Raw genomic sequence first — 72,089 nt, 5'->3', positions numbered from 1 at the left:
ACTTTCATAAACTTCCAAATCTTCTCTGATCCTAATCTTGAATGTTTCAGTGACGTTATTTCAATATATGTTATAGCATTATAAGCTGGGAACAATTTTCACATTCCGAAAAGTTTATAATTGGTTGTAAATAATTTGAAGAATATGTGTAATGAAACCTGATGTACAAAGTTTGTATATTTGTAATACATTTTCTGTGAACTGTCCTTGTCATCTCTGTAGGTGTGGCTGGAGGCCTGTGTTCAAGTGTTCTTCTCGCTTGGCCCAGCATGGGGAAGCCTCATCACAATGGCAAGCCACAACACCTTCCATACCAATTGTCTCAGGTCAGGAACTTACCATGTTCTATTCTGTTTTGCCTCCGATATTTTGTTTGAGACAATTATTTTGCTGTCAGCCCTTCACACATACAATTGTTGTCTTAGTCAGAAAGAGCAATTGCTTTTACTACTCTTTATTTTTCAGAACCTCCAATATGTCAGTGAATGAGTATTTTTAATGGTCGGCCCGGAGACAAGTGTAACATAATACTAAAAGGTTACTTCTTTTTGTGAAGTGTTGAAAGCACATATCCAAACATTTCTTTATTTGTATATGAGTGAGTAAGGGAGCTGGGTTTAACGCCGCTTTGAACAGTATTCCAGTTATATCACCACTAGCACTACCACCACTGGTATCATCATTATTTGATAGTGATTCATTAAAGGAATCGTACAATGGACTGCGTTCAGTGGTTATTTCTTAAGATTATGAAAAAGGGCGTGTCGCTTTTATTTATTGACAATACGGTATACATGCAACTGATGAGTAATATTACAATATACTTCTGTTATGACATGACCTGCTCATGTTTATTAGTGTGTGATAGCATTCAGTAACTTTTTCTGTAGTTTCGTTAAAATGACCTTTGAGTTTAAATCATCCAATATCACTACGGTCATAAAACTTCTTCTGAAGGAATGCAGTCGTATGTACATTCGTGTGTGGAGGAACCAGCCTGTTTGCTGGAATTGGTGTCTTCTCCGTTCTTGGATTCATGGCCCATGAAGCAGATGTGCCCATCACAGAGGTTGTGTCTTCAGGTACGCAGCTGTATACAGTAAAGTACGGTTATAACGAACACGCTTATAACGAACTTGCGGATATAACGAACTTACTTTTTTGGTCCCGACTATTTGCTGTAGTTATTCTGTATCTTTGCTTATAACGAACTACGGTTATAACGAACTAAAATTAGTAGTCCCTTTGAGTTCGTTATAACAGTACTTTACTGTATTTCAATCATTGGTTAATTAGGAGATAAACCTACTGTGTTTTGAAATTTGATGTAGTCCCACTGTAGAATAGATACCTCTTTATTATAATTTTGAACCGAGCGCTTTAGCTGACCATTGTGACGTCATTGGTTACCATGACGTCACAATCAAATGACATTCTAATGGCTCTGCTACTGAAGCTGTTAGCAGTACTTATTACACTTAAGTCATGATCACTGCTTATTACTGTCTACAAACTGAAAAGGTTGGAAGAATGATGTTGGATGATAAATAAAATCTCACCCACTTGTTTTTTTTATATCAAATATATTAACACTCGTTGATAAAGGTGGCAAACGTCCTCAGCAAGCCTCAGGGTTTTCCAATTTTTATCAACTCGTGTTGACATATTTGATATCAAAAGACACTCGGTTGAGATTCTCTATATCTTTAAATAGGAGAAGCATTAATATAGGCCTTTTTGGCCTGTTTGCTAATCCTTTTTCCATTTTGTAACGTTATGTAATGCAAAATCTGAACATTAATGGAAATAAAATACTGTTTAAATCAAATAAAGATGAAAATATATCCAATGATGATTCCATTAAACTACAAAATTTTGAATAGTCCAGGAACTACTTTTGTAATATGTCTTTATCTCGAAGGGCTTTGGACTCTATGCCAGGTTATTCGTAATTCGAGACAAGCGAAGTGCCTACGTTAGATCACAGTTTTCAATCGGGATTCCATCCAAACCTTTAAGCTGTACCATCTTAAACGATATATCGATTTAGAGATAGTGAGTTAGTTCGAGCCCGATGTGGTCCTGACATTGTTGGTCAAGCAGGAAGGTAGTTCACGATTATTTGATAATATAATTGTGCTGCTATAGGACCAAAATGTTAATTCTGTCGGAACCACAATATGACATCGTCTTAAACGATATATTGAGATAATGAAGTTTGAGTCAAAATGTTTCACTGCAGGTTCATTCGACAGATTCAGACCAATTTGATCAATGTGTACCTTCCGAAGAAGCCTTACTACGACAAGGTTCTACTTACAATCTATACATTCGAATTTATTCCAGGTCCAGGTTTAGGTTTCGTTATTTACCCAGAAGCCTTGGCCCAACTTCCGTTTCCGCAGCTATGGAGCTTCCTCTTCTTCATTTTGCTTATTCTTTTGACACTGGATTCAGCGGTGAGACGCTATAACATGAATACAGTCAGACACATGTTCTTATCTTGTCTTAATATCAAAAGTTCAAATATTTCATAAGTATATTCATAAACCTTATTATTCCATACAACATAACACGAACCTCGTCATATTCACATAGTAATAGTACCTGTAAGATATACCTCAAGTTGAATTAAGCGAAAAATAGTTCATACAATTCAGGGATTTATCTAGGAATGCAAACTAAGTGCTCTTGGCAGACAAAATGGGTAAAATATAATTTTTAAAACTCCCGATTTTAATCATTTCAAAGGTATTTTAATAGATTTATTTCATTCAATGCGAAAACCTATACTGACGATTAAAACATCTTCTTGTCAATTGGCCCTGAAATGCCTCTGCAAAGCCGTTGCTATAATAACTTCTTATATTCCAATTTACTGACAATTGTTTCAGACTTACATATGTTAACTTAATTTATATACTTATTAATTTAGTTGGTTTTGTGTTGCATGTGTTATATCTAACTTTGATTGTTGATAAAACTGTCATTTGTTCTCGTCGCTCTGTGACATAAGATATTGACGTACACACATTCACTCATTCATTATTGTTTTTATTTGTTTGTTTGTTTTCATCACGAAACAACCTTCAACATTTCATTGTATAGTTTACAATGGTTGAAACTGTCATATCGGCCATTATGGATCAATTCCCTGCTCTGCTGAAATGGAGACTCTGTGTAAATGCTGGGTACTGCACTGCTGCCTTTCTGCTGGGTCTGGTATTTGCCACTGAGGTTTGTACTGAGAATTGTGTTTCCTTTCAGGTGTGTCTAGTACCACTGATACCACCCACTGACTGTTTAAAGATATACAAAGTAAGGGAGTTGTGGGTGATATGTGGGCTCGGTCCATTCAGCCACCTCGGGTCTTGTTTTCGCATAGTGGCTTCACCAAGAGTAGTTAGTTATTGTGTTATACCGAAATTCATATATGAAGAGCTTAATTTCACTTTTTAGTTACTGTTGTCCTTGTTATCAAACAAGTCAATGAGATCCTCTTCAGAAATATCGGCGAACCGTGTATTACTACTCGCGGACGCCATGTTGTTTTTGTAGCAGAAAAAGTCCTTACTGATCCGATGACAGGTCAATAGTGATCATGTGACTTGTCAATGTTCAAAGGTCATTTTGAGAGTCAATTTTCTATTATTAGGTCATCACTGATATTTATTGTCTTGTCAGGTGATATAGATTAACCAATGGAATCCCAAGATTCTTAATGGAGGTATATCAATGAGGAAATGTTTTGTTTCTTAAGCATATTTGTTTGTCTATTAATTCTTTAATCATACCTTGCATCAATTTAGGATTTCTCCTTTTAGGGTGGAATGTACATTTTCCAACTGGTCGATTGGTACTTTGTGGCCATCTTCCTAGTCCTGGTGGGTCTTCTGGAGTGCATCATCCTGGGATGGATATACGGTATTGCACATATGTATTAGTCATGGTGTTATGTCCCATATTCTCCGGATGTTGCTTAGTATTCTGATTTGAACATAATTAGGAACAATTGTAGTGATGATAATTTTATGTGAAGGACCACTTGTCACGCCGAAGGCCCGGGTTCGATTCCTCATATGGGTACAATGTGAGAAACCCATTTCTTGAGTCCCCCCTGTGATATTGTATGAATATTGCGAAAAGCGGCGTAAACCCAACTCACTCACTCAAAAGCAACATATATGATATAAAGTAAAACGACAAACCCTTAAAAGTTTCCATAATCACAATAAAGTCATGAGTCCATTGTACGAATCCGACTATATCACAGCCATGTGTTTATGAATCACTTTCAAATAGTGATGAGACAAGGTGTTCGCAAAAATGTGAGCGTGTATTGCCCCAACGGTGGCACCATTCAGAAACACATGCAAAAGTAAGTGAATGGATCACCTGAAAAGAACATACGGGAACATTAAGTCAAGGATATTAAGTTGATACAAGCACTTTTTTTATTTCAGGAGTGAACAATGTCAGCGAGGACATCCACATGATGACGGGTAGCCGGGTTCCAGTGTTCTTCAAAGTGTCATGGTGTTTCATCACACCTGCACTGCTTCTGGTAGTCAGCTTTTGTGACATGTCTGGTCATTTCCCCTCATTTGACTGACTGGGGCGCAGTGGAATTAAACAGTTGAGAGCTTGGTTTAACTAAAATGAAAACTAATCAACTAAATTTTAATGACTTACCTGTTAAATGACCAAGGAACTAGTGAGTGAGTGAGTGAGTGTGGTTTTACGCCGCTCTTAGCAATATTCCAGCAATATCACGGCGGGGGACACCAGAAATGGGCTTCACACATTGTACCCATGTCATACTACGCACTCAGAGAATTTGTTGTAAATGTAACACAAAATATGTTGAAGATGGGTTCCCCTTTGTGTCCAGTATACTTAGACCTAAAAAAAAATATATATTACCCAAATATTAATTTATAAATATCCAGCTGTGTATTATATATGAAATCAATTATCGGTTCGTAAGATAAAAGAAAACTATATAAAGTCGTAAGGCAAATTGGTATATGAAGCCTTTCGTACAAGGCATATGTGTGTGCGTGTGTCTACCTGTGCGCCTGAGCGCGCTCGAGCGTGCGTGCGTACGTGCGTGCGTGCGTGTGTGTGTGTCATATGTGTGTGCGTGTGCCTGCCTGTGCGCACAACAGTTACTTGAAATTGAAATTGCATAATTGCTCCTAAATGATATGTTATTGTCTTGAACTTTTAATTTCGTTATTCTGACTTAAATAGTGGTATTAGATTAGCAATACTCGTTGTAAGATAATATTTGACATTAAATAATGCTGATGAAGCTTTTCAGCAAATATTATACACTCTTACACGAAGCTTCGTACATGCACAAGCGTAAAACCCGATCTTCATTTTGTTTCCATGCCAAAATATGACATTGTCTATATTCAACAGCTACTTCATATTAATTCGACATAGAAATATATTTATCAATATTACTGCATTTCAAGCACTTTAACTAATTTGTAAATATTAATGATACAAGATTTCAAACACTTCTTTATTTTGCATTTGCAGATAATATTCATTTCCACTCTGGCCCGTTACAAGCCTCCAACATATGGCAATTATGTTTATCCCCCGTACGCTGCTACGATTGGCTGGTGCCTAGCAACCATTCCCTGTATTCCATTGGTTGTGGGGATGCTTCTGGCCATATACAAAGAAAAGGGGAGCTTATTGCAGGTGACTTATCAATATCTTTCTAAAAACAACAACATATTTAAGTCGCTTTTTGAAAATATGAATATACATCGTCAATGCAATGTTTCCGGTCAGAATACCGTATTTCCTCTATTAGACGCCCGGGCTTCTATTTATTTCGGACAAGCCTTTGACCCAGCGTCAATTAGAGGCCCGGCGTTTATTGGAGGCCCGGCTTCTATTAATACCCCCATTTCACTATGACCACGAATGTCCCGAATCGTCACGAAATGGAAGTATTTTGAGTCCTCATTATGTAATTTAGGTCCCAAAAAGGGATCATTAATTGTATCAATTGATCGACCCGCCGTCTATTAGAGGCCCGGCTTCTGTTTTTTGCACTGAACAATTGACCCGGCTTCTATTAGAGGCCGGCGTCTATTAGAGGCGCGGCGTCTAATAGAGGAAATACGGTAGACCCTAGCAGCTTATGCATGTCGGTAGAGCCGTTCTTTTAACGGGTCATTTCATTCTGACTTATGCGATCAACCATGGCCTGCAATACGATTAATTACAAGCCTTTTGGAAATAGCTAAATGTTGCTGACGTGTTAAACTACATTCGTTCACTAAATAAGCTATTTGAAAGTCATTGTTCTAATATAATTCAACCATGTTCCATATGCATGATAATTGCGTGTATGTGTACAATAGCATATCTTAAAAGTGACTCTTTTACATAAACATGCCCCGAGGACTTATAGAGATATAAATGTGTGTCGCCCATGAAACTAACGTGTAAAATGGACAGTCGGAGGACTTATCGACAGTGATATTATCGACCCTGCTTTATACAGATATTTCCATTACTTAATCAAGGCATGTCAGCTTAACGTGGGGGGCACGGGTGGCCCAGTCGTCTAAGGCGCCGCGATTCGCTGTGCAGAGTTGCGTCCCTTGGGCACGCCAGAAGCCTATGATTGTGGATTCGAATCCCGGTTCGCCCCAATTATGTTTCTGGGTTTGTCAGCACCATACCGTGCTCGTGAGTTTTACCGAAGTGGTCAACGTCTGAGACCTGCATCACTTCGGGCTTTCCTCCCACATTAAGCTGACACGCCGCGATATAACTGGAATAATGTTAAAAGCGGCATTAAACCCAGCTCACTCACTCACTCAGCTTAACGTGTAAGTAAGTCCAAAACGACACTAGTGAAACACGCGAGCGTGTGCATGGTGCTGACACACCATGGATGATAATCGGGGCGGTTTTAGGATTCGAACCCATCCCCGGGGATCCTGGTCCCCGCAAATGGATGTTATCTCTACGACTGTCGTAATTCAGTGTTAAAGTTTAGGTGTTACGATCGTCTTAGCGCTAAGACCGCTTTGTGGAAGAGGGTCCTGACGTGTAACTCTGAATTCTTGCACTCTGACATGCGTGGTTTCTGGCATAATGGACGCACCACTGCACAGCGCGTGGCGGCACCTCAGATTACTGGGCCGCGGATTCCTACCCTTACAGCTTAGGTATAATCGTCATTACAAACGACAGGGACCTACCCTTACAGCTTAGGTATATCGTCATTACAAACGACAGGGACCTACCCTTACAGCTTAGGTATATCCTCATTACAAACGACAGGGACCTACCCTTACAGCTTAGGTATATCGTCATTACAAACGACAGGGACCTACCCTTACAGCTTAGGTATATCCTCATTACAAACGACAGGGACCTACCCTTACAGCTTAGGTATATCGTCATTACAAACGACAGGGACCTACCCTTACAGCTTAGGTATATCGTCATTACAAACGACAGGGACCTACCCTTACAGCTTAGGTATATCGTCATTACAAACGACAGGGACCTACCCTTACAGCTTAGGTATATTGTCATTACATACGACGGGGAACCACCGCAGTTTGAAAACCATTCAGTAGTCATGCTTCGGCTGCTCCAGGAATTTGCCATATAGTTTCCAGAAGTTTTCGAATTGCCACTTAGAAAATGGTTTCGTCAAAATACGGAGATGTTTTTAGTTATGTAGATCGCAAAAAGAGTAACTATATCATTAATTATGCATTCGTTTTTGTTGACGTGGTACCTGGAATTTGAGGTATTGGAAGTTAAACAATATGAATATGAATTCGATCAATATCCAAACTGACGGAAACATAAACATTCTACGACTTTGTTTATCTCAACTTCTGTAAAGTTGGTATTTTGTCATGTTTCAATATTTATAGTGTCTCAAGAAGTCCGTGAAACCAGACAGCTCCTGGGGGCCGGTCAAATCGTCCTGTGTGGAATCATTTCGTATCAGACACAAGAAAACCAACTCTCTCAGAGACATCTGTTTATCATTTGTGCCTTGTAAATCTAAGTAAATAAAGTTCGGATTTACACATATAACTTTTCATTGTCTTTCATGTTACGTGTGTATGTATGTGTGGTATCTATATATTGTATGTATGGTATCTACATATTGTATGTGTGGTATCTGCATATTGTATGTGTGGTATCTGCATATTGTATGTGTGGTATCTCCATATTGTATGCGTGTTATCTACATATTGTATGTGTGGTATCTACATATTGTATGTGTGGTATCTACATATTGTATGTGTGGTATCTACATATTGTATGTGTGGTATCTGCATTTGTATGTGTGGTATCTGCATATTGTATGTGTGGTATCTGCATATTGTATGTGTGGTATCTGCATATTGTATGTGTGGTATCTATATATTGTATGTGTGGTATCTGCATATTGTATGTGTGGTATCTACATATTGTATGTGTGGTATCTGCATATTGTATGTGTGGTATCTATATATTGTATGTGTGATATCTGCATATTGTATGTGTGGTATCTACATATTGTATGTGTGGTATCTGCATATTGTACGTGTGGTATCTCCATATTGTATGCGTGTTATCTACATATTGTATGTGTGGTATCAATATATTGTATGTGTGGTATCTGCATATTGTATTTATGGTATCTGCATATTGTAAGTGTGGTATCTGCATATTAAATGTGTGGTATCTACATATTGTATGTGTGGTATATGCACACATGTGTGGTATATGCATACTGTATGTGTGGTATCTGCATATTGTTTAAGTGTTATATCTGCTTATTAAATGAGTGATATCTATATATTGTATGTGTGGTATATGCATACTGTATGTGTGGTATCTACATATTGTATGTGTGGTATATGCATATTGTACGTGTGGTATCTGCATATTGTATGTGTGGTATCTGCATATTGTATGTGTGGTATCTACATATTGTATGTGTGGTATCTACATATTGTATGTGTGGTATCTACATATTGTATGTGTGGTATCTACATATTGTATGTGTGGTATCAATATATTGTATGTGTGGTATCTACATGTTGTATTTATGGTATCTTGGCTAGTTGACTGCTTGCATCGTACCGCAACACACCAATACATAGCTGGAATATTCACTCCCTCATTCACTGATTACATGTACCTTATGTGATCTGATGGAAATGTTCTTGAAGTGTTCAAACAGACAGACACAGACAGTCAGACACAGACAGACAGACAGACAGACTTACAGACAGACTTACAGACAGACAGACAGACAGACAGACAGACAGACAGACAGACAGACAGACTTTATTCAGTACTTTGTATGCCCTAAGCCCAAAATACAAACAAGATGGAAACAAAATAATCAAATGTAAAATAATGTTGAATAAACGGCTGGAGGAAAGTCCAGGGATAGGGATTTATGTCACAGGGATAGGGATTTGCTTCTGATCGTTAGTACTTGACAAAGGAATGTGATCAAACAAGTTATTCTATGGATATTGTCGGTTGACAGTAAGTGTGAAGTTATTATCCCGAACATGGTTAATATTTTGCGTTGATAAGAAAGAAGGTCACAAGTCAAATAGGTTTCTACACTGAGTAAAAGATTTAAACTGGGAATAACAATAACATTCAGATTAAGCGTCGAGGGAGTGATGCCAATACTGAAAGAGGCATTCATAATATCTCTGTTTGAAGATTACCAAAAATGATGAGATGCAACCAATGTCGGGGGGGGGGGGTGGGGGGGGTGGGGGGGGGGGGGGGGGGGGGTGGGGTGGGGTGGGGGGGGGGTCTATGCTGAGGTAACTGGAGCAGTCTGCACCAGTATTTACCTGCTCTATATAACGGAGACTGCCCCACTCTCCCAGGACCATGTTGTTATTAGTATACTTTGTTTACTCTCAGAAATGATTTACAGAACCTCGTGTGCACACTCTCACTGATACTACAATACGCAGTTCCTTATATCTCAGATCCATAGCACAGAATAGGTGTGGTCATAGCATACAAATGTTAAAAAGATCATTATGACTAATATATCCAAAATGTTTCTGGGAGTTGTTAATTGAGAATCCTGCTTTTATCGCTTGTGCTGCTAAACAATGTTTTAGCCTTTTTCCATGACAATTTAAGCACAAAAACAATACCAAGATATCTGTACATGTTGAGAACTTCTATTTCTTTTCCATTTAGAAGCCATTATTCATTTCTGTGGAGGGGGCCTCCATTTCTAAATACCATAATTTTAGTTTTGTTGAAATTTACTTTAATTTTGTGTCTGCACAATAACGTTCCAAAACCCTTTGAAGCATCAAAGCAGTGTTTGATACAGGTGAAACATCATCAGCAAATAATAATGAAAGCACATCAGACATAAAAAACCGACATCTCTCACCTTCCTCCTCCAACATAGTACCAAGATGGCTGATGAAAATTATGAAGATATGGGGACTTAGGATACACCCTTGACATGTGCCAATGTTACATTTGAAGTATGGTGATAAGCCAGAATCATTTCTCGCACAAGCACACAGTGATGGATAGATTTACAAGAAACATGAATAACTTACCTCGAACACTTTTAAATATTTCACGATCGATGTAGTCAAAAGCTTTGGAGAAATCAATAAAGGACAATAAAATCTTTCATTCTTCTTTGATAAATATTTGTTGATCATAGCTTGCAATGTAAATACATGCTCCGTGGTGGAATAATTTTGTCTTAATCCTGTTTGGATTCTGTTATTGTATTGTTATTATCACACAAATGTTCAGTCCATTATTTATAACTTAAGTAAGAATCTTGCACATGAAGTCGTTCAATGAGTTGTTTGGGTCAAGTTTGTTGCCTCTCAGTGGCATATTCCCTCTCAGGGAATATGCCACTATCATACAGTTTATTAAATAACTTGGTTCATACAGGAGTTCACCAGGACACCAAGAGGGGCCTTCAAATGGTGTACACATGCGGCTTTAGGCGTGACGAGCGAATGCTTCAACCACTAGGCTACCCCACTGACTGGATCGGATAGCACGTTACTTACTTATATTGGAGATTTTACGTGCGCTTTCCGACTGCAGCGAATTTCGCACACGGGCCCGGCCAAGCCATTTAATGTGTTTCCGAAAAGGGTAAAAGTGGTTTGGCAATCCAGTAGGGGTGTTTTAGTGGATGCTTATATAGAATTTTGGAAATTTTGAGATTTTGAAAAAATGCCAAGAGGGTTTGGGGGCGAACTAAGGGACCTGAGTATGGAAGTTTGTTAGTTTGATTATGTGGTTTGGTTTTGGTAGTTTATTGGGGTTTTAAATGCGATTTATTAGTCCTGTTTTGATTAAGTATACGCCTAAGGCTTTGAATTTTTCTATTTTATGGATTTAGGATTGCTTCTAGAGTAAGAGCCTTATTTAGATTTAGGGTGGTTTGTAGTGTAGTTCGGTGTGTTAGGTAGTGGGTGCAGTGTATGAGTGCGTGTTCTGGGGTTTCTTGTTGTTTGCGATGTGGGCAGGTTCCTGTTGCGTGTTTTCTTATTATTTTGAGGTGGTTATTTAGGTTGGTATGTCCTGTTTGGAGTTAAGTGATTACTCTGTCGATTTTTTTGGACGGATGTAGAATTTTTGATTTGGTTAGGTTTTTTTAAGAACCTTTTTGATTTGGCTATTTGAGTTTTGATATAGGTTATGCCATTTTTGTGATTTTTTGTTTGTTGACACTTTTAATTTCTGATTTGGAGATGGGCAGGTTTAAGCTTATTTCTGGGATTTTAAGGGATAGTTTAGCTGCTTTATCGGCGTTTTCATTGCCGTATATTCCTACGTGGGCGGGGATCTAAATGAATACTATTTGTTTGCCTGCCTTAGTTAAATCGTTTGAGCGTTTTAGTATTTGATTTATTAGTTCAGGGCGGTTTTTGGTGTTTTTATTTTGGAGGGCTTGTAGTCCACTGAGCGAGTCAGTTAGTATTAGGATTTTTTGTGTTTTTTTAGATTGTTGATTATGAAGGGCTGAGGCCATGCCTATTAGTTCGGCCGTGAATATTGATTGATTGTTTGGGAGTCGGTAGGATTGTGTGGCTTTAGTTGGTTGTGTGATGTGGAAACCTGTGTGTTTGGAGATCGGATCTGAGGATCCGTCTGTGTAAATGTGACACCAATTTGGCCAATTTTCATGTATGTATGCCAGTGTGGAGTTTTTTGCTATGTTTGGGTCGGTTTGTTTATTTATTGTGCTAGCTAGTGTTATGTATATTTAGGGTGTTTTAAGTTTTGGGGTGAATGATATTTGATTTTTTACAGTTTTGTTTAAGATTGTTTATTTGGTGTTCATTTAAGTAATTGGTTATTTTTGGGGATATTGGAGTAAGTAGAGGGTGTTTTAAATTTCGAGCTAGGGCTTGGTTTTTGGGGCTGATTTTTTTGTTTATTAGGTTTTGCATTAGGGGGTTGGATAGAGACGCGGCCCAGAAATTTAGGGTTAATTGTTCCCTACGTAGATTTAGTGGCATTTCTCCTGTTAAGGCCTGGAGTAAAGTGTAAGAGGTGCCATGTTGAGTGCGTGTTATTAGTTTTAGAGCCTGATATTGGATTGAGTCTAGTTTTTTGCTTAGGGATTGGTTTAGGGTGTCGTATATGGCACATCCGTAGTCTATTTTAGATCTAATTAGTGATATATAGAGTGAGAGGAGGTTGTCTTTGGAGGCCCCCCAGTTTGAGCCAGTTAGGCATCTTAGCGTATTTAGATCTTTGCTACAGTTAGTTATTAGATTATTTATGTGAGCGTCCCAGGAGAGATGTTCATCGAAAATTAGTCCTAAGAATTTGGTTTGTTTTAGGAATTGGATTGGTTTGTTGTTTAGCTGGAGTATTGGGGAGGCACGGCTCTCGGACGCCAAATGACGTTGATAGTTGACCGTGCGATCACACGGCATTCCACTGAATTGTTATAAAAACACTGGTCGCTATGTGATTAGAAGATTGATGATGAGATGAAAAAAAATAACTCATTCATTTCCAAAACAATGCCTTCACCACGCTCCGAATCAGATCAATCAAGGCGGATTAATTAAATCAGTGTCATCTGAATTTAATTGATGTTTGGTGAGTAATGATCACTAGCTGAGAAGATGCCGGTTTTTGTTTTTGAAAGGAACGTTCAATTCTCATCAGATGACAACCGGAATAATAAACTTCAGATTCATGTGTACTGCAATAAAGGTGGATTTAGGCCATTACTGTGTCAAGTCCATAGATTTGAGCGTTGAATTAATTAACACCTATAGCGATTTAAATTATATTTTGTTTATAAGTATGTGTACAACTGTTGACTCAATATGATAATAGTTAAGTAGTTCTGTTTATTTATATGTTTTGTAAATGATATGCCTCTAATGATGAAGATTACGACCAGATTGTATACTGCCTGGCAACACTTGAAAATTGGATTTGACCAAAACACTACAGAGGTGTCAAAACGTTACTAGGCTGAAACAGTCGCTGAAACACTGCAAAACACAACTTTTAACCCTAAAATATTACCACAGTAACCAATTTAGAATTCAAACAAGAACATAATATAAGTATACCATAATAAATGCGTACATTTTAAATGACATTACACAATCAGGTTCACGACGAAGTATTTTATTAAAGTAAATGTATCTACAAACTGACATACATTCTGATGGCGGAAGGACAATTACAAAAAAACCCACTTCTTATTGCATTGATACTTGGATTCGATGTCAGGGAATGGATGAAATATCCTTTGTATTCATCACATTCTAGAAAAGAGGTTAAATAAACATTTCCCAATATCTACATCATTCTGTAATTCATGATTAAATGTTGTTATAGATGACAGCGCTGATTGAGACGCCATGCTATTGTTGTCATGCCCCCATCTGAGTGAGATGACAAGTGAACTCACCGGTCACTATAAGATAGCAGCACAGTTATCGAATTATTATAACACCTCCTTCCTGTTTTGAAACATCTTGAATATCTCGGAAACTGTTACACTCGACAAAATGGATTCGTCACAGGTACAGTACTTACATATTGTATTACAATGCGCATGAAAATAATTCTAAGGCATAGCTTAACTATATCATCGTACCCATAAGGAAATAACTTGCTCTTGTTAAGTGATGTTTAAGTGTTAATGTAACAAACAGTGAAATCGTGTCATCGAATTCAGTTTACACGCTATTAGGTGTAACACAAATTACAATACATTTCAGTTTCGTCAGAATTCTTAACGAGACTATAGTTATTTAAAAACACTATTTTTCTCGTACTCAATACATGATCCATGGTGCACAACATTCGCTAGAACGACGTTTCTTCCTGGTCAGTTCAATGGAAATATTCAGATATAGTGTGAGAAAGATAGATATATTTTTTGCATTCAAAGTTGACTATTGACATTGTCACTGTTTCCTGTTGAGCAGGGCATGCATACCCTTTTGTTTTTTACGCCCAATGGAATCTATTTTTTGGATAAACGAGACTGCAGGTCGTTCTCTGTCGTTGACGTTTACTTACATACATTGCAGTATACATGAATAAAGTATATTGCGTTGTGTATACTTTAAACATAGCAGTTTGACAACATTAATAAAGATGGCGTTTTTTTCATTTAAGATTTTCCCTGAGACTGTTCCGACTCCAGCCAGACGTCTGTTCCAAGATTCCATGAATACTTCGTCTTTCGAGATCCATAGAGCTTCGAAAAGGCGTCCATTTTCTTTCTCCATCTCAGACATCATGAAGTCTGACGTTCAGACTTCCGAGTCCAACACTTCACAGACATCTATGAGGATTCCATTAACCAGACCGGAAACAGCATATGGGGCTGTGAAGGCAACTACGACACCTGAAGGACTGGGATGCCTGCAACTTGAACACCTTCTTCGCTACCCGAAACCAGAGTCTCCACAGACATCCTATAGTGGTGGAAAACTCAGTCACCCTTACGTTGACCGATTCTACCTTCAGAACAAATTCGAAAGATGTGAAATCCCCGCACTTCGTCTCAGTCTTCATCATCTCCAGTCCCACTCAGAGTTACCTTTCCCCAGACTCAAGTCCTGCCAAGAGACGTCAAATACCATCACTCACCCTGTGAGCCCGTTACCCAAACTGGATACCGGAATTTTGAAGAAGAGCTCACTTCCGCCATCAAGTGATAGTTATGGTAAGACTTAGTCTACCATACTTCAAATAAATGAAACAACAATCTCTGACAAAGCAATCATCCATTTAAGCAAAAACTTTATTATATATATACCGTATTAATTATATCATGTTATCTATACACGGCACCAAGAGAAACCACTCACTCACTTCGTCATGAAGAATAATGTGTTGTTAACCATTCATACTATTTATTTGCAGACTTTGCAGATGAAGACATTGATGTCGAAGGCACCAGTCCAAACGGAAGTACTGCTTCTAGTGGTTTCTACAGTAACCCGAGCCCAACTCCCAGCTCTGACAGTTCCTCAATCTCAGGGCGAACCTCCCCCAATGCTCAGGAAGAAGTTTGTGTCTCAGAGCGAACCTCCACCAGCACTCAGGAGGAAGATCGAGTCTCAGAGCGAATCTCTCCCAGTACTCAGGAGGAAGATCGTGTATCAGCGAACCCGAGGAAGAACTACAGCGAGAAGCAAGTGAGGCGGTTGAAGCAGGTGTTTCTGGAGAACAAATACCCGGATGTAGAACTGTATGAAGATCTGTCCCAGAAACTGGATATTCCAGTACAGAGGCTTAAGGTAAAACATTTTTCTAAACACAGTAACGTTATGTACATTTAATGATTTAATCGGTTCCCATAGTTAGAGTCGGATAAAGCCGATTGTCAACACCTCTACATCCTCCAACACACACACACACACACACACATGCGTGATTTCAAAACAGTTACCCGGATGTAGATTGGGGGGCACGGTTGGCCCAGTCGTCTAAGGCGCCGCGATTCGCTCTGCAAGAGTTGCTTCTCTTGGACACGCCAGAAACCTATGATTGTGGGTTCGAACCCCGGTTCGCCCCGATTATGTTTCTAGGTTTGTCAGCACCATACCCATGCTCGTGGGTTTCACCGAGATGGTAAACGTTTGAGACCTGCATCACTTTAGACTTTCCTCCCACACTAAGCTAACACGCCGTGATATAACTGTAATACTGTTAAAAGCGGCGCTAAACCCAACTCACTCAAAACAGATTGAATCACTTCACTATGGACTGTTGCTAATGATGTTTTTAAACGTTATCAGATTATTCTTATTTTTCTCTCGCAGGTGTGGTTCCAGAACAGGCGAGCACGCAACAAGAGAGCCTCTGACACCAATACGATGAACTACCCTCTCCTCCAGCAGAACATGGCCGCCATGTTGTCGCCTGCTCCAGGATACGGGTACATGTCTCCCATGATGCACCAGTCCATGTACCAATACCCAGTACCCCATGTGTCGATGATGTACCCTCCCAGTCTGTACCCAGGGTACCCCTACCCGTTCCACTCTCAGCAGTGAAGCAGCGACAGAACCCCCACATAGTGCTTGTTGAACATTGAAGCGGATCTTGTATATTGTTTTTGTTTTGAAAATAACGTGAATTAAACAATGAATACAATGACTACTATTGTTTGTCATACCATGACTTGCCCATGTTACTGGACGTTCCTCTCAACAACAGATATCTCTACGGCTGCTGCTGTGGGACACGTCACATTATTGGATGTTCTGATTTCATTTCAGAATTTAAAACGACAACTCTTTCCATAATCACTACAGATCTCTCCTAAAAACAGTCACTGTGTGATTTCGACTATACATTCCTTAGTGTGTGTTTATGAATCACTATCAATTCGTGAGGATACCAGGTGTTTGCAAACAGGTCAGCATATCCTGTCCCACAGGTGACACTCGTCACAAACTCGTGCAAAGGCAAGTCAAACAACACGGGAACATTTGCAAGTCAAAATAGGGAATTGCAACGGATATCATTTTCGTGACTGATGTGTCGAATTTGGAAATGTCCTATACTTGTGGACGATGCTATTCTAAGGAGGCAAAGATAAGGAAATGGAAAGTAAGATACCGTTGATACTCTACTTAATTGTCAATGAAATTCATTTTGAGTATTAAGTTATTAGTGGCCATATCCTTGCTCATTGGGAGTATGAGTGAATATTTTTGTCCTTCAATAGTACAGCTATAAAAAAGTGGCACATATAAAATTAGTCCAGTGTCTGAACATCAAATCAGTGAACAACGAACAACGTCGTCGATGACTCACAGCTAGTTCAGACATTGTAACCACCTGATCCTCATTTAAAGCTCCTACAACAAGGACAGAACACAGAAGATGCCATCATCCATGTCAGGAGTAAACTTTGGAGAAGCCTGGCAACTGACCCGATATCATGTTGTAGCATCCTACCCGGTCAACGACAAAGAATGCTCATCTTTTCCGCGATCGGTATGCTTTATCTAGTTTTGTAACACGTTCCGTGGCCTGCTGGATGTTTCAGAAACTGTCTATGTGTCAATGTGTCCGCAGTTTATTTACGCATTGTGTGAAACGTGTACTATCTAATACATCACACACAGTTTATGACAATGTTCAGATAATCGGTTCTTTTAGCTTCACAGTTGAGTTCCACAGGACAGAATCAATAGTATTTTTCACCTCGCTTAGTAATATGACGCTTGGGTAGTATGGATATGAGTTAATATTAGGTGTATATCAGTTATCATGATGTGCCTTATGCGGTCACTACCGCGATAAATTAATTATAAGTAGTATAATGAAAACAGGATTGTTCTATTCCGTATTCATATGTCAAGAGAAGCACGAGAATCTCTCAGACAGATTGTATCAGTCCAGTCAACAAATAATCGGAAATAAATATGTTCATTCTATCAACAAGACATCGTGAGCATGACCTGTTTCACATACAGGTTCAATGTCAAGGCTTTGTTGTGGTGATCCTGATTGATGTCAGCATCTAGCTCTTGCTCACGAAACTGAGTGAGATGGCATGTGATCTAACTATTAGGACATTTGTCCAAACGCAGTCTCGCCTGATTCATGGAGGTGCCACATGATCTGACTGTCAAAACATGTCTCCCCAATCAGTCTCCTCTGCTTGAGTGAGATGCAATTGGTCTTTGAAAACATTTCTCCGAATCCAGTCTCCTCTGCTTGAGTGAGATGCAATTGGTCTTTGAAAACATTTCTCCCAATCTGACTCCTCTGCTTGAGTGAGAAGCCACGTCATCTGACCATAAAGACCATTATCCTATCTCCTCTGCTTGAGGGAGACGCCACCTGATATGACAGAAAAACATTTCTCTTAATTATGGGGTAGGAAAAAAGAATTCGTCTTCAGCTTTTACCCCCAACTGGATGCCTTGAATTTTGTTTTAGGCTTATGCTTTCACCAACAAAAAAGGCGTGATTTGAAAGCGTGACGGAAAAACATCCTGTTTCCAGCAGGAGTCCAAGCGGTCTCTAAGTTGCAAGATATGGGGTATTTTACAGCTGTTTTCTTACAAGTTACATTTCAAAGTATGTACTTTTACGAACGTCGTTCATCATGTCATATGTGAAAGAAGTTTAAAGTTAACAATCAAATCAGCTTTAACTACAATATAATCTAAACATGAAATGTTTCACATGTTCATACAGAAGTGAACGACATATGCATATTCAATCAAACTGGTTAAAGTAGTATACCGTTTGATTTATACTCAAGTATTGACCTTTTTCACACTTCGCTACTTCCGGTTTGAAAGCGAGGCTTGGAGAGCAGAAGGTGAAGGCTGGATAGCACATGAAACACACGGAGATGTCAACAAGGCACGCAATCGGGACAAACTGTGACAATTTAACCATCCCGGTACATTTATCGTAAGTATTGAACATTATTCTTATTGACAAACTATTCTACTGTTATCTGGTCTCCTTACCGATATAAATTTGAGTCTGGCCGTTCTGTTATGATTTCAATTTAAAATATCCATGACCACCTAACTCCCAGTGCAGTTTATGTTAGCTGAACAGACTTAATACAAATGCTACTGAAATCTTGTAAAGAATAATTCATTGTTTACACACCATTAAACTATTTATTGTGAGTTTAAATAACTTTGCGGGTTGTATTTGAAGTCGAAATGTTCACCTTTTGACCATATCTAGATATACGTCAGAAACTAACTTAATTGATATAGGCCTATGTTAATATAATGTATCAAATTGAAACCTACTGAGAATTTACAATCGTAACAAATCAGAATTTTGCATCAGTTGCGTATTTGATGTAAATTGTAATGGACTCAAATGCATTCCAATAAAATATTAGACCTCTAGATCTACTTGTGCTGTTGTGATTGTGAACAGTTGTTATTTGATTGTCAATGTTGTTAGATTAGATAGAAGAGGTGTAATATTTCAACTGAATTATTACATAAAGGATGTGTAAATATTTGAAGTAAAGTACAGTTTGATCTGCAATTTTGGTAACAATTAATATTTCTACCAAAATGATATTTACTTTACTGTACCAATTTAATCATGTCATGAAATGAACCAAAACCCAACTAATTAATGTCCAGTAAATGTTCAATCAACATGTGATCTTTATATAATTTACAGAAACAGATAACTCTTTAACAGTTTGTATTCAAATATTTCAAATGCATAAATTGATATTGACATTACTAAAAACTTAGAGTATAAACAGAATTATTTTTAATTCCCATGCGTTTTGCAATCATAACTCATTAATTCCCTTTGTTTAATTGTGAAACCCATCTGGTTTTATGTCCACAAACATGTTTTGAAACTTTTAAAACAAAAGGATTTCTTTTGTGCAAGCAATTGCCATGTATTATTGATTATTTATCACATCAATTTATATGTAAGAATATAGTTTACTATGTCTTTTTGCAATAATTATATTGTTATGATGTAATATTTTACTATTGTTAACAATCTTTAGAACTTTAGTTTATTTCAATCAAGTCAAGTGGTGTGATTATTTTGATATTTTTTTATAATTCAATCAAAACGAGAAAAACAAAAAAATATAAATACATAGAAGAAATTTGTTTTCCTTGTCAAATAACGATGATAGCATGAATTTATCTCATGCTCCTTGTATAGCATTCTCCTTGTGAAAATTCATTCCATTTCTTCTTCGAATGTACCTTATATGACGATTTTAGGGAGACATTACTGACAGCTATCGATAATCCTGGAGGACAAAAAACTCTACATAGTATTCTTTTTGGTGATCCAAACTTAGATGTTTTCCTGAATACAAAAATATTCTTGTCTGTACACAAATTTATAGAAACGACTAACAGATTCAGTAGCTAGCATAGTATTGTTTCCAAACTGTTAATCATTAATATTGTTAAATCTATATTCAACACTAAAATGTATAATATTAGGATATGTATGAGATGCACACTGTCTTCACTTTCAAGCACATTGTACATATCCTTCATATGAGCACTGTATATATATTGTGCACTATGTCTCCACAATGTGAAGTTTCAACTGTAAATTGTTCATTTTCATTATGCAATATTATGTATAACTGTATATAGGGAGAAGGCGGTAATAAGTGCTGCCCTTGTGCCCAATCCCTTTGTCTTTTTGGACAATAAAATATGTTTAATAATATCTCATCTTGTGATCTGACAAAGTTAATATTTTCAAGTCAAGATATCAACTTTAGTAAACAGCATGAAGAGATAAACATTGCATTTGACAAAATAAATTCAAGTCTTATATTTTCTTTGTGATCTTCATGACCTTACTCAGAAAACCATAGTGTCAATGAGGCAGACTGACTGTAGGTGTGACAAAACGTGATATTTCACCTGATTTTAATAAAAATCTTATTTATTTCACTCTAGCGCAAGTATGTTTTCAGCATGGTCAGACTAAACAAAGTATTTCATGATTAAATAGATACAGGTAATACAAATATCAAAACGTGTTTCATTAAAACAAGAGTGAATTTCTGTGTGGCATTGATATAAAGAGCTGTAGTACACTGTCATTAAATTGATGCATCTGTTGAGTTTACTGTTTACAAAGAATATACTGTTTGAGTTTTAGACATATCAGATGAATTGATGCCTTCAAGATTGTTCTTAAGTAGCAAATGTTACACACTGTGATTAATTTTCCTTAAACTTCTCTATTTCAGAAGAATGTTGTTTTCTAAATAAGCAATATTTTGAGAGAAGGTGAATAAGCATTGTTTATAAAAAATGTTATTGAAGTAGGAATATTATTACAATATTATTAAATTATTCATTTCAGGCCAGCGAGTCACCACAATGAAGTACTAGTATCCGGGTGACGGATGTCTGGAGGAGCTTTCCGCTGACAGTAACACAATGGTTACAATGTGCATCCTGTCAAAGGACGAGGAAGTGAAAAGCCTTATTCACTCACAAAACAACATGGCCAATATTTATCAGACACTTAAAAAGCACATTGTACCATTTGTTTACAAGCAAGAAAATTATTTTCTCCTGGAATTTAATTAGGTGCTTTTGACTGACAAAGACACCCAATCCATTTTAAGTTTTGAAAAATTATATTGTGAGAAATAAAGACATGAAAATTTTAGTTTGTTTTTCTTTGTTAAATATGAGAAATCCAGATTGTTCCATCAACATAATTTGTACCAATACATATATTTTATCTTGGCTTGATTACCAATTGAAGTTTATTCCTTTTTATCTTTTGTTATTTTATTTGTACTCATATCTGATCAAGACATTTTCAAACTATTCAGGATAAATGTATTCGTAGCTTCCTTTTGATATGCAATTACCTATCATCATACAGGATTAGGTGAGGGTGTTCAAGAAGTTGATAGTTGTATCAATTCTTATATTTCTTCAATATCATGCCCTAATTATACTTATCAATTTTTAGTTTCCTTTAACTTGTTTTAAACAGTTCACACATTATTACTTTTGTCGTGCACGGTGCAATCTCAATCGGCAGTAATCAGTTAAGTAAGTGATGTTTGAAGAACAAGTAAAGTATCATCTGTTTATTGTACACACTGAATAGAGTTATCGCCCCTTCTGAATATTTATTTTGACACACGAATTATTTTCATAATTAACATTGTAATATGTTAAAATGAAAATCATAGCAGAAAAAGTGTCTTTTGTCAACTGGACTCATGGCAATACGATAGCGCGTTGTGCAGCAAACACCACTATGAAACGTGAAATAAACATGATCTCGATCTTGATCTCGAGTTCGCCAAGCCACGCATTGACTGAGCAATTTTGCAAAAGTACATTGACGTGTTTCATGTTATGCGGTTTATTTACGATACCCAACTTCTGTCATTGAATGTACTGTCACATTGTACCTATATGCCGACGAGGTTATGATAAAACAATCTATTTCTGAAATACGTATCTCGAAATGCACTTTTCCATTCACTTCCGGGATCCTGACAGCAAAATGCAAATTCCAGTGTATTACAGGCATATTTTAGTTGGACCTCACGATTAAATGTGAAATATCTTCTGTATTAGATACAGAGGATACCATTTTTTGTTTGTTTGAAATGTCCACCAGTGAAATGCACAACATGCTGTTTGTTCCCTATCAGCTGATGCGACTCACACTGCATGGAGCTATGCTCTCCAAGCCTCGTTTTCGATCCAAGATGGGGAAAGTGTGAAAAAGGTCAATAGTACTTTTATCATCATGCTCTTTTTTCACCTTTTAAAACAACCGCCTCGGTCCATGATCAAGTGGCAAAGCGTCCGCCCGGAGGGGCAGAAGGTAGGGGGTTCGATCCCCGGCCGCGTCATACCAAAAGACGTTAATATACTTATTGTTTCCCTGCCTCGCGTTTCGGCATTAAGGGACAAAAACAAAGACTGGTGGGCTCGGAGTCAGTATACTGTGTCTGAGTGGGATATTCATGTTAAACTGCGGCATGGTATCTCAGTGTGCCAGCACTATGAAATCGGCATCAGTCTGGACTAGTACAAGCAGCCACACACACAGACGGGCATGCATATAAGTGCACTAATCTTGAACACGACGTTAAACTGTTTACAAGTTTACTCCCTGAACACAAACGTAAACACACGTTCATTGGCTCATAATGTGCGTGCGTTTAGAGGCCCAAACTTGCGTTTTAAAATCAAAATATCTTTCGAATTTAAACGTATTTCTATTCAACACATGTTCATCATCAAAATATATTTTGAACCAAAACGTTCAGAATATTCAGATTTGGCAGTCCAAATCAAAACGTTTCAGTTCAGATAAGCACCACTCAAACAAGCTATGACTCTGGCATATTTGGAATGGAATTATTTTTAGAAAAGGTGCTAAAGTGTTTGATCACTAATAGACTTCAAAATACTTTCACACAATGATCAATAAATCTTTCCTGGCGTTTGTAGGTTTTCGTTGTCCTCTGATGATCTTTCCTCAAGAATCCTCTTAACCGAAATACCCTACACACCCACTCAAGTCTCTTGAGGAATCGGATATACCGACTGATACGACATCTAAACATAATCCTAAACACTCTAGAGCTAATCATATCTAAACATGACGCTAAGGGCTTCTAAATTGCTAAATGTCCTTAATTTGGGGCACATACATTCATTTAAATTTTTCGGCGGGGGACACCACAAATGGGCTTCACACATTGTACCCATGTCGGGAATCGAGCCCGGGTCTTCGGCGTGACGAGCGAACGCTTTAACCACTAGGCTACCCGACCACCCCCTGGGGTGGGGTAGCGATGGGAGAGTGGGCCGAGATTATGTATGGAGATTAGACGTGTTTTCAGCTACTATACAGCTACGGATCGCCCCTTACGACAAGCCAGCGTCAATGAAGACCAGTTCTAACCCAGATCTTCCCGGGGCGCATTTTGTATTTTGTTACTGTGTACGATGCTGATACGGTAGTGACGTCATAAACATATAAACGATAATGTGATTACGGATAAGTTGCTGTAATGCGAGAGCCCGTCATAGCTTCCTCGACAACGGCCAAAGTGCAACACATATCTTTGTATGTGATAAGAGGCACATGACCAAAATGGCGTCTCGTCTCTTCTTGTGTTTATTTCTACAGGCAATCGTGACAGTGTTTGGATACCCAAGTACAGGTAAGACTACCTTGTTGTGAACGCACCATGTATTGTTTAAACAATAATATCCAACATACGCTTTCTTTAAAGTGTACTGAGAGTGCAGATACGGCGGTACATGTATTCTTGTATTCTTCATACAGGTATTTTCAGACAAGGAAGTTGATTACAACCCACATTTCTCTCCTTGTTCGGCGCATGTGGGATTACATGACGAAGTAGGCCGAAAAACATCTTTGGCCGATAAGATCTGCATGATTTCAGAAACAGACCAAACCTTTAGTGATCGTCATGAACATAAGTCTTGTGTACATACAAATGGGGCGAGGTTTGGGGTGGGGGTGGGAATAGGAGTGGGATGGGGGTAGGGGTGGGATGGGTTCGGTTAACCTTGAGGTTAAAGTGTTCGCTCGTCACATCGAAGGACCGGGTTTTGGTTCATCTCGCCGTCATATTGCTGGAATATTGTTAACAGCGGCGTAAAATATCACTCTCGCTCATACCAATGGTCAAATTATTGCTGAAATAAAGTTTATCTTTTTACTGATTTTATCATTATAATGAGTATAATATTTTAGTAAGTATTAGCTCTTTTCATCACCACATGTTTGTGACGTAGTCCCATTTCTGAAAAGCATAGGTTGATGGGGAGCCATGTTCTTACCCGGAATCCACACCAGTATCATAGGACATGTCTAGTTCCTTCTGACAATCTCGTTTAGGATGTCAACATTTTCAAAATGAAGTGCAAGGATGTGTGGTTGATATTAATGAATTAATTCATTTATTACCTTCGATTATCCAGTTATAATAATTTATCTCCATAATATTATGGTAAAGACAATCCACTTGTATAACAAAGATGTTTATCTTCGCTTTAATATTTATTAACGGTTGGATTTGTGTAGATGAATTATAAATATCAAAATTAGGACAGTGGTAATGTATTCCTAACGGATTTAATTGCTATAAATACATCTTTGGGTGATTATCTGGTTCTCTAAAATACCCCCAATACACACGCACGCACACCTCTGTATCACAAACCTTTATTTAACCAGAGAAAACTCAAGAAGAAAAATACAGGTTGCTAGAAAAAAAACGATTCCTCGATTAATATTCACAACTATATAATGGTTTGTATAACAAAAATCATAAACGCAAAGATGAATAAGATGTGAACGAATTACATTGTATTTCGAAATTCGCAAAAGAAAACACTCGATGAAAGGAAGCTATCGGCAAAAGATCAAAAATCGTAATGTAATAAATATCATGGGTTTTAAATTACCCTAATGACGAACCTATATTCTGGTTTATTAAGCCTGTAAGAGACTAGTTATGTTACTCTCACACAATTTAATTTATGTTATACCCAGCACATATTTTATTCTCAGCTACATGTCATTACAATGATTGGTAAGATTGTAATTTTTCCTATTTTTCTGAACGAACATATAAGCTTGTTTGTTGTTTAACGCCACACGAAGCAATATTCCACCTATGTGACGGTTGCTCGTACATAGTGGAAACATCACCAGTCCAACCTGTAATTGATATTGTAAGCTACGATCTCGCTTGAAAAACGAGACTCAGTCTATTAGGACCTAGTAGCTTACTAAAAATTAATAATTTGCAAATAAAAGATAAACAGCTTAGAAGGAATGAGTTGAATGGCTTGCCAAATATACTTTTGTACAAAAGAATATATATCGATCTATATCAGAGAGGTTCAATGGTCGTATAACAGGAATAAGCGAACGTTTATGTAGTGCTCACATTAATTTTACTGTGTAGCGGGAATAATCAGAGTTATCGTTCTTGTTTGAATTAGTTCTCGTGTTCAAACGCCAATATGGAAACCCCTGAGAGGGGCACGAGTCTACATTCGGCTTGTCCCGGAATGGGACGAGTTGGTCACGAATTGAGCAAGATGCATTTTACGCGAAGAAGTTTTTTTTCTCAAAAGAGAGCCAGTGACGTCACTATGTATCTCCATGTCTTCTACGCAGATTCTATCGATGACTACTGTGGCAACACTGTCTACGTCACTGATTCCAAGATCCTCGAACTCCGGAGCTGGGATTGGCCATTCCAAGACACATGTTCGGTGACATTCACGACAATCAACAGCTACCACACCAACTCCTACCTCTCTGTGCAGTTCCTCGACATCGACCTTAATGACGACCTTTCAGACTCCTGTACCCTGAGTCGTGTTGATGTCATGGACACATCTGGCAACTACCTTAGCAGTGAGTAGCTCCTGGTTAACTTATTCAAAAATTCGTGTGTACATAACAAGTGATGGTGTGTAAACAGTAGTGAGTGAGTTGGGTTTTACGCCGCTTTTAACAGTATTCCAGTTATATCACGGCGTGTTAGCTTAATGTTGGAGGAAAGCCCCAAGTGATGCAGGTCTCAGACGTTTACCACTTCGGTGAAACCCACGAGCACGGGTATGGTGCTGACAAACCTAGAAACATAATCGGGGCGAACCGGGATTCGAACCCACAATCATAGGTTTCTGGCGTGCCCAAGGGACGCAACTCTGCAGAGCGAATCTTGGCGCCTTAGACGACTGGGCCACCCGTGCCCCCCTGTAAACAGTAAGGACAGTATAGGCTGTCAACCGATCTCGACGGGTATATGGTGTGATTTACCCTGTGTGTGAGCCTGTGTACCCCGAGCCGACAGGCGTACATCATACCATATGCTCCGAGGGATCGGTTAAAAACAAATTTACCTTACCTACATTTATTCATAGAGGTCCGGAATGATTTTAGCAAAAAAAGATCGGAGCAGACAAACCGAGTTACGTCCCTTTACCAAGGGCGAGCGGATAAGCATCGGTTCATTTCAACGCAACAATACGTTTTCGAGATGCACAAGCTACCTGCGATGTGTTCCTGTTGATTTTCAGCGGGCGACATGAGCTAGCGAAAATAATTGTCCGCTCTTTAACCAATCAGAAGCTGGTAAATTCATATATTGTGAAATAATAATTATGTTTACCTCAACACATTACGAACATTTTAATAAGTATACATATACCAACAGATTGATATGTACTGGATTGACATAGATATTTGACAAATGTTAATAGAATAAGTGTGAATCCTACTGTATATCATGTCATACATGTATATCATACTTTATTGCAATATGGGTCAATGGTCTCAAATACAAATTTTGAGACCGCCTCCGTGGTCTAGTGGCAGAACGTCCGCCCGCAGAGCGGAAGGTCCGGAGTTCGATCCCCGGCCGCGTCATACCAAAAGACGTGTAAAGATGGTACTTGTTGTTACCCTGTCTGGCGTTCGTCATTAAAGGGGCACTGATCTAACGCAATTCCCCGGGACTGTTTGTTGTCTTTGTTATTGTTTTTTCCCAGTGAGTACCCGGATGTATAGCAGAAATCTAGACTAGTTCCCGACCTCTGCTGCGCCATTCGTAAGCGCATTAGTCACTTGTATGGGTAGTAAATAGACGTATGGTCACATTGATCAACAAAATGAAATACAGTTTTCAAGATAATAAGGAAATGTAGGTATCTTTATGGGTAGCATCGGTAATGGTGCCGAAGTTTTGATAAGTCACTTGCTTGGTAATTTTGCGATTTTCGTTTACACTATTTTGACTTGCTACACAAAGTAAATATTTCACCTGAGCATTGCTATTTGAAAGTGTGTTTAACTTTTACTGTCAAAATGTGTAACATTTTCAAATTTATTAACGCCTAAATATTCAGTTATTTAACAATGTGACTGAAAAACATTTCCACCTGTATTATAATGATAAGAATTCCAAACATTTTGATGTTTAATGTCATCACCAAGAGACTGAAAATGTTACGTTGAAAAGAACATTTCTATGTTGCTTGGCTTCTAATCCTACATAATAATCTGTTGTGGTGTTTGTAGGCCCTTTTGATCGTCTCAATCAATCTGGACAGATTGTTTAGTCAAAATGACCGAAATATTTACACATTTTATAAATTGCCTGAAAGAATTACATTTTACAAATTGACGATAATATATACACGCTTACAAGGGAAAAGGCCTGTGAAAACAACGTCTATCGCGCATTGAAGAATTTCCCGACCAAGACGTAGAGAAACAAGGACGAATCGGTTCAATGCTATAGCAAATGAAGGAAAACAAAATGCAAATACCATAATTACAACCTACCAAATGTATGTGTATAAATTTTAGGCAGCTTCCTTGTTCGAGGAATGTATCCGTGAATATCCACACAAAGGAACACTATCCCACTCGTCTGCATCTGTACAAAGAAACTTATTCGATGTCACGTGTCTCTGTAACAATCACATATTTTAAAAGATATATATCGTTTCGGGATATTATAACCAGTGTTCCTTTCTCAACTGATCACTTGGATTGTTTCAGGTGTTTCACATAGGTGTCAAGTCTCAAGGGTCGGCTGAGAAAGCCCACATGACAACTATTTTCATAACGTCCACGGTTCCTAAAAAATCCATTGAGTGATAGATAACAATGAGCAAACAATCAACGTATTATCAGTTAACCCTTTGAACAAAGTATGTTGTTTTTACATCGACACTTCACGCCATGATATGAGTTTATTCCCTTTGTTTTAGTAAACCTAGAGATGTAAACACTCCCTTTTGACATATCCACTGTGCAAGATAACAGTGATTAATCAATCAACGTATTTTCTGTTAATCCTTTGATGACTAGGAACGATCCGTTGATTTACAAAAAAAGTAAATCAACTGATCATTCACCTCTTGCTGGGCTGCCACGTGCATATTACATAACACACATATCACCTCACTTCAAACCTGGATTTAGATTGAATAATTACCCCAGACACAATAAATGCCAAATGGGAACCTTTGTCAGGTAATCTAAGTGGTGCTACCACTAATTGTACCTGTAATAAATTCATTAACTGAGCATCAAGTGAATGACGACAAATACACAAGTGTAGGGTTATACCAGAAAACGTGGATGACAACAAGTGAGTAGTAATCGTATCATCGACGCAATCCGAAATCCGAAAAAGCTTTCACTGCATGGATACTTTTTTTATTATTAAACTATAACCATCTGGGGTATTTCCAAATGACGACATACGATGAGCCCCGCCGTTCTTTTTGTCTGTTTGTTTAGGCTGAAGAAATTAATTAACATACGTCCTTTGTCGAAATCTTTATAGATCACGGTTAAACTAATCAGTGTTCAAAAATGCTTAAAACAAATATTGCCTCCAGCAATGTTTATTTAGCTGTCCTTGCAGACGGTAGCCCAGTCTCTGGTCACGCTCAGTTGCGTTGCGTATCATCCGGGTACTCACGGGGAAAAAAACAATAACAAAGGCAACAACCAGTCCGGGGAATTGCGTTAGATCAGTGCCCCTTTAAGGGGCTAATACAAGGACTGGTCGGCTCGGAGTCAGTATACTGTGTCTGAGTGGGGTATTCATGTTAAACTGCGTGCATGCACGTCACTATATAAGTGCAATGAACCCCATTTCACCTCACCTGTCTATTTTGACACGAGATATAAATATTATGTCTACACTGTCGCTTACCAATCAACGGATGTTCATGACCTAGCTGTGGACCAGACTGTAAGGACCTTGGTGTGGACATGACTGTGCGGACATGACTGTAGGGGCAGGCAGGATGATCATTTTGCTAAGTTCCCGAGCAGCGGAATGGAAACGTGTGAATAGGCCTGTGGACATGAAAGGCGACTATGCTTGTCGTAAGATTAGTTACAGACCGCCGTCATATAGCTGGAATATTGCTGAGTGCGGCGTAAAACAACAAACAAACACACTAAAACGTGTGAATAATAGCGTTGGCGTAACTTTGGGCATTGGGGTTTTGAGGAAAAATGACGGGCTGAGATCCCCATACTATGATTGTAATAACCCATTTGCGATCAAGGCGTTCACCTCGACGCCTGTACACTTGGTGACGTCCATGCCTAGCGTAGCCTGACGTCGGCGCACTGTCCCGTCCGATGGAGGCCTTAGCAGTCGAATCAGCTCTTGTTTGAAGGCGATCCCGAAGATGGCTGAGTGTGATGTAACGTTCCTGCCATGCTGACGTCACACGTTGTGCACCGAGAGGTGCCTGATCATGAACTTCCACCCTGATGATGACGTCACATTAAGCGAAAAATTGTCTATGGATCGACATTAACATGACGAGCATCTTGGCGTTGTCACATTCCTGTGTTTTGCCTCCCAATGCCTTTGTTCCCTTTTCTACAGAAAAATGCCGTTGACATGTATCACTTTCTGCAAAAAGCATTGTTGTGTTTGGACGATGTGTTTTGCATCGATTTAGTTTACATTTGTGGTTTTAATTTTTTTTGCAATTTCATTTGGCCGAAAGTTTACATCACATCCATAAATATATATTATTAAGCATAATAAATAAATATCATTAGAATACCATATCTCGCAATGAAATGGTTGCTTTGGGTATATACATATCTGAAACCTGATACGTCACAACATAAGGAGGTACATGGGTGTGTTTCAGGTAGCTCGGGTACCTGTGGCTACTCGACGCCGTATGACCAGCCCTGGACGAGCACTGGAGACAGTGTAGTGGTCAAGCTCAAACGCCTCCAGCCTGGGCAGTCCGGGACGTTCAAGATCCTGGTGACGCAATTTGCCTACGGTAAGTCCTACTGTCATATGTAACGGCCACCTTAAGGTCAATCTTAAGACCCACGGTATTAAACCGTGTGGGGGGTTCCAGGTTGGAACTGTGTCTGGACCAGTCAATCCAGTGATTCAGATTGTAGCCAACATTCCACGTCGTCGAGGTACGATGACAAACAAGTCATCAAGCCCGACCACCCTGTCCATTAAGTAGCCGCTTACGTCAAACATAGGCCACTCGGGACCTCTTCTAACCCTGCCTCCAAATGGGGGTTAGGATTGGTCCTTGGCATCTTATTCTGGTTGTAAGAGGCGACTAAAGTGAGCAGTTCGTTGAGTAGTTTGGTGAGAGATTTCGCAGCAGTATATGAAAGGTGGCAGCAGTATGCAGTATGTGAAAGGTTGCAGCAGTATGTGAAAGGTTGCAGCAGTATGTGAAAGGTTGCAGCAGTATGTGAAAGGTTGCTGCAGTATATGAAAGGTTGCAGCAGTATGTGAAAGGTGGCAGCAGTATGTGAAAGGTTGCAGCAGTATGTGAAAGGTTGCAGCAGTATGTAAAAGGTGGCAGCAGTATGTGAAAGGTGGCAGCAGTATGTGAAAGGTTGCAGCAGTATGTAAAAGGTGGCAGCAGTTTGTGAAAGGTTGCAGCAGTATATGGACGGTTGCTGCAGTATGTGAAAGGTTGCAGCAGTATGCGATATGTGAAAGGTTGCAGCAGTATACAATATGTGAAAAAATCACCAGCAGCCGATGGTTCTGAGAGGCGACCAAATGGATCGGGTGGTCTGACTGAGTGACTTTGCTAATTGCGTGTCATCATTCACCGACGGCTAAGCACGTTGCTGATAATATCAATCACTGGTTCGCCTCATCCAGACTCGGTTATTTACAGGCCGCCGTCATATAGCGGGGGTGTTTCTGAGTGCTTTAATTCAATGCATACATTTATACCAGCAGCAGCATAGAATCTGAGTCATTTACTCTTGCAGCTACCTGTAGCAGCCATTGGGAATTTGAGTGCGGTAACGGCCGGTGTGTGGACGCGGACGTCAAATGTGACGGCTACGATGACTGCACCGACGACTCCGATGAAATCGCAGGATGTTCATGGGCACCAGGTGTCGTCGCTGGTGTTTCTATCGCCGTTATCTGTGTCGTCCTGATCTTCATCAGCATTATTGTCGCGGTCTTCAGACGGAGAACCTACGGAAATGTGTTTGGGGTAAGACACTTGAAGCGTTTGATACAACATGGCCTCGGATGTTGGTTTAATCTATATGGGACGGTGGGGGAAATATTTTAGATAATTTTTGAAACTTTTTGGACTTTTGGACTTCGTCATAACGCCCTTGGTCTGTCTTGACAAGTGGTTTGTTGTGTACGCAGTTAAAAGATCCTTAAACAAATATAAAATAATGGTTATTATCACTATTGTTGCTATTAATTTTCAGTTACATCATGACAGTCATTTTAGTCCTTAGCAAATTTAAGTATGAGTATTGCTGTACGAAGTATTTTTATAGGGCGGTATTGAAAGAAGAGATCGTATTTTAATCACTATATTAGTTTTTGATCGGGTACGATTGTGATGTGACTCTACTGCTTAACACGGCGTACATCACCCTCCTCTACCTCCTTTACAACTACAACTTCTTACATTACACGCGGGCGTGCCAGAAACCTATGATGGCGGGTTCAAATCCAAGATTTGCTCTGAGTAATTTGTTTGTTTCTTGGTTTGTCAGCACCAACGGTGCTCGTGGGTAACACCACAGGGGTAAACATCAAAGATCTGCATCACTTCGGACTTTTCTCAAACATCCATTTCTGGTGTCCCCCGCCGTGATATTGCTGGAATATTGGTAAAAGCGGCGTCAAACCTAACTCACTCACTCACTCGACATCAACGTTCTTTAGATTAAGCCAAATCACTATGTGGCTACAATATTACTCATGCAATGTAAAATATTAGGTCATTCACCCTTCAGGTTTGTTGTTTGTTCGTTTGTTTGTTTACCGCACTCAGCAATATTCCAGCATATGACGGCGGTCTGTAAATAATCCAGTCTGGACCAGACAATCCAGTGACTGAGCATCGATCTACGCAATTGGGATACGATGACATGCATCAACCAAGTCCACGAGCTTGGCCACCCGTTCCCGTTAGTCGCCTCTTACGACAAGCATAGTCGTCTTTTACGGCAAGCATGGGTTTCTGAAGACCTGTTCTACCCCGGATCTTCACGGGTCTCACATTACAGGTTGCCAACGCGTGTAATGAGCTGTGGGTCGCTGTGAAGAGTCGTGCCATTCAGCTTCTGAGACCTCCCATTATGGTCCTTGACATCCTTATGATCCTCATGATCAGCACCATGGACTTCATCAAAGTGGTAAACGTTGACGGCCTACACCACCTTTGCTTTCCTTCCACATTGAGCCCCGCGAAGATCCGAGTTAGAATTGGTCTTCAGCAACCCATGCTTGTCGTAAGAGGCGACTAGCAGGATTTGGTGGTCAGGCTCGCTGACTTGGTGGATGAAGTTACCGTATCCACTTGCGTAGACCGGTGCTCATGATGTCAGTCACTAATCTATGGTTCAGACTCGATTTTCTACAGACCGCCGCCATATGGATGGAACATTGCTGATGCGATGTTAAACAACAAACAAACAACAGACCCTTCTCCATTGAGTTGCCAAGCCGTGATATGACGGACATTTCCCCAAACGTGCTCATTCACTGATAACTTGACACAGTACTTTTGTTTCCAGCGTTCCAACGTTGCGTACAATAGTACGTCAACGGTTCAATGCAGTACGGTGCTCGGCTCGCAATACGGAGTGCAGAATCCGGCACCCGTTTATAGCGTGCCGCCTCCTCCCTATAACGCTCCGCCTCCTTCCTACAGCGCAACAGGGAAGTACTAATGATCAACCCAGGTCTCTCTTTCCCTCTGGAAATATGATTAATATGATTTGTTGTAAATTAAACATGTTGATATAAATGCCATCGAATATCATGGAATGGTGGCATTATAGCGAGTTTGGTGTTACAAATCATTTAACTCGTCGTTTTTAATGTAGAGGGTTTTTTTGCGCAATGTTTGTGACAATTAATGTTGTAGTATCATTGATATATAGGTAACAGTATCCATATAATTTAAAAAAAGATGATGATAATGATGATGATGATTGTCATTGGTTATGATTATGATTATGATTATGATTTAATTTAAGGTTTGAAAGCAGTAATTAACTGACTTTCTAATGCAACGTATAATGTATTATGGCTAATTTGGTGTACTTCTTGGCAGGTTTTTAAAAACAATGAATAAAAATAATAGCTTCACGAAATTCAATGATTCAATGATCATTTTCAGTTATCCATTCATATAATTTTAATTGCTATTTAGGACCGCCTCCGTGGTCTAGTGGCAGAGCGTCCCCCTGGAGAGCGGAAGGTCCGGGGATCGATCCCAGGCCGCGTCATACCAAAAGACGTCAAAAGATGGTTCTTGTTGTTACCCTGTCTGGCGCTCGGCATTAAGGGGCTAAAACAAGGACTGGTCGGCTCGGAGTCAGTATACTGTCTCTGAGTGGGATATTCATGTTAAACTGCGGCATGGTATCTCAGTGAGCTGGCACTGTAAATCGGAATCAGTCCGAACTAGTACAAGCAGCCACACACACGCACGTGCATGCACTTCGCTATTATAAGTGGACGCGACGTGACGTTAAACCCAATTTCACCTTACCTCACCATTGCTATTTTGCCATAAGCGCCCAATGGATCTGTTTAAAAGGAAAAAAATCGCGACTAGCCTTGACTTTTTTTTAATTTATGTCACAGTGAATAGCTACTGTGTACTGTAAAGATAACTCACTGATGTTGGTCATCGTGACTGCATTTATCGAGTAGAGGCTTCCAAAAAAGAGTGTCCCTATACATGTCTTAATTAATAAATAATAATAATTACAAATAAAGGGTAATATTCATAAAAAGTAGACATGAGCGCTTCTGGTTCTATCTGTCCGAAGCATTAAATATCGACTCATTGACCATGGCGCGAGATAATGCTCTTTTCTGATGCGTCTTTGTGATTCGCGTTAGTTTAGTAGCCTTTGTATGGTATTATTTGTTTGTTTTTGACGTCGCATTCGGCGGCCTGTACATATTCGAGTCTGGGCCAGACAATCCAGTGATTGACACCATGAGCATCTATCAATGCACTTGAGATACGATGTCATCATCAGTCAAGTCAGCGAGTCTGACCCCCATTTTCAATTAGTCGATGCAGACCTATTCTAACCCGAGTCTTCATGGGGAGCCCTTTGTAGTATATGATGTATTATGGAGAGAGTATATTATGTATACATATATGTAAACATACCGCTGACTAAAACTATGGAAGACAAAGGTAGGTATCAATGTAAAAGCTGCGATGGGTTTTTAGCTCACCTGACTGAAAGCCAAGTGCCTCCGTACAGATTCTGGTTAGAAATGGTCACATGCATTCTACCAAGCGCGATATCGACCGCCTCTTACAAGCATACTAGGTTACATATCGACAGAAAATACTCCATCTACGTGCCTGTATATAATCGGGTCTGAGCCAGAATAATACAGTACAGTAAACTACGGTTATAACGAACACGCTTATAACGAACTGACGGATATAACGAACTTACTTTTTAGTCCCGACTATTTGCTGTAGTTATGCTGTATATATGCTTATAACGAACTACGGTTATAACGAACTAAAAATAGTAGTCCCTTTGAGTTCGTTATAACCGTAGTTCACTGTAATTGATATTACTGTTGGTCTTGATTCTTTTTTATGCCTGGAATAACAAGTTGAATACTTACAAATTAATATACAAATTTCAGCGGCCTTAACGTCTGTATTTCAAAATACAGTAAACTACGTTTATAACGAACACGCCTATAACGAACTTACCGATATAACTTATTTTTTAGTCTCGTCCATTTGTTGGATATATGCTGTATATATGCTTGTACCGAACTACGGTTATTACGAACTACAATTAGTGGTCCCTTTGAGTTCGTTATAACCGTAGTTTACTGTATGTAAGAAGGTAAGTCACAACAAGTCAGGGAGATACGAGGCCTTGTTTTACAGCATGAAACATGTGTTACATAGTTAAGGCTTCTACAAACAGCTGTATCTACTTGCCATCCTCCACGACCGCGCGGGGAGGTGGGGTAGCCTAGTGGGTAAAGTGTTCGCTCGTCATGCCGAAGGCTCGGGTTCGATTCTCCACATGGGTATACATTGTGTGCAGCCCATTTCTGGTGACCCCCGCCGAGAAATTACTGGCAAAGTGCTAAAAGCGGCGTAAAACCATACTCACTCACTCACTACACCACCGTGACATTGCTGGAAAATTTCTAAAAATACCGGCGTAGTGCTAACTCACTTCCCATTCCGTCAGTGATTCAGTATTAGCCGAATGTGTTTTCGTTCCATGAATGTTTCATATCAGAAATGGCCTTTTGCGAGCATAATACCTATTATTTATTCCAAGTTTAACACATATGTTTCATTTACTCACGTAACCTAGCAGCGTTTAGAAATATTGCAGCATCACCTGATGACAACAATGAGTGAGTGAGTGAGTTTAATTTTACACACCTTTTAGCAATATTCCAGCAATATCACGGCGGGGGACACCAGAAATGGGCTTCACACATTGTACCCATGTCGGGAATCGAACCCGGGTGTTCGGCGTGACGAGCTATCGCTTTAACAGCTAGGCTACCCGACCGCCCCTGATGACAACAAGATCAGGTGATCAGAGGATAGAACCCGGGTCGAAGGCGTAACAAGCGAACACTTTAACCACTGGGGTACCTCACAGCTACCGAAGGCCACGTAATCTAGAGGCAGTCGCGGCTGTAGTAGTCATACTGGGCGTTGGTACCACAGAACACATTCTTCGTGTCGGAGCAGGAGTTCGAACTCAGATGACAGGCTGCCGAAGGTGGACTGAATTCGAAACTGCGACATAGATAGGTGGCGCTGATGCAGGCGTACATGCATGTGCTCAAGGTGTACCCTGACAGATAGACGTCATTGTTGAAGTCGGTGAGTGCGTAGCCGCGGGTGACGGTGAAGTTGGCGCTGAAGGACGTACAGTGTCGAGCTGTAGGGGAAAAGTTGCAAATTAATGTACATTCACGCCACCATCGAAATTATATCAAACTGTATATCCGTAGAGGAGAGATAAGATACGTGATCATAAAGTCAATAAGAATTCTAACGCGACCATAACTTATTTCACTTTTGACGATTTAAGAAACTAAAGAGAGTTAACGTAATTGACACACCTTTTTGTTGGACAGTGCGCACCGAAGAGGTGGCCAATGAGAATCGTATTTTTAAAAAAAATGGAAAGCGCAGGACGCCCAATCATCTAACGCAACACAGCCATCCGTGTAGAGTTTGCTCCACTGACCGCACCAGGATCCGGTGGCCATGGTCGTGGGTTCGAATATGTTGTTTAATCCCTGTCTGCGTCACTTTTGACGTTTGTTGTTTAACGCGTCACTTATAGGCAATAGTCATTAGTCAAGCTACATGACGCCTGTCGAGTCTTGACCAGACAATCCAGTGATTGACATGAGCGCCAATCCAGTGATTAACACGAGCACCAATCCACACAGTTGCGATTCAGTGACACACAATCAACCAAGCCTGACAACCTGATTTGGGGACCTATTTTCTTACCCAATCCCAAGGGGTGTTCTAGATTATCTTCCAAAACGAAACACTGTCCAAAATATAGCGACTTTAAACTTATCCCTCACTCACACTATTAACACACGCTGGCAGTGTCTCGATATTACTGCTACTGTCTTTAGAACACTCAAAAGCGTGTTTGTCCGTGTAGATATTCACTTCAAGATTAGATAAAACACCATTAGTCACAACAACGACAGGTGTGTCTGAACGTGTGATAGTGAGGTACATGTAGGGCTTAGATGCAGTAGATACGCCTTCTTATGTATTTGGCAAACACGGTTTGCACATCAAGTGAATAATAAGGATTTGTATAGTTGCCATTTGTCTCGATTGACCATAGCAAATGGGCCAGCAAATCCAGTGATTGATATCATGAGGAACAATCCACGCCATCGGGGTACGATAACACGCGTCACCGAGTCTGACCATCCGATCCATTTGATCGTGTCTAACTACCAGCATATGTTCCCGGGGGCTATTCTAACCCGGACTCCCAAAGAGGTTTTGGTTTGGTTTGTTGTTTAACGCCGCGCTCAGCAATACTCCAGCTATATGACGGCAGTCTGTAAATAATCGAGTCTGGACCAGACAATCCAATGATTGACATCATGAGCATCGATCCACGCAATTGGGATACGATGACATGCTTCAACCAAGTCAGCGAGCCTGACCACCCGATCCCGTTAGTCGCCTCTTACGACAAGCATAGTCGCCTTTTACAGCAAGAATGGGTTGCCCAAAGATGAAGTTAGTAAGAAAGGGGCTCCGAATTGTGGAAATTTTTCTCTCAGAGTGGATTCTATCTTATGGATATATATGCAGTAACGATACTATGTACCTTCTACACAGGAATCATAGGCAGGTCTGGCGTGGAAGTGTGGTTTGCAGTGACACGTGGCCGCTCTACACACCGCTCCCGTGACGTCTCTACAGTCAGCGTCTGTCGTACATGACGTCCCCAAAACATCCTTAGTGCCTGGCCATGAAATACAAAAACAACAAAATCACATCTTCGTACGTGAATGTAAACAGACACACTGGGGAAAAAGACAATTATCTATGTCATAGGGGGCAGTCGGGTAGCATAGTGGTTAAAGCATTCGCTCGTCACGCCGAAGACCCGGGTTCGAATCCCGACATGGGTACAATGTGTGAAGCCCATTTCTAGTGTCCCCCGCCGTGATATTGCTGGAATATTGCTAAAAGGTGTGTAAAACCAAACTCACTCACTCGCTCCAAGTCATAGAGCCTTATCACCCGATCTGTGACTGGGGCCTCCCTTGACCCGAAATCCCAACAGGGTCAGGCTAAACTGTGGTCGTTGGCGAGATAGAGATGGATTGTGTGTGTGTTCAGTTGTTTTATTTACGCCGCACTCTGCTATACTCCGCTACAAGACGGCGGACTGTAAATAACCGGTAAAGCCAGTGGTTGATATTATGAACTACGATCCACGCCGTCGAGGTTCGTTGATACGCCGTCAAATATGTCACCGAGCCTGACCACCGAGCATAGGATGCGAGGGATGTTGGGGGACAAAGAAGCCCCACAGATTGCAGACAAACTGCAACAATAAATGAGTGGGCGGTGTTTGAATGAGGCAGCTTCATCGCTGCGTGTCAGCTCAGTGTGAAGGAACGCAGGGAGGAAACCCCGTATCGTAAATATAGGTGTCAATTACAGAGTTTGGGTAAGGGAGGTCCTACTGTACATTGTATAAGGTAACACACACTTACGACACTTTGGGGAGCATCTGTGGTCGTCCATGCAGGCCGGTCTCAAGTAAGCTGTCTGTAAACTCTGTTAAGATCAAGGGCCATCCATTTAAAGTCATTTAAGGTTATTTTTTATCTTTATATACCAGTTAGTTTACAGGTTTATCTCTCAAAACATTTGGACGATGGTCGAAAAGAATTAACATTTCTTTGTAAGAAAAAGGGTCCGTAAGATGAGGAAAAGAAGAATTTCTAATTCTTTAATTTTCTAATTGCCATTTTTTGAAACATGTAACAGGAATGTTAAAACCTTGTATTCTGTTTACATAGGAAGAAAGCCACAGAGGAACTGCTTGGAGTCTTTCAGCAAGCATATTCGGGTCATGGGGTCGGTAAAGCGTGAGGAAACTAGAAATTGTGTTTCTTTTGTATATTTTGTGAAATGGGTCAGGAATACTAATAATTTAATAGCGTTAACATGGGGCCAAAGCGACACACTGAAGAACCGATGAAGCTTTAAATAGTTTTCGAGCAAATACATACGGATTAATGATCATGTAACGCTTATCTCATTCAAGGGCTACAACTGTGAATTTTCGGCTCAGAGGCATGAGTGTCAGTGTCAGCGTCAATAACAAATATTCAAAGTGCAATTTACGTAAAAGGTTATTACATTTTACCGCAAGTTGAGATTATTACAATTTAGGTCAAGTTTTATTACAATTTGCAATTGCGTATTACAATTTACGTCAAATTTTATTACAATTAACGTTGTTATTACAATTAACGTCAAAATTATTACAATTTGCTGCAAGTATTACAATTTACCTTTTTATTACAATTTACGTCGTAACAGACCCTCTTTTTAACATTCTTCATTTTCAAAGCTACGGATCCGTAAACCAAGTAATATAACATAAAAGACAGAAATATGACAAGAAACAAATTATTAAAATCACCACGATATTCCAGCAGTTCGGCCATGTATGCCTCTCACGTACATCGTGTATGCTTTTACACATCACGTGGATATTCTGGGTAGTAATATTGGTCCCCAACAACCCATGCTTGTCGTAAGTTGCGACTAAACGTATCGGGTGGTAAGAGTAAACTATGAATTGTTTATTTGTCACATGGAATTCGGACATTATCTGAGAACGACCCATATATCCACTGACTTTCCTCACACACTAGCGGACTACTTTCACCACACACTAGCGGACTACTTTCGACACACACTAGCGGACTGCTTTCACCACACACTAGCGGACTACGTTCCCCACACACTAGCGGACTACTTTCACCACACACTAGCAGACTACTTTCACCACACACTAGCGGACTACTTTCACCACACACTAGCGGACTACTTTCACCACACACTAGCGGACTACTATAACCACATACTAGCGGACTACTTTTTTCACACCATAGCAGACTACTTTCACAACACACTAGCGGACTACTATAACCACATACTAGCGGACTACTTTTTTAACACCATAGCGGACTACTTTCAGGGTTTCCCTGTTACAAACGAATTAATTGTCTTAAACTGTTAACTTTTTTTACACGACGATGAGTCTTTACGTCTTGACAATTATTAGACAACCCTTATTCGCATTATACGCATGGAAGCATCAAGGTATGCTAAATAACCTATCCTATTAGCTTTAGTAACCGACATCCACTGGTAGCCAATGCATAGCTACGATTCAGGCCTTCACAACGCCCTGTGTTTAATCATGCACTGGCAATCTTCATCAGCGTAATATAGCGAAAACGCTCATACCCCGTTGTTCCACGCCGTCGGGGTAAGTAAACACGCAAATGAAACAAGTCACCAGACCTAACAACACGATTCAGTCACCTCTTACCATCATAGGCTGCTTGGGACCAATTATAATCCGGTGAAGATCCCCCCTTTAAAAACCTACGATCATATTTTTCACTTCAAAAGGGAGAAAATATCATCTAATTCTTTAACACATCAACGCAAACATAAAAAGTACTTACTCCATCCCCAAGGTCAAGGTCGATGTCAAAATAGCGAAATCCAACTTCCGACACCAAATCGCCACGTCCATCACACGGGTGGGAATCGAGAAGCTCACATCTCCCTCCGGGGCCCGTATTGAAGGAGCGACACGCTGATGTACCGATACAGGCCTGCGTGCACGCCAGGGGAGACGTCGACGTGAACGTCGATAGCGGCGTCACGTTGAGTTTGACGTTCATCGAAGATGACATATGTGCTCGGTAGTAACGAGTTGAACACATGGTGAAATCAAGGATCCAAGCCACGTTAATGAATACAGATAACGAGAGACCTTTGCGATGCATCGCCAACGAGAAGCCTCCGTATACTTGTATTACGACACGATTGTTAGTTGTCACATATAGTTACGCTTTTCCTTTCGGTTTCCAACCAGTGAAGCAGTAACTTCAGAATTGATGTATTCGAAAATGCAGTGTCTTGCAGGGAGGCATGTTTTGGTGGTTTCTGGATATTTCAAGATTCGCCGTTTACTTTAATATTGACTTATGCTACCCATTATTTATACACACACGTGTATGTTAACAAAGCACGTGGGAACAGCACAGCCTGTTGTTGACCATCATTTCCCATGTACAATGCTTCCCAACCAATAATAGCTGTCGCCACTGGTCAGCGTCAAATAGCTTCCTAATTGGTCAACACCGAGTGATTGATAAAGGATGTATTTAACATGCTGAAGGCAAACTTTCTCGTAATACAAGTATTTCATCGGATTGGTAAAATGCTTAATTGGCGATACTATTTTAAAGTGTGTTGTTAACGCCGTAGTCAGTTGATACCGTGATCATTTGCTTGTTTGTTGTTTTACGCCGCACTCAGCGATATTCGTTTATGTGTTTCTGGGACTGTTGTCAGCCTTGTAACGTTTGCAACGTTTTGGTCAAATCCGAAGTGTATACTTTCTTTTTGCACTGCAGTTAAGTTATAACGTTGGTGTTCTGTCCATAATAATGTTTTATTTATTATCAATGTACATTTTTGACTTTTGCTAGTCACCTTATGGCTAACATTACATTTTAACTCACTCACCGAACGTCCCTGGAATCAATTCGTGAGTGAGTATGATTTTACGGCGCTTTTAGCAATATTCCAGCAATATCACGGCTTGGGACACCAGAAATGGGCTTCACACATTATACACACCAGAAATGGGCTTTACACATTATACCCATGGGGGAATCGAAACCTCATCAACCTCTTATTTACCGAAGTATTTACCTATGTATGTACCTACTTGAAATGTTGAGAAGGAAGTACCGATGTTATGTTTATGATGTTTTTATTATTTCAGTATGGGGGCCAAAGGCCGAATATACAAATGCTTTGAATACATCGGTTGTTTACAAATAGAGTGCCATTTTAGGACAGAGATATACATTTTCAAAAATGATAAACCTGCAGATACAAGGAGGCACATCGAGAGTAATCAGGAAGAAATACAGTTTACAGTACAGTTTCTCGCCAATTACTTTCATACAAAAGACACACGTAAGGCTACCTATGTCTGGGATCCGTGAATGCCTGAACACGTCGTCATCTTGTGAAGGAAATTCTTTTCGCTGACTTTGACCTTGATTTCCTGCCCATCGATGATGGAGGTGAATTTTCGATTACCTCATCCTTGAATCTAACTGATTTCGTCAGTCGGCCATCGGCAGTTCGTGGATGGTTTGTACGAGGGAGCTGAGTTATAAACACCTGATTGTCATTAGGCAAACTTCGCGGTGTAGCTCTGGAAGGACTCGGAGTCCGTGCTTCAGGCTCCTTGTCAACTTTAGTTTTATGAGTGGACCAGCCCAAATGAATCTCGGTTAACTCCCTTTGTGTTAGTCTGGAACAAGGACGAACTGTACTTTTGAATTTTGGCTTTTCCTTTTCGTCCATTGCTTCCTCCCAGACGTTCCGTTTCTTTTTTGGTCTTACCGTAAATGCGTCTATTGTCGTAATTGTCGACGGCGTGCGGCAACGTGACCTCAGAGGTCGCATATAACCCGGAAGTGTCATCGACTCCGGGTCATTTGCACCCATGTCCATGACAACCCTTCTGTGACGGACTTCAGGTGATGCAGGCCTCTCGACCAGAATCAGAGGTTCGTGGTTCAGGAATTTGCTTTGTTTGACAAACGTCTGACGCAATTGCTTCATTTTGAACTCCATACGGCGAACCTCAAGGTTAATTTTCCCCAGGTTTTTACACAATAGAGGATCATCTTTTGTGTTGATGTTCAGTAGACATTCGCCGAATTTTGATTCCTTGGGACATCTTGCTGCATTCATAGCTTTCTCCCTCTCTAACCGGGCCTTGCGGTTGAGGAGGGTATCGACACTCACTCTCTCCTCCATCTCATAACGGTAGGGATCCTCGAGCGATACCTGAAAAATGAGAGAGTGGGTAAACTATATCTCGCCACCAAAAGCTTGTTAAAGAGCTAAATTCATATTATGCCATCAGGTTTGTGAAATGTAAGGCCCATGATATGGCCATGGTAGGGTAACCTCATGATAAACGCGTACGCTCGTCATGCCAAAGGTCCGGGTTCGGCACCTCACATAGATTTACTTTTGTTATTTAACGACGCTATCAGCAATATTCCAGCTAAATGACAGGCGGTCTGTAAATAACCGAGTCTGGACAAGACAATTCAGTGATTGACATCATTGGCATCGATCCACCCGGTTGGGATACGATGACATGCATCAACAACGAGCCTGACCACCCGATCCCGTTCGTCGCCTCTTACGACAAGCATAGTCGCCTTTTCAAGTCAGCGAGGTTTGTCAGCACCATACCCGTGCTCGTCGGTTTCATCAACGTAAACGTCTATACCTGCATCACTTTGGGCTATAGGAAGCTGATAAGCCGTGATAATTTACATCTAAAGTACTGTTCAAAGCGGCGTTAAGCCAAACTCACTCACTCACTATTTCTTATATTTGGTAAGATGATTTGACGTGACGAGCGTTGACTCTATCCTATCCTGTACATTGGGCGGGTGACCCGTGAATATCCGGGTTAGAACAGGTCTTCAGCAACCCATGCTTGTCGTAAAAGGCAACTATGTTTGTCGTAAGAGGCAACTAACGAGATCGGGTGGTCAGGCTCGCTGACTTGGTTGATACATGTCATTTAATCCCAGTTGCGTGGATCAATGCTCAATGACATGATGTCAGTCACTGGATTGTCTGGTCCAGACTCGATTATTTTCAGACCGCCGTCATACAGCTGGAATATTGCTGAGTGCGGCGTTAAACAACAAACAAACAAACAAACAAACAAACAAACAAACAACATGGGTCAGGTGCTACCGGTAGGGCATGACGTGCTTACACTCTCCGTGAACACGTGGTGTCATCACTGATTTTCAGTGATCCATTCAGATAATTTTCACCACCAGATAGCCTTTTATGCACAGAGGAATCTGTTCAGGCAGATAATCAAGACTTATTATTCTCTGGCGTTGACGTGTATATTTACATGTTACTCTGCGACCCGCCATTGCTGAAGTCAAGATTTGGGTGAGCATAACTCAATGAGATCGTAAAATTCGTAAAACAATGAAACAAATCATACAGGCACATACGATAACAAGTAAATTAGGAACACTATTGACGACACTTACTATTAACTAACCTGTCGTCTCTCCCTCCCAGCTGCTATCAGTCACTCTGATGTGTCCGTCGTTATTCAAATACCCCCATACGTTTCTAAAAGCCCTTAGTGTTGTCAGTAGGTACATACAAACAGAGGGACTGTCTTCTTGCCACTTGACTACATGTACAACCAGTCAGTAAATGGCCTTTATTCGTCTCGCCCGCTATACAATACTGAATTTCAAGCGTCAAGGGTCCCGGTCTCGCCAGGTATACTTGATATGGCCTCTGAAGTCCTATTGAATCACTGTCGTCACCACTTTAATATATACACATCTCCATTCGGTTGTATTGGGCCCATGCCATTGACAAAGACACTTCGCGAGGGACTATGCTTCATTGTCTGAGGCCCATTACCAGTGTTGGCCTAGATTGTTTAATTGACACTGTGCAATTAAGTCTTGCCTCTGTGGAAGTAGGTCATTCATTAACAGCTAGATTTATATACAAAATAATATAATTTGAGTTAAACAAAAGGGGGTTTCAAAGACTCGCATTGCATTTGCTGTGGGTGAGTGAGTGTGAATTTTTGTTTTGTTGTTTGTTGTTTAACGCTGCACTCAGCAATATTCCCGCTATATGACGACGGTCTGTAATTAATCGAGTCTGTACCAGACATCCAATGATTGACATCATGCGCATCGTTCTATGCGATTGGGACACGATGACATGCCTCAACCAAGTCAGCGAGTCTGACCACCCGATCCCGTTAGTCGCCTCTTACGACAAGCAGGGGTTGCTGAAGACCAGTTCTGACCCGGATCTTTACGGGTATTAAGATTTATATCTGCAATATCTCGGTATTTCTGTTACCTCTATTTTCTTGGCTTTTCTTATAAAGAAAAAATTTCGTCTACGTCTAGATTATTTATTTCTGGGAACTTTTTCAATGCAAAACGTCACCGGTTGTTTGTGTTCACAGCGTCTTTACCCTCCAAAATCCTTATGAAGAGACGGATGAATCAATTGAGCTGACACCCAAGCTGATGGCCAAGCTTCAGCCTATATACAATTTTTTGAAAAAGAAATTACTATAGATGAAATAAATTTTAGGCAAAAAAATTGCAAAACCGATCTAAGCATGGGTACTTCAAGAATTTTGATAAATCTGTAGAAAATATCGTAAAAAAAAATTGAGATATGATGAGTTCAAGTTCGCGCTACGGTGACAATATATTTCAAATGGACATATGATTTGGGTGCTTATTCAAAGTGTCGAATTTCAACGTTAATGACCGTTATAGCGGCTGTGATTTGAAGCAAGATATCAGAGTACAGAACGAGTTACACACTAATATCTCTGAATACTGTTACCGTAACTGTTTACCTTGTGCTCAACACAATTCTCGGGCCGTTATTTAACACCAGGTGCACAGAACTCTCGTGGCCTTATAGAAGCATAACGGTATTTATGAGACAAGCGGCTCAATCCTGATTAGTGTCAAAGCCCTGGGAAAAAAGCTGTGGATTAATATGTGATAGCCTGTGGTGGGACTGTTATTAAAGAACGCTGAATAGTTGGTTTAAACCACGTTATTGTCACATGAAGTATGTGCTTATATCTCGTACTTAGAAACTCTTATATATCGGGTCTGTGATTTGTGGAGGACAGGTAGATAGGGTATGAGATCACAGGTGATCTGTACTGCTCGAAATAAATGAGGGACGTATTTGACTGACATGATATCGCGGCAGGGCAGGGCAGGGCAGGGTGAAAGACAGCAGAAATGGACTCCCGAAAAAAAAGTTGATTAAGGAGGAACCATTTGATATTTTGAAAAAAATCTATTCCATAAATGCTCGAAGAAAATATTGTTTCAATTTTACCAATCAGAAATTGTTCACTTGACTACTTGAATTCTGAAAAAATAACGAGATTTGGCAGAAAAAATGGCTGGCTTCTGCACTCGGAGAAAAGAGTATAACACACTAGTACTGTTTAAAGAAATATTCCGTCTCAAACAAACATTCATTCAAATGATGACACAAGATTTGGGTATCAGCAATTTCCAGCAATATTAATGGGCTTTACACTTTGTACCTATGTGGGGAATCGAACCCGAGCCATGGGTGTGACGGGCGAACGCTTTAACCACTAGGCTACCCGAACGCCCCCATAAGATATCGAATGGAAGCAAACAAACGAAGAGTGTCAATAGTTTGAAGACCATTATGGAACATATAATAGCTGTAAGTTTTTCAACATATGTATCGATTGGCATGATGGATGATCTGAAAGATAATATGTTTTGAGTGCCCCCCTCACCTCTCCCCTTCTCCCCCAAATTGTATAGCTCCTTCTTTCAGACAAAGCATTGACCGGAAAATATTTTTTTGTCTCAAACAAAACTCCCAGCCCCAGAATATTAAGTGATCGGTTCCAACACTGTACAAATGTGTTTCAATTCTAAACATGTACGGATGTTGTGTTTGGGGGTGTTTAGGCTGTAAGAGTGAGTGAGTGAGTTGGGTTTAACGCCGCTTTTAACAGTATTCCAGTTATATCGCGGCGTATCAGCTTAATGTGGGAGGAAAGCCCGAAGTGATGCAGGTCTCAGACGTTTACCACTTCGGTGAAACCCACGAGCACGGGTATGGTGCTGACAAACCTAGAAACATAATCGGGGCGAACCGGGATTCGAACCCATTTAGGCTGTAAGAAGATATCTCATTTCATGTGTTTAGACCTAGAGGTCTTAAGATATGTATTTCGTATTGGATTTAAACATATTCCTTAACATGTTTAGATCTAAATATGTCTTGTATGTGTATACATTCTAAACACATTGATACAGTGTAAATGCAGAACGGAACGTAACTGTTTCACCCCTTCACAACTTGAGCTCATAGCTTAAAATATTAAAAAATGCAAAGCAATAAAACAGTACGTAAATTCAGATGTTATGTTTTGCGAGAGGCTGGGCGGTGGAAATATGCGAATGTAACCCATAAGCGATTATAGTGGGTGAGCATTGTGACCCGCTTTTCAAATGCCATGTATTACACACCTAAAGCAATAAAAAAAGTTACACCCGCACCTGTATCTATCCTATCATGTTGCGTTTCCGGCAAAACAACTTAAGTGATAATAATCTTGATTCAATTTGAAGGCAAGCTAAAATCTATATCACGACGCTACATGTCTCAGGATTGAACTACTTCTAGATCTGTAAACCTACCTCTGTCTACTTGGCCTTTTGGGGGGTCGAGAAGCGGTGGCAGTGTGTAAGCATGTAGCAATACAATACACAACAGCGTTGTACAAACTATCTCAACTAGATCCGCGTTAGTTCAAGTGCAACACAGGCGCCTACTGTATACAGTCAATACTAATCGATAATAAGACGGGTATAACAGAGCGCCGTCTATCTGTAGATCAAGGTCATAGACGGGCGGTAACGTCACCGGGTGTGGAAGACGTTGCACGGATTGAATACCATGGTTTGTGAAAAGGAATGCTATTGAGGAGCTTGGGCAATACTATGGGGTATGGGTCGGGATTAGTGGGAGGATTTGTGATTGTAGACCCACAATGATTTAACTGGGATTGTTTGTTTGGCGTTGGTCACGGGTCATTGAGAGGTGATTTTCACGTTGTGCGGTGTATCGATATCAGGATTCAAGCGTTTGTTGAACAAAATATGTATTTGTAAGATATATTGAAAGTGTTTCTCGTGGGAAATTGCATGAAAAATATAGTCAGACACAAAGGTACGTGAATGAGATATACTTGGAGAGTTTTTGTTGTTTGTACTGTACCTTGATTTGTGATGTGTTTAAATCTAGAGAACATTTGTCTTTTCCTGTCCTATTTTTTATGACTGGAGAAAAGTTGACATTTTATATGCTTTATCAGGACACTAGTTTAAATCAATGCGAAACACATTGTCAAAACACAACACTGCTCTTCGCAGAAAGTGATACACGTCCAAGGCACGTTGTTTGGTTGAAAATGCGAAAAAGTGAAGAACACGTCCCGCTTGGGCAGCTGAAACTACATGTGCAAATAAGGGTACATTAATGATACGGGCGGCATGTCAGAGTCTCACACTGATACAAAACCACCACAGAAATGCCACGACTGACGCCCGAACAAAGCGAGAGGGCCCATGGTAACTACACCCAACGAAGACCGGTACTTGCGTACTTTGCATCTCCGGAATCGATTCCTGACAGTGATGTCATCAGCGACGAATGTCTTAGGGTATATGGTTAGTCGACAGACTGTGGCCAGACGACTCAGGGCTCAAGGAATTAGGGCTTACAGACCTTACAGAAGACGGTTATTGACAGCGCAACATCAGAGATTGAGATTGAGATTGAGTGTCCGGACTGTACGTCGTTGGTAGCGACGTGACTGGCAGAGGGTCGTCTTCACTGATGAAAGTCGGCTGTGTTTGTTAAGAGCTGATGGACGACAGCGTGTTTACCGCCGAAGGGGAGAACGAACGGCGGCATGTTGCGTTCAGGAGGTAGTGCCGTACAGTGGAGGGGGTGTTATGGTGCGGGGAGGAATTTGTGGGCAGCAGAGAACACCACTGGTCATCGTTAACGGAAGAAGGACATTCTTCTTCCGATTGTCCTACAGTCACAAACCGCCTCCGTGGTCTAGTGGGAGAGCGTCCGCCCAGAGAGCGGAAGGTCCGGGGTTCGATACCAAAAGACGTTAAAAGATGGTACTTGTTGTTACCCTGTCTAGCGCTCGACATTAAGGGGCTAAAACAAGGACTGGTCGTCTCGGAGTCAGTATACTGTGTCTGAGCGGGGTATTCATGTTAAACTGCGGCATGGTATCTCAGTGAACTAGCACTATAAATCGACATCAGTCCGGACTAGTACAAGCAGCCACACAAACACATACACGTCCATGCATGTCGCTATATAAGTGCAATAATCTTGGCCGCGACGTTAAACCCAATTTCACCTCACCTCACCTACAGTCAGTTTACATATTTACGTTTGTAACAGTATGTTGGCTGTCAGTAGTAAGAATGTTAAAAAAATATACGTTGCCTTAACGCTAAACTGTAGGGGTGGGGGTAGGGGATATAATAAGGGATTGCATAATATCAGATTGGCTCTGATTATGTTGCTAGGTTGGTCAGCACCATACCCGTGCTGACGTATTTCACCAAAGTGGTAAAGGTCAGAGACCTGCATCGCTTTGGGCTTTCCTTCCACATCAAGCTGACACGCGGTCGCACAACTGTAATACAGTTCCAAGCGGCGTTAAACCCAACTCACTCTCTCACTTCGCCGTTGGTTGACGTTATCTCCGAGTACCCAACGCACCGGTCACACTTTGAGTAGAATCAATAGTAATACTGGCCACCTGGACGATTACATTTAAATAAATATTTCAAGAATGTCAGTTGGAGCTATAGACCTGGTAATTTGCTGTATCGAGATCCCAAAACCAGAACTAATTTCCTGAATGAACATAAGCGTAACTTGACGTACATATAGGTTAAATCGGACACGCGATGTACCGGATATTGTCATCTTACGCAAGCTTTCTAAAAAAAAAGGCCTTAGATGGAAATATCTATATATAACCTATTGTGGTCGAGAACCGCTGGTAGCTACAGTGATGACGTAAATCCTGAGGTACAGTTAGTCTCCATGATCCCAGGAAGGTGGACTAGCTTTGGTTGTTGATGGCTTCTCGCCAGTGTTTTAAACAGTTAATATCACTGCTATGCTAAAATAGGTTTGACTAATTAGTTTTAAATGTAACTTTCATAACATACATATTTTGTTATTATCGGTATAGGCTGAAACAATATATTCGTGGCTCACACCTCTAATAATTGTATCCTTATGTTTTACATCAGTGAGGGGGCGGTCGGGTAGCCAAGTGGTTAAAGCGTTCGCTCGTCACGCCGAAGACCCGTGTTCGATTCCCGACATGGGTACAATGTGTGAAGCCCATTTCTGGTGTCCCCCGCCGTGATATTGCTGGAATATTGCTAAAAGCGTCGTAAAACCAAACTCACTCACATTAGTGAGTAAGTGAGAGAGTTGCGTTTGACGCCGCTTTTAACAGTATTCCAGTTATATCGCGGCGTGTCAGCTTAATGTGGGAGGAAAGGTGATGCAGGTCTCAGACGTTTACCACTTCGGTGAAACCCACGAGCACGGGTATGGTGCTGACAAACATAATCGGGGCGAACCGGGATTCGAACCCACGATCATAGGTTTCTGGTGTGCCCCAGGGACGCAACTCCTTGGCGCCTTGGACGTCTTGGCCACCTTTACATTAGTAGTCTAATACCTTGCTTATGTGAAATAAATATATATTTCGTACCTGATACGTCTCCCATCAACGTGTGTGACGTCAGAAAACGTCCATCCAACTCCCAACTCTTCAAGCACAGATTCACATGTTGCCGCGGAGCCTCGCAACGCCCTGTACAAGTCACTGCGATACATATACCGTGGCAGTTTCACCTTCACGGCAATCAACACAATTCTCGGTCCGACCACCTAGCATTTATATTGCCTCGAATATTCCATTCGGTTGAAGCTATTATCCCAATTTTCTAACCATAAGCACGCATGAGCTTGACGTAAGAATCACAGATGTGTGATCCACTGTGACTAACGCGGCTGTGATTAAAACACGTGACAGGTGAAATTCGATCGCGTATGTTTCCTATGACACCGGGAGGGCGTTTGTCACACGCTGTCTATTAAATATAATGGCATGATCGCTCACTCTGAGGCTCCATGACGGCAGTTTGTTTGACTGGTTAAGCGGGAGTCAGTGTATTGTACAGTAAACTAATCGGCCCTCGACTGACGTGTTGGAATACCTTAATGGATAACAGCAGATATATCTACATGTGTCTAATAAATCTACCTGTCTATATGTTTATCTATCCATTCACCTACGCGTTCCGTATATCAACATGACAATAATCTATGCACCTTATTATTATTGCTATTTTTTTATATCTGTCTGTCTGAATATCTATTTGTGTGTTCGATAGTCTGTCTGTATTTCTATCTGTCTGTCAGTTTGTCCGACGGTATTTATTTGATTGTCCGACTGTGTATCTGTCTATACGATTGCCTTTCATTTTTCCGATTTTTTGTGTATCGATATGCCTATATATCAGTATCTGTCTGCATATATAGATGTTTGTCGACCCGTGAAGATCCGGGATAGAATAGATCTTCAGCAACCCATACTTGCCGTAAAAGGCGACTATGCTTGTCGTAAGAGGCGACTAACGCGATCGGGTGGTCAGGCTCGCTGACTTGGTGCTCATGATGTCGGTCACTGGATTGTCTGATCCAGACTCGATTATTTACAGACCGCTGTTATATAGCTGTCAAACAACAAACAACTCACCAGACACTCCATTCTAAAAAATAACGTCGTCCAACGGTTTGTTCGAATCTCCAGAAAAGACGTCATGGTAGAACAATGTTTTATAGTGAAATAAACCACACTTCGTCCTTCATTGTTCTATGCGATTTATCGAGTAGCTATCTTATATATCTGTATCTATCTGTCTGTCTGTATAGATATCTGTATCTGATTGTTCTTATATCTGTCTGTCCGACTGTCCGTTCTATACTCACCGTCAAAGGAAACGCGAAACATAGAAACATATAGAGAGGTAAGTACGTTGAGAAAAGATGTTCCAATGTGAACCACTTATTGACAAAACTAACAAGCAGTAGTGTTACCAGAGTCTTTATTCTTATCGCGATATGCTGCAGGTGATATCCAAACTTTACACGGGACAAATAGTGCATCTCGAGTCATGGATCTATGACGTCACATGTGATGCGTTCATGAGCGTCGGTTTATGCAACATACCGGTATGTTCTTTTGTGCATCGAACCTATCTCATGTCTCTTGAATATGAGTAATTCTTCATATATTAACCAACATGTATGGTTTTAGCTTTTCCTTTGCCTGTGAGTATGCATCTGTCAGTCTGAAGGCCATGTTTGAGGACCACGCCCAACTACACCCAAGCTTGCCGTAAAAGGCGACTATGCTTGTCGTAAGAGGCGACTAAAGGGATCGGGTGGTCAGGTTCGCTGACTTGGTGGATACATGTCATCGATCCCAATTGTGTGGATTGATGCTCATGATATTAATCACTGGATTGTGTGGTCCAGACTCGATTATTTACAGACTGCCGTCATATAATCTGGAATATTGCTGAGTGCGGCGTTAAACAACAATCAAACAAACAACAGCACCCATCCACATGACAACACATTCCAGGTAAGCAAGTGTCGTCCTGCTGCCGACTGCATACCTGTGACTTCAGGTGTGTGAGAGAGCTGGGTCAACACTCTAGGGAAGTACTCCGTCGACAGATTTCACATCTCTTGCCAAATCAATATGGACTCTCCTGAAAGTCATGAAACATATCGATGTAGCGACTTCCCTCGGAGAAGTGACTGTGAGCTTATCGAATCGACATGACGGAAATAGCCAATACACCTGTGCATAAAATAGTACACGTGTTGACGACCGACCTTACCTGGGTTAAACAATCGATAAAACGCCTAAACCCTAAATAAATACCACACAAACAATCTCACATGTATTTTACGACGATCCCTGTGGGTATGTATTGTAAAATAGATCCACAGTTTATTTTGTTTGTTTGTGATTGAGATGTTGTTTATTAGCGTAAAGGGGCCACCGGCCCATTGATACAGATTCAAAGCTTGCAACACATTTTTCTTACAGACACGCAGAGATGAAGTTGCAATCTAATATAATACCACATTGTGACAGTGAGTGAGTGAGTGAGTGAGTGAGTGAGTGAGTGAGGGTTTACGTCGCTTTTAACAATATTCCAGCAATATCACGGCGGGGGACACCAAAAATGGGCTTCACACATTGTACCCATGTCGGGAATCGAACCGCCCCCACATGGTGACAACCACAATCATAACTATGTTATAAAGTATATTAAATACAGTTCAGAGCACACAAAATTTGATATATTGTCACGAATAATTAATATAATTAAAATAAGTATCTCTCTCTCTTTTTATTAACTAAGAATATATACTTTGCAAGACATTTTTGTAAAGGGGAGTTACAACATAGTAACTGTCCGAATTTCTCATGGCTAGGGAATTCGCAATATTATAACGGAATAAGGTCAGAATTAAAGGGGCATTCTAAACAAAAGTGGTATTCAGTTTCTATTTGTGGTACTACACAAAGTGGGCATAACCGTTTAATCCTTGGTATATCATATTCCACTTTGCATCATAAGAGAATGGCTAGAGCAACAGAAACGTATAAGATCATTTCTAAATATAAATACATCAACGTGTTTAACACAAGCTCCAAAACTAAACGATTCTCGAATTGAACAGTACAGTTCTATTTTTTGAAATTTTCTAAGATTTCAAAAATCGATACATCGCTGCTAAAAAATAGACCCAACACCTTGTTGCAGCCAAACCTCACCGAAACTTTATAAATACAACAGGCATTTAACATTAGCGGCCCAACATGTTCTACCTGTTTCTGTCTTTGATTGTTCAGCGGTATGTAAATAATCTGGACCAGACAATCCAATGATTGATATTGTGAACAACGACTCGCCGTCGGGGTATGAGGACACGTTATCATGTAAGTCCCCAAACCTGACCACCCGGTCCATTCAGTTGCCTCTTACGACCAGCATATTAGGCGAGGTGAAATGGGGTTTACGTTCGCGTTCAAGATTATTGCACTTATATAGCTACGTGCATGCACGTGTGTGTGTGTCTGTTTGTAATAGTCCGTACTAATGCAAGGCAGGGTAACAACAAGTACCATCTTTTAACGTCTTTTGGTATGATCGAAGCACGACGTGGGGGACATAGTTTTACTCGGCATCACGTTATCTCAATCTTGTATTAAGACATTATATAAAAGGAGGATCGGATGGTTAGAGTGTGACTTGGATATTATGCATTCATATCTCTCCGGCATTAATCGCGCTCACATTCTCAATCACTAGTTTGTTTTGTCAAGTTTTTATAATTGTACAGGCCGCCGTCATAAAGCAATTGCATGAATACCGATTATTAATTTTTCATGCTGATCGTAAAAATCAGAATATAATGTATTTCTCTACGTTTCTTACTAAATCCTACAGACACGGTGAAATAACACCGCCGTTCAGGAAACGTTTTAAAACTAATTTCCTGATCGAATCCGACCGCCTCCGTGGTCTAGTGGTAGAGCGTCCGCCCGGATAGCGGAAGGTCGGGGTTCGATCCCCAGCCGCTTCATACCAAAGACGTTTAAAGATGGTACTTGTTGTTACCCTCTCTGGCGCTCGGCATTAAGGGGCTAAAACAAGGACTGGTCGGCTCGGAGTCAATATACTGTGTCTGAGTGGGGTATTCATGTTAAACTGCGTTTATCAGTGTGCTCGCACTATAAATCGGCATCAGTCCGGACTAGTACAAGCAGCCACACAAACACACACACGTACATGCACGTCGCTATATAAGTGCAATAATCTTGGACGCGACGTTAAACCCCATTTCACCTCACCTCACCTGATCCAATCCATTATGTTTTAACCTAAGCTGACACAAGTGTCGATATTATTCATACGAGGTAAAACTCTCGTTAATTTTGTATGCAATAATACTCACCTCACCATAAAAAACTCTGCAATGTCGCGCAATGCACACCATATTTTAATTAACCTAACTATCCCAGGCCTGACTGCAGTTATCTCCCTTCTTATGACTCTACTGACGACATTTGCACAAAGACTGATACTGGATGATATTATTTAGGCTGACTGTGTTGACAAAGTCAAAAACTGAGGCTAGTGTTGGCTGTTCCACAATAGGAGCACCGATATGTCACATGTTATCTCTAAAGGTGAGTGTTATACACGCCAGTAATGTCAAATACTAGTTATTGGTAATATGAAGTGTCTTGGTGCAATCACAATACGCCTCTCGTGGCGATTGCTAAGGATCTTCAACTTTTTTTCTGTTTGTGTGTGACACATTTAAAGGATAAACTAAACCTAGATTATTAGAATTTTATTGTTTTAACTGTAAAACGTACCGTGAAACTTTGACTTGGTAGTACTATGCATTTTGTTTATGCCGAACTAACACACCCGAAAGGTAAATTCACTTTTTTTTACACCGGAGTCACCAAATTCACAGCTGTAACGTCTGCCTTTAGATAATCGAGTCTGGGCCAGGCAAAAAAATGACTGAAAAAAATATCGTCCCATTGGTCGATGACAAGCAATCAGCCAAGTCGTGGAGCCGGACTTGACCTGGATTATTTGACAAGATAAGGCAAATATAATATTAATTAGAAAAACCCAGGCCAACAAACCTGATCTTGTCCTTTTTGATAAATTCAATGAAATGATTTATATTATTGAATTTTCTGTCCCCTTTGGACGCTAATGAAAACATGGCAAATATGCAGACCACGCTTTTAAAACGTCACCCTTTGAATCCCAAGTACCAAGTTGCCCGACTCCACATTGTTTTCTCGGTGCCTTAGTTTTGGTACCTCCCAATCTGTTGACTGACTTTGGGAGAGTCCCCGAGTTTGCTACCAGGAATACAGCCCTTCTGACAATCTGGGTAATACAGAAAGCTTCAGTGTTGGGGATTCTTCGCATTCTCCGAAAAGTTCTGGGTGGGTTTGACTAGGCGGCGCTTCCTGGGAGAAGTCCCATTCGCTGTCTGGGCTGCGTGTAGAAGTGACAAGGGCTCTTAGCTGATGATGAGCCTAACCAGCCTGACTGTGCCAGGATCACCCAAACCCTCTTTGCTGCATTTCTTTATTAATTTTAATCTGTACATAATAATAATAATTATTGACCATTCCGTTGAAGGTCAGGCCTACACGTACTTAGGGATGCAGATTAGGGACAAACACTAGAATGCCCATATCAAGGACCATCTTCCCGAGGCAAGAGAGTTAACTGACTTTAAAAGTCCAGTTTCCACCCTTGCCGAACTAGGCTGGAATTCCTGGGCTCGATCGTAGCGCCGCCAGTTGCTATTATGAGTTATGTCCTTTCTATGCCTCCCCTAATGACCAATCAGATTCAACCTCTCGTATCACTTGCATTTGCTTCAAACTAAACGGTGGCGCCCAGTCAAGACGATCTGATCGATAATCAATATCTATATTCAATTTGTGATAAAACGAGTCTTACATCTCGAAGTGCATCAAATCATGTGAGCACCTTGATTAAAAACATGAAAAGATTTAGAAAATATCTGTTGACAACGAGTTAGCGGTGCACATGTTTTGCAAATGCTGCGGTCGAACGAAATCTGCATGACACTTTACGAACCGGATTTCGATTTCGGTGCGCGATTTTGATTGGACTATGCAAAGACTCGTTAGTCCAGCCAAAATGTAACTCCATAATACCAGCCTAGTTCGGCAAGGGTGAAAACTGGACTTTTACAGTCAGTTTACTCCCTTGCCTGGGGAAGATGATTGAGGACAAACTTCGGGCAGAGTACAAGATTCAGGAAAAACATGGCAAATATGCCGACCTCGCTTTCGAAATGTCACGCTTGCATCCCAAGTACCAAGTTGTCCGACTCCACATTGTTCTCGGTGCCATGTTCCTCATGTTTGGAAGTTGACATGTGCGTGACATGATCAGTTCTGTATATATTACATTTGAATTAACACGTGACATCAATCGTTCGATACAAATTTGAAAGGATGTGTAATTTTATCCTAAAAAGTGTCAGATCTGTCAAATAGTTCAGTTAAAAATCCACACGTTTTTTCTAATCGTAAAAGTCATATCAGGTTCATGTCAAGCTTCGACGCATTAAAAGAATACAATACATCCATACAATGAAGTTTACCCATATCAAATACAAACTGTATTTCTCCTTGAACTTCTTTTCGAGAATATATTATTTCAGTTGGATTTCATAATACTAGAAATCAGAGGTAATTATAATGGAACACTGTATGTTCCTTACATATTACATACGATCCGTGAAGATCCGGGGTAGAATAGGTCTTCAGCAACCCATGCTTGCCGTAAAAGGCGACTATGCTTGTCGTAAGAGGCGACTAACGGGATCGGGTGGTCAGGCTCGCTGACTTGTTTGATGCATGTCATCGTATCCCAGTTACGTGGATCGATGCTCATGATGTCAATCCCTGGATTGTCTGGTCCAGACTCGATGATTTACAGACCACTGTCATATAGTTGGAATATTGCTGAGTGCGGCGTTAAACAACTAACCAAATCAAAGATATTATATACATACAAGTCTAAAATCAACACACTTATGTTTTGTTGAATTCTTCTGTATGTAGTTTCGATCTTCTGCTGAGTTCCGTTTCACCAAAGGTGTGCGCACATGAAAACACTATAGTTTGTCGTCAACTGAAGAGGATCTTCAGCAACTTACATTGTGAAGAAATGTTATAACATGCTCCGACATGATCAACAGGGACAAAGACTAACTGGGCATCATGTGTTCAACATCAGCTTTATTCTTAAGGCTCTGTTAATACCAGCGTATGGACAGAACAGGACACAGATACACTAGATCATTTCATTAACTCAGACCTTGAAAATATGTACATTGAAAATTGGCATTGTTATCTATCCATTATCCAAGAAGCTAGTTATTCCCTCTATTAAAAACAGATCCGTGGAGATCCGGAATAGAATAGGTCTTCAGCAACCCATGCTTGCCGAAAAGGGGCGACTGACGGGATCGGGTGGTCAGGCTTGCTAACCGGGATTGGAACCCGGGTCTTCGGCGTGACGAGCGAACGCTTTAACCACCAGGCTACCCGACCGCCCCATTAGATGATGAAGCCCCACGGGAACCTAGCTATGACTGCAGGTATAATTAAGCTTGTGTGCGTGTTACCTTACACGTGGGCAAGCAATGAATAGTTGTTCACGACAGGCACGTGCAAGTAAGTCTCCGTGTGCCAAAAGACAATAGTTTACACAATACTGGAACTAACCTGTGCTTGCCGTAAAACACCACTATGCTTGTCGTAAGAGGTTTTACGCCGCTTTTAGCAATATTCCAGCAATATCACGACGGGGGACACCAGAAATGGGCTTCACACATTGTACCCATGTCGGGAATCGAACCAGGGTCTTCGGCGTGACGAGCGAACGCTTTAACCACAAGGCTACCCGACCGCCCCTCGGGTGGTCAGTCTCGCTGACTTTGTTGATGCATGTCATCGTATCCCAATTGGGAGGCCGATGCTCATGATATGAATCACTGAATTGTCTGATCCAGACTCGATTATTTACAGACTGCTGTCATACAGATGGAATATTGCTGAGGGCGGCGTTAAACAACAAACAAACAAATTCTTTAGAAAGCAATATTTATTTATTTATTTATCATAACACTAAAAACATTTCGAATAGCACTTATAGGTTCAGATGCAGCTCGCGCGAACTCTTTATCGAGACGGGAAGATATATGGGGATATTAAAAGAACACGGAATTTATGAATTTTGTGTGAGGTGAGGTGAAAGTAGGTTTAGCGTCCCATCCAAGATTATTGCACTTGTTTATCGACGTACATGTCTATGTGTGTGTGCGTGTGTTTGTGTGCGTGTTTGTGTTTGTGTGCGTGTGTGTGTGTGCGTGCGTGCGTACGTGCGTGCGTGCTTTTTACGTGGCTGCTTGTACTAGTCCGGACTAATGCCGATTCTATAGTGCTAGCTATAGATGCCATGCTGCAGTTGAACATGACTATCCCACTCAGACACAGTATACCGACAAGTCCTTGTTTTAGCCCCTTAATGCCGAGGGCGAGTCAGGGTAACAACAAGTAACATATTTTTACGTCTTTTGATATGACGAAGCCGGGGATCGAACCCGACCTTCCGTCCTCTCAGTTTTGTGAATAAACACTGTTGGACCTTGCCCAAATCTTCTCGTAACGGATGTGAACTCTTCCTTATGAGACGGCATAATTTGCAAAATTCCCACAGCTATAGAAACACGTAAATATATTTCAGTAACAAAATACTTTTGAAGCCTTAATGTGAAGAAAAATAACTCATTGTCAATGTAAACCTATTCGTGTTTTTGTCAGTTTGTAAAGAGTGGACAAATGAATACGTCGTGTTACGGGTCCTCGAAGTCCTGACTGCCTGTTTAGGGTTCAGGATCTATATGTCTGAGAAAGCGAAAGTTTTTCATATATAGCACAGCGAAATACGTCTGAAGACACAATGCTCTTTGTAATGAAATAATAATTACATCAATTAATACAATCAACAAGTTGGTCCAAGTTGCTCTAGAGTGATCTCAATCAAAGCCAAAGGTGCTCTTGAGTAATCTCAGCATAGGCCCTAATCATTCTAGAGTGATATCAGCCTAGGCCGAAGGTGCTCTTGAGTAATCTCAGCCTAGGCCCCAGTCACTCTAGAGTGATCTCAGCCTAGGCCGACGGTGCTCTTGAGTAATCTCAGCCTAGGCCCCAGTCACTCTAGAGTGATCTCAGCCTAGGCCGAAGGTGCTCTTGAGTAATCTCAGCCTAGGCCCAAGTTGCTCTTGAGTAATCTCAGCCTAGGCCCAAGTTGCTCTTGAGTAATCTCAGCCTAGGCCCAAGTTGCTCTTGAGTAATCTCAGCCTAGGCCCAAGTTGCTTTTGAGTAATCTCAGCCCAGGCCCAAATTACTCTTGAGTAATATCAGCCTAGGCCGACGGTGCTCTTGAGTAATCTCAGCCTAGGCCCCAGTCACTCTAGAATGATCTCAGCCTAGGCCCCAGTCACTCTAGAGTAATCTCAGCCTAGGCCCAAGTTACTCTTGAGTGATCTCAGCCTAGGCCCAAGTTGCTCTTGAGTAATCTCAGCCTAGGCCCAAGTTACTCTGGGTGATCTCAGCCTAGGCCCAAGTCACTCTAGAGTTATCTCAGCCTAGGACCAAGTTACTCTGGGTGATCTCAGCCTAGGCCCAAGTTACTCTGGGTGATCTCAGCCTAGGCCCAAGTCACTCTAGAGTTATCTCAGCCTAGGCCCAAGTTACTCTGGGTGATCTCAGCCTAGGCCCAAGTCACTCTAGAGTTATCTCAGCCTAGGCCCAAGTTACTCTGGGTGATCTCAGCCTAGGCCCCAGTCACTCTAGAGTAATCTCAGCCAAGGCCCAAGTGACTCTTGAGTAGTCTCAGCCTAGGCCCAAGTTGCTCTAGAGTGATCTCAGCCTAGGCTCAAGTCACCCTAGAGTAATCTCAGCCTAGGCCCAAGTTGTTCTTAAGTGATCTCAGCCTAGGCCGAAGGTGCTCTTGAGTAATCTCAGCCTAGGCCCAAGTTGCTCTTGAGTAATCTCAGCCTAGGCCCAAGTTGCTCTTGAGTAATCTCAGCCTAGGCCCAAGTTGCTCTTGAGTAATTTCAGCCTTGGCCCAAGTTGCTCTAGAGTGATCTAAGCCTAGGCCCAAGTCACTCTAGAGTAATTTCAGCCAAGGCCCAAGTTGCTCTGGGTGATCCCAGCCAAGGCCCAAGTTACTCTTGAGTAATCTCAGCCAAAGCCCAAGTTGCTCTAGAGTGATCTCAGCCTAGGCCCAAGTCACCCTAGAGTAATCTCAGCCTAGGCCCAAGTTGTTCTTGAGTGATCCCAGCCTAGGCCCGTCACTCTAGAGTGATCTAAGCCTAGGCCCAAGTTGCTCTTGGGTGATCTCAGCCTAGGCCGAAGTTGCTCTAGAGTGATTTGAGTTAAGCTTCCTAGACCTGACACATGGGTTTTGAGAGTAAGATAATGAAGATAGGTTAACAAAAGTACATTATAAAATGAAAGTTTTATTTTTCTTATCAAAGGAAATGCAAACGGTTCTGGCTACGGCAAGCATAGAACTTTAAGTATCTATTTTTCAGGTCAGTCGATAAGATAAGCATTATTATTGACAAGAAAAATATCCTTGATATAACGAACCCGATTCACCCTAATGTTATTAATGTTAGTAACTAATTTCGGATATAACAAACTTATCATCACGTTAGGGCATCCTTGGAGTTCGGTATATCCGGAGCTGACCGTATTAGTCAAATACAACTCAAGTTAAAGGAGGACTCCACTGGCGATTCCCATTTTCACGTTCCGTCTACACTTTTTATGTAGCTGGGGAGTAATTCTAACCCGGAATACCCACAGACAATTATCGCTGAACTGGCTAAAATTGAAACAAACATAGTTGTGTTTTGGACCTTAAGTTTGCAGGGTGCAGCGTTTTGGCGATTGTTTTCAGCCTAACGTTTTAATAAAGTTTGTAATTGTTTGTTCAAATCCATGTTGCATGTGTATACTTTCTTTTGCCCGGCAGTATGTATTCTCAAAGGAAAATAATATGACCATTCCACATCCGTTAGTAATTGTAGGAAAATGCCGCAAGTATTTGAAGCGGAAGTAAAATATGTCGTTCAATCCAACAATCCGAAAACTTTCGGGGAACTTTCAAAATCTCATCTTTCACGAATGAAAGAAATTAAATTGATAAACGTCAAATATCCCCTCGTCTATCTCTGCCTACTGCAATCAGAGACTCGTGCTGTGCCAGGGCCGGGGCCACTTCACCACATTTGTCGTACTGTAGCTACGAGAGGTCAGTCAGAAGCAATTTCGTCTGTCAATCCCACACAGCTATATGGCGCCTCTCTCAATACAGTTGATGCTCGCCATTCTTGAGTGTGGTTACACGGATGGCCAATTGTGTTTTAAAATATGTTGCAGAGTTGCGTCCCTTTGCCGTGCCAAGATCAGCCTATCGTTGGTTGTGATCCAAGATTGACACCGATTGCCATCCTTGGTGTGTTAGTAGGGTTCTTTAAAGTGTTCCGACATTAAGCTGACATTCCTCGATACAACGGACATGAGGGGGGTGGAGGTAGCCTTGTGGTCGTCTGGTGTTCCCCGCCGTGAGACTGCTGGAATTTTGTTAAAAGCGGCACAAAACAATACTCACAACTGAAATATTGTCAAGCGGATGTTAAACGTCTCAACTAATACACGTGGCTGTGTTTGTTTAGTGGCCCATTCCTTATAAGCAGTATATAGGATTTTGTAGTATATTTTCCTAGACTAATATTCACCTTGGATTCCGGGATAGATAGTCCCCAGCAACCTATTAGATATGCTTGTCTTAGGAGGCGATTTTAATTAATCGGGTGGTCAGGCACGTTGCCATGATTGATTGAGTTAATATCGTATATCAATCACTCATGTGCTTCCTCCATTTGCCGAATCAGACAGAACAATCGATTACAGTGTCAGAACTTCTTACATTAATGTACTAGTTTTTCTGGAAGGCAGGGGACCTTATCACGTTTACAGACCACACATTTGACAAGAATCAGTCCTGAATAACGCACATGAAGATCCGGGTTAGACATGTTTTTCAGCAACCCATGCTTTTAAAAAGAAGTGACTATGCTTGTAAAAGGTTACTAATGTGATCGGGTGGTCAGACTCGCTGACTTGGTTTATGCATGTCATCGTATCCGAATTGCGCGATTCGATGCTCATGATGTCAATCACTGGACTGTCTAGTCCACTATCGATTGGTCATAACACCGCGATATAGCTGGAATATTGCTGTGTTAAAGAAATAAAAAAAATTAGTCTCAGCTGTCTCGATCTAATAACGGTAATGTGGCTAAAATGGATATATGATAACCTGTCATTACAAATAAACTGAATAATTACTTACAAGAAGTATACAATAAGAGTATAACAATATAAGTATAATACAGTATAGTCTTAAAATAACAACGGAAGCCAATTATCGCGACTGTGAAGCTGTTCTGGGGAGAGACACAAAGCAAGAAATCTTCGGCAACATAATCTTCTATGTCCTCACTCGTAGCTACAATGACAGCAGCGACATCAGTGGGCGGGATGAGTGTAAGGCATATTTTGCACAGTGACAGAAGCAATAGCTCGTACCACCATAATACATCATTAGCAGAACCAAATTCATCCCGATTATCACTCATCACACCTGAAAAACTATTAATTTGGCATCTCTCAGACACATTCCTTACCAATTGTACCGTTATGAGAAATATATCCATAAAGCGATAGCTCACAGGTCGACGGCATGTATGATTCATTGCAGAGAAGATCATCAGCGATATATTTCTCAAGTTTGGTGAGGAGTCTTATTGTGACCGATTGCTTTCATAATTATGTTGTCGTCGAATAGTATCGATGTTTTTAGAGCGATTACGCGTTTTAATGTCATTTCAAATTAAACTATACAGAATTCCCAGAAATTGTTGTCCAGTATGGACAATATCAGTATTTTTTATCAGAATTGTTTTTTTTAAAAAACGGAAGCCGTCGTTCTTGTCAAAAGTCATTTCAATCAACGATTTTACGGACCTTCCAAAACGAGAAAGTGTTGGTTTGAGATTGAATTGGTTGACAGGTAAAAGGTATCAATTCACGGTAATAATTCAGTGTCAAACGTAAACTGATTAAATCTGGGCATCGGTAACAGCTGTGTACGGAAATAGATGACTTGACCGCCTCCGCGGTCAAGTGGATAGAGCGCCTGCCCGGGGAGCAGAAGGTCGGTGCATTGATCCCTAGTTGCGTCATACCAAAAGACGTCAAAATATGAAACTTGTTGTGACCCTGCCTGGCGCTCAGGATTAAGGGGCTAAAACAAGGACTGGTCGGCTCGGAGTCAGTATCTCAATACTGTATTTTAAGTTCAACTGGGGCATTGTATCTCAGTGGGTTAGCACTAAAAAGTCGACACACACACACACACACACACACACACACACACACACACACACACACACACGTCTGTATAAGTACAACAATCTCGAACGCGACGTTAAACGTTAAATCCCTTGTCTCCTCACCCGATAGGCGAACCGTTGTTCGAGGTGTGCTTGAGATAGTTGAACGACCAAGTTCAAAATGGGTTTCATTGTGAGCCTAATGGCTAATCATTTTGTCATTGCTTTTGGTTTCAGTGCTAGTATGCTCGAAGGCCTAGATTCGATTTCCCCCTTGGGTTTAGTGAATGAAGTCAATTTGTGGTGTACCCCGTCTTGCTGGAATATTGCTAAAAGCGGCGTAAAATTTAACTGACTCACTAAATATTCATATCAGAAAATCTATAATTCTTACATGGATAAATCATGGACCATCGGGGGTCGGACTACAGGGGCTTTACTGTTGCACAGTACTTGAACAAAAAATAAGAAAACAGTAAAGTAAGGAGACAAGGCAGAGGTTGATATATAAAAAAGTGTTCATGTACGCCCACTTCATTTGGCAAGTCTATAGTACTGCAGTGTCTGAAAATGGAGATTGTCCCTGGGCTCCTTTCCATTATATTTCACTATTTAAAAACTGCATTAATCTATAAAATATGTTCATGTCAGAGACAAAAAGTTAGTCTAGACCTGATGCTAGATTGAAACTCCACGACATCTAAACACTTGTGGGAGATGGAGATTTGTGAGCCGTCATTGATGTTGAAAACCGGGTTGACAGCATGTTCAGCCTCGACGACAACCCTTGCGAGATACGCCGCGCTCTTTGGGGACAGAATCTTACGAGACACACCTGTCGGAATTTCTTTCCCAGCATACAATAAAACAAGAAATTAGTTGCGGAATTTAACATGATCAACAAGTCTCGACTGAAAAAGAACACGCTTCTACTTCGATGACACTGTGATACCAGTAGTTCTTTGGGAATTATAACATCGTCCAAAATTGCCATAAATGGGTATGCAATGAAAAACAATGTCGTAACAGCAAGGACTGCGAGAGTCATACGTTTGTCCATCTTATTTGACCGGTACCATCTGGACAGGCTACTGGAACGTCTACGACTCCAGATTGCCCGGATGATGAGAAGGTTTAAAACAAGCATGGCTATCCAAGGTAAAATATACATGCAGATAAGTTGGACATGGAATTTGTAAATCTTTAAAAACGGGCTGTTCCATAGCTTTGTGAAGCTGGGTTGGATCCATGTCCCACCAATAGCCGGTTCGTAGTATGTTTCAAATTTGAAAGAGATGTAGTATGGGATGTTGTAGATTAGGGAGACACAGACGACTCCCACGATGACGTAAATTGGCACGTTACTGTCACCGAACGTCATGCCGGAAAACGGTCTCGTTATTCCGACATATCTCTCCGTTGCTATGGTGAGCGTCATGGAAACCGTACCAGTCTGACCTATTTTCTGAAGACTAACCAAAAAGGGCATGAAAGCCAGTTTGATGTAGAGGTCTGCATACAGCGTGACTACTTCCAGAATCAAGGTCATCAAAATAATGTTATCAAACCCGGCCAGACACATCAGAAAGTAGGACGTAGGACTACGCATATTCCGATGGGATAGCACAATAATTGACAACGTGTTTCCAATTATACCAAACACAGCTAGGGTCGTGCCGACACCTCCTCTAATGACGAGGTAATCTGCAAACACATCCTCGCACGTTCCGTTAAGCGGATATATCTCCGCTAGGGTGTGATTTGCCTCGCTTCCGGCGTTCCACTGAGAAGAGTTAACAAATTCCTCCGCAAGCATATCTGATGGAGCTGACACATTCATTGTTGGTATGCTAGGTACAGCAGCACTGGACTTCGATGTTATAATACCCGACTAATTTAGTAGTTACTTGAGGATAATTTCATCTTTACTCCATACACTGGAACAAACTGATTTTCTTCCGAAGTGTAATCACACTTCATCTGTCACTGCAACATGCTCGGGAACATAATGGGAATGTAAGCTCCAGGCTTGAGTAGTTAAGTGTCGTGGTAACTTGATGGCCGACCCCGTCTTTTGAAAGTACATCGATGTCACCAACAGTCTGAAAAAGACCAATATGGGCATTAGTTCTGATAGAATATGGACACAACAGTTGACAGTCACGACAGTCACGACCTTCACGACGGTTTCCTTCAGAGGATGTTTTCGGAATTCCATTTCCTGAGAAGAGATTCTACATTAGGCCAGATTTTTCAATTTTTGGGTAATGGATTTGATAGAGAAGCATCATTTGGGCGGTAGGTCTAAAATAATTAAAATGTACTGTATTACTAGCTATACATTTATGTACACATTTGACAACGTTCATGATGTTTTACTGGATTGATGGTCCGACTTCGATTTGGATCGGTAGGAGTAAAAAATACAAATCTTGGCCTACTTTGAGTCCTTTTAAGTAGTATTAATCTGAAAGCAAGCCTTCGTTGTATTTTTTTTTGTCAATGTGATCTCTACCCTAGTCGTAAAATATAAAAAAAACCATGATTCTGATGTTTTTTCTTCTGAATTTTCATTATTTTTTTAGAATTTTTTTTATTGGTCAGCTGATTCGTAATAAAGCAAAAACTAATGTAAGACGTTAGTTTCTTATAATACGCTGAAAAAATTCTATATGGATAAAATACTGGCCGTAGGGGAACATGTTGGAAGCGCATTATTTCCGCTGATGTCTGATGTATAGGATGCGTTTAGCGTCCATTCCTGCTCCAGGGAGATATTAACATATAAAGCTAAATATTGTATATACTTTAAGGAGTATCTGCTCATATTAAAAAGTTTTCGACAGTTTATGATATTTGTTACCTTAATATGTTATTACTATACGTAGAGCTGGCACTTTAGAAGATCTTCAGTACAGGGAATTCTATCAACGCAGAGAGCTACCAACGGTTCTCGATTGAGAGATAAAAGACCTAATCCCTTGGAATATATTGTTCCTGGAACCACTTGTACGTCGTGTTCTTGGTTTATTTACAAAGTAACACACAAACAAGTATTTGTACTTCAGGGTAATCGTAATCATGCTTGTTCTTTAACTTGCTAATACCATAAGGTCAAGTAGTCTATACTTTATTTACTTCATTAATTTAATCTAATTGATATAACATACCTTATTGTCAAACACAATTAAACCAAAGATTATCGAAACACTCTATACATACACCTATAAATAAAAATAACAGGTATTAGTGTCATTTACAGTGGGTATATTTATGAATACTGCAATACAGTAGTTGTTGATATGTTTTTTTAAAGTTTACGTTAAATTAACGATTCACAAAGACAGCTCCATTAAGCATTAATGATCATGATACTCACTCACTCAATAACCATGCATGACATATTGCTTGAAATTATACATACATGAACGTTTATAAATCCCATTGACACGTTTGCAGTGGGTAACAATAATTACTGCTATACAATATCGGAAATACTTATTATTCAGTGAAATTAACGCTGCATATAGCAGGGTAGCTTCAAAAAGCATTAATAATCATAATATTCAAACCGGCGTTAAACCAAACCCGCTCACTCACTTATATATTAAATAACAATACAAAATACACTGCGTTAAAATATATACATATTGAAGATTATGAATCTCATTATATTAAAATTGTGAAAGATCCCGCTTTGGGTACCACTTGACCATTTTAGGAATCGAACCACGACCTTTCATTCAGCGTGACCTGCGATCGTTTAACCGATAGGCTACACCTACGACCCCATTATTGTGAAGACCATTGACATGGTCTTCAACGATGCTTCCTCTGGCTCAGAGAGGTATTTAATTCAGAAACAGATCTACATAAGGAGTATGGGGCAGTTGTCGACAAAACGCTTTACATTGAATCAAATGAATGTTTAAACTCCAACTTCCCTAAATATAGACATGGAGGCAGATAAATACTCAAAGTAAAAATACATTTGAACAAACAGTGCCACCAGAACAAGCCATGTTTACAGTGTTGACACTGAACATGCATTTGTCCATATTAAATTGAACTTAATTTGGTACTGGTTGAGTCACAACCGGAGGCGAACTGCGCGTACGTGACTTGACAAGCGCTGAAGTGACAAGCTGTACCAACATAGGACGTAAAAGCGCCAGCAGTCAAAGACGGTGTGCCAGAAATACCCCCAGTTGGTAATTAAGGTATGGTGTCAACCTTCAACAAACAGTCTGTTACAGATAGTGTCATTCTTCAACAAACAGTCTGTTACAGATGGTGTCATTCTTTAACAAACAGTCTGTTACATATGGTGTCATTCTTTAACAAACAGTCTGTTGCAGATAATGTCAGTCGTAAACAGTCTGTTACAGATGTGTCATTCGTTAACAAACAGTCTGTTACAGATGGTGTCATTCTTTAACAAACAGTCTGTTACAGATAGTGTCATTCGTTAACAAACAGTCTGTTACAGATGGTGCCATTCGTTAACAGACAGTCTGTTTAAGATAGTGTCATTCGTTAACAAACAGTGTGTTGCAGATAGTGTCATTCGTTAACAAACAGTCTGTTACAGATAGTGTCATTCGTTAACAAACTGTCTGTTGCATATAGTGTCATTCGTTAACAAACAGGCTGTTACAGATGGTGCCATTCGTTAACAAACAGTCTGTTGCAGATAGTGTCATTCGTTAACAAACAGTCTGTTACAGATGGTGTCATTCGTTAACAAACAGTTTGTTACAGAACGTATCATTCGTTAACAAACAGTCTGTTACAGAGAGTGTTATTTGTTAACAAACAGTCTGTTACATATAGTGTCATTCGTTAACAAACAGTCTGTTACATAAAGTGTCATTCGTTAACAAACAGTCTGTTACAGATGGTGTCATTCGTTAACAAACAGTCTGTTACAGAGAGTGTTATTCGTTAACAAACTGTCTGTTAGAGAACGTGTCATTCGTTAACAAACAGTCGGTTACAGATGGTGTCATTTGTTAACAAACAGTCTGTTACAGATAGTGTTATTCTTCAACAAACAGTCTGTTACAGATGTGTCATTCGTTAACAAACAGTCTGTTACAGATGGTGTCATTCTTTAACAAACAGTCTGTTACAGATAGTGGCATTCGTTAACAAACAGTCTGTTACAGATGGTGCCATTCGTTAACAGACAGTCTGTTACAGATGGTGGCATTCGTTAACAAACAGTCTGTTGCAGATAGTGTCATTCGTTAACAAACAGTCTGTTAGAGATAGTGTCATTCGATAACAAACTGTCTGTTACAGATAGTGTCATTCGTTAACAAACTGTCTGTTTAAGATAATGTCATTCGTTAACAAACAGTCTCTTACAGAGAGTGTTATTCGTTAACAAACAGTCGGTTACAGATGGTGTCATTCGTTAACAAACAGTCGGTTACAGATAGTGGCATTCGTTAACAAACAGTCTGTTACAGATGGTGGCATTCGTTAACAGACAGTCTGTTACAGATAGTGTCATTCGTTAACAGACAGTGGCATTCGTTAACAAACAGTATGTTACAGATGGTGTCATTCTTTAACAAACAGTCTGTTACAGATAGTGTCATTCGTTAACAAACAGTCTGTTACAGATGGTGCCATTCGTTAACAGACAGTCTGTTTAAGATAGTGTCATTCGTTAACAAACAGTCTGTTGCAGATAGTGTCATTCGTTAACAAACAGTCTGTTACAGATAGTGTCATTCGTTAACAAACTGTCTGTTGCATATAGTGTCATTCGTTAACAAACAGGCTGTTACAGATGGTGCCATTCGTTAACAAACAGTCTGTTGCAGATAGTGTCATTCGTTAACAAACAGTCTGTTACAGATAGTGTCATTCGTTAACAAACAGTTTGTTACAGAACGTATCATTCGTTAACAAACAGTCTGTTACAGAGAGTGTTATTTGTTAACAAACAGTCTGTTACATATAGTGTCATTCGTTAACAAACAGTCTGTTACATAAAGTGTCATTCGTTAACAAACAGTCTGTTACAGATGGTGTCATTCGTTAACAAACAGTCTGTTACAGATAGTGTTATTCTTCAACAAACAGTCTGTTACAGATGTGTCATTCGTTAACAAACAGTCTGTTACAGATGGTGTCATTCTTTAACAAACAGTCTGTTACAGATGGTGGCATTCGTTAACAAACAGTCTGTTGCAGATAGTGTCATTCGTTAACAAACAGTCTGTTAGAGATAGTGTCATTCGATAACAAACTGTCTGTTACAGATAGTGTCATTCGTTAACAAACAGGCTGTTACAGATAGTGTCATTCGTTAACAGACAGTCTGTTACAGATGGTGGCATTCGTTAACAAACAGTCTGTTACAGATGGTGCCATTCGTTAACAAATAGTCTGTTGCAGATAGCGTCATTCGTTAACAGTCTGTTACAGATGGTGTCATTCGTTAACAAACTGTCTGTTTAAGATGGTGTCATTCGTTAACAAACAGTCTGTTACAGATGTGTCATTCGTTAACAAACAGTCTGTTGCAGATGGTGTCATTCGTTAACAAACAGTCTGTTGCAGATAGTGTCATTCGTTAACAAACAGTCTGTTACAGATGGTGTCATTCGTTAACAAACTGTCTGTTTAAGATAGTGTCATTCGTTAACAAACAGTCTGTTACAGAGAGTGTCATTCGTTAACAAACTGTCTGTTACAGATAGTGTCATTCGTTAACAAACAGGCTGTTACAGATGGTGGCATTCGTTAACAGACAATCTGTTACAGATGGTGGCATTCGTTAACAAACAGTCTGTTACAGATGGTGCCATTCGTTAACAAACAGTCTGTTGCAGATAGCGTCATTCGTTAACAGTCTGTTACAGATGGTGTCATTCGTTAACAAACTGTCTGTTTAAGATAGTGTCATTCGTTAACAAACAGTCTGTTACAGAGAGTGTTATTCGTTAACAAACAGTCGGTTACAGATGGTGTCATTCGTTAACAAACAGTCGGTTACAGATAGTGGCATTCGTTAACAAACAGTCTGTTACAGATGGTGGCATTCGTTAACAAACAGTCTGTTACAGATAGTGTCATTCGTTAACAAACAGTCTGTTACAGATGGTGGCATTCGTTAACAAACAGTCTGTTACAGATGGTGCCATTCGTTAACAGACAGTCTGTTTAAGATAGTGTCATTCGTTAACAAACAGTCTGTTCCAAACATTGTCATCCTTTAAAAAACAGTCTGTTTCAGATGCCATTCTCCAATAAACAGTCTGCCGGACGTAGTCA

General features: G+C 40.4%; 5 protein-coding genes across 6 annotated transcripts in view; 2 read left to right on the top strand and 3 right to left on the bottom strand.

The window, feature by feature from the left end:
- The window catches only part of LOC139453793 (sodium-dependent proline transporter-like), a 15,389-nt gene extending 7,320 nt beyond the window's left edge, over window positions 1-8,069 (top strand). Inside the window, exons 7-14 of the mRNA XM_071235260.1 lie at window positions 223-326; window positions 958-1,082; window positions 2,347-2,459; window positions 3,109-3,237; window positions 3,825-3,924; window positions 4,464-4,564; window positions 5,551-5,718; window positions 7,929-8,069. Of these exons, the coding sequence (XP_071091361.1) occupies window positions 223-326; window positions 958-1,082; window positions 2,347-2,459; window positions 3,109-3,237; window positions 3,825-3,924; window positions 4,464-4,564; window positions 5,551-5,718; window positions 7,929-8,069 (981 nt within the window). The remainder of the gene's footprint in view (window positions 1-222; window positions 327-957; window positions 1,083-2,346; window positions 2,460-3,108; window positions 3,238-3,824; window positions 3,925-4,463; window positions 4,565-5,550; window positions 5,719-7,928) is intronic.
- A 16,047-nt stretch (window positions 8,070-24,116) lies between these two features.
- On the top strand, window positions 24,117-34,090 carry LOC139450267 (uncharacterized). Its single transcript, XM_071231947.1, has 5 exons — window positions 24,117-24,226; window positions 26,221-26,463; window positions 30,750-30,890; window positions 31,864-32,096; window positions 33,646-34,090. Exons 1-5 carry the CDS (start codon window positions 24,148-24,150, stop codon window positions 33,799-33,801), a joined length of 852 nt encoding a protein of 283 aa, XP_071088048.1. The 5' UTR covers window positions 24,117-24,147; the 3' UTR covers window positions 33,802-34,090.
- Window positions 34,091-36,772: 2,682 nt separating this feature from the next.
- LOC139450256 (uncharacterized) lies at window positions 36,773-41,695 on the bottom strand. The gene is made up of 4 exons (XM_071231938.1): window positions 41,369-41,695; window positions 39,374-39,437; window positions 38,476-38,613; window positions 36,773-37,038 (listed from the first exon to the last, which is right to left on the bottom strand). Exons 1-4 carry the CDS (start codon window positions 41,693-41,695, stop codon window positions 36,773-36,775), a joined length of 795 nt encoding a protein of 264 aa, XP_071088039.1.
- A 1,019-nt stretch (window positions 41,696-42,714) lies between these two features.
- On the bottom strand, window positions 42,715-51,554 carry LOC139450240 (uncharacterized). 2 transcript variants are annotated; one of them, XM_071231929.1, is made up of 2 exons: window positions 51,370-51,554; window positions 42,715-43,784 (listed from the first exon to the last, which is right to left on the bottom strand). In XM_071231929.1, the coding sequence occupies exon 2, from the start codon at window positions 43,752-43,754 to the stop codon at window positions 42,945-42,947; it is 810 nt and encodes a 269-aa protein (XP_071088030.1). In that variant the 5' UTR covers window positions 43,755-43,784; window positions 51,370-51,554; the 3' UTR covers window positions 42,715-42,944. The 2 variants fall into 2 exon arrangements, with proteins under 2 accessions (XP_071088030.1, XP_071088022.1); XM_071231921.1 differs by lacking the exon at window positions 51,370-51,554 and adding an exon at window positions 45,032-45,101.
- A 13,945-nt stretch (window positions 51,555-65,499) lies between these two features.
- On the bottom strand, window positions 65,500-66,639 carry LOC139450231 (FMRFamide receptor-like). Its single transcript, XM_071231911.1, has one exon. The coding sequence runs from the start codon at window positions 66,637-66,639 to the stop codon at window positions 65,500-65,502; it is 1,140 nt and encodes a 379-aa protein (XP_071088012.1).
- Between the last annotated feature and the right edge of the window lie 5,450 nt (window positions 66,640-72,089).

This window comes from Haliotis cracherodii, unplaced genomic scaffold (assembly GCF_022045235.1).
Source record: "Haliotis cracherodii isolate W230 unplaced genomic scaffold, xgHalCrac1.p SCAF_10, whole genome shotgun sequence".
Classification (NCBI taxonomy): domain Eukaryota; kingdom Metazoa; phylum Mollusca; class Gastropoda; order Lepetellida; family Haliotidae; genus Haliotis; species Haliotis cracherodii.
The sequence above is the reverse complement of the archived record's forward strand: the minus strand, read 5'-3'. Positions and strand labels throughout refer to the sequence as shown.

Coding starts and splice junctions, on each gene's coding strand:
- LOC139450267 (XM_071231947.1), top strand. CDS start 24,148: ATGACCAAAATGGCGTCTCGTCTCTTCTTGTGTTTATTTCTACAGGCA. Junction 26,464..30,749: donor ATCTGGCAACTACCTTAGCA/GTGAGTAGCTCC, acceptor GGTGTGTTTCAG/GTAGCTCGGGTACCTGTGGC. Junction 30,891..31,863: donor GGTGACGCAATTTGCCTACG/GTAAGTCCTACT, acceptor TTACTCTTGCAG/CTACCTGTAGCAGCCATTGG.
- LOC139450256 (XM_071231938.1), bottom strand. CDS start 41,695: ATGCATCGCAAAGGTCTCTCGTTATCTGTATTCATTAACGTGGCTTGG. Junction 39,438..41,368: donor ACCTTGACCTTGGGGATGGA/GTAAGTACTTTT, acceptor TGATCTTAACAG/AGTTTACAGACAGCTTACTT. Junction 37,039..38,475: donor CTATGATTCCTGTGTAGAAG/GTACATAGTATC, acceptor TTTCCCCTACAG/CTCGACACTGTACGTCCTTC.
- LOC139450240 (XM_071231929.1), bottom strand. CDS start 43,754: ATGGAGGAGAGAGTGAGTGTCGATACCCTCCTCAACCGCAAGGCCCGG.
- LOC139450231 (XM_071231911.1), bottom strand. CDS start 66,639: ATGAATGTGTCAGCTCCATCAGATATGCTTGCGGAGGAATTTGTTAAC.